The 72,089-nt window shown below is 32.1% G+C and overlaps 5 protein-coding genes, 1 non-coding gene and 1 pseudogene across 12 annotated transcripts; all 7 read right to left on the bottom strand.

Moving 5' to 3' along the window:
* Positions 1-15,458: 15,458 nt before the first annotated feature.
* On the bottom strand, positions 15,459-20,653 carry LOC145959877 (uncharacterized). Of its 5 annotated transcripts, XR_014435207.1 has the most exons (9): positions 20,477-20,653; positions 20,306-20,395; positions 19,557-19,775; positions 19,283-19,339; positions 18,864-19,072; positions 18,233-18,392; positions 18,024-18,101; positions 15,930-16,332; positions 15,459-15,845 (listed from the first exon to the last, which is right to left on the bottom strand). XR_014435207.1 is itself a non-coding variant. In XM_083079081.1 (8 exons), exons 2-8 carry the CDS (start codon positions 20,367-20,369, stop codon positions 17,488-17,490), a joined length of 834 nt encoding a protein of 277 aa, XP_082935207.1. In that variant the 5' UTR covers positions 20,370-20,395; positions 20,466-20,653; the 3' UTR covers positions 16,339-17,487. The 5 variants fall into 5 exon arrangements, 4 of the variants coding, with proteins under 4 accessions (XP_082935207.1, XP_082935206.1, XP_082935209.1 ...); XM_083079081.1 differs by lacking the exons at positions 15,459-15,845; positions 15,930-16,332 and adding an exon at positions 16,339-17,534 and having other exon boundaries at positions 20,466-20,653; XM_083079080.1 differs by lacking the exons at positions 15,459-15,845; positions 15,930-16,332 and adding an exon at positions 16,339-17,534.
* Positions 20,654-20,787: 134 nt separating this feature from the next.
* On the bottom strand, positions 20,788-25,500 carry LOC145959876 (uncharacterized). Of its 3 annotated transcripts, XM_083079078.1 has the most exons (4): positions 25,156-25,500; positions 23,331-23,554; positions 21,027-23,064; positions 20,792-20,925 (listed from the first exon to the last, which is right to left on the bottom strand). In XM_083079078.1, exons 1-2 carry the CDS (start codon positions 25,259-25,261, stop codon positions 23,478-23,480), a joined length of 183 nt encoding a protein of 60 aa, XP_082935204.1. In that variant the 5' UTR covers positions 25,262-25,500; the 3' UTR covers positions 20,792-20,925; positions 21,027-23,064; positions 23,331-23,477. The 3 variants fall into 3 exon arrangements, with proteins under 3 accessions (XP_082935205.1, XP_082935204.1, XP_082935203.1); XM_083079079.1 differs by lacking the exon at positions 21,027-23,064 and having other exon boundaries at positions 20,788-20,925; XM_083079077.1 differs by lacking the exon at positions 25,156-25,500 and having other exon boundaries at positions 23,331-23,630.
* Positions 25,501-29,375: 3,875 nt separating this feature from the next.
* Positions 29,376-31,678, bottom strand: LOC145959881 (uncharacterized). Its single transcript, XM_083079086.1, has 3 exons — positions 30,793-31,678; positions 29,631-29,735; positions 29,376-29,502 (listed from the first exon to the last, which is right to left on the bottom strand). Exons 1-3 carry the CDS (start codon positions 31,030-31,032, stop codon positions 29,446-29,448), a joined length of 402 nt encoding a protein of 133 aa, XP_082935212.1. The 5' UTR covers positions 31,033-31,678; the 3' UTR covers positions 29,376-29,445.
* Positions 31,679-49,853: 18,175 nt separating this feature from the next.
* LOC145962913 (F-box only protein 21-like) lies at positions 49,854-51,522 on the bottom strand. The gene is made up of 3 exons (XM_083084441.1): positions 51,511-51,522; positions 51,042-51,384; positions 49,854-50,925 (listed from the first exon to the last, which is right to left on the bottom strand). Exons 1-3 carry the CDS (start codon positions 51,520-51,522, stop codon positions 50,768-50,770), a joined length of 513 nt encoding a protein of 170 aa, XP_082940567.1. The 3' UTR covers positions 49,854-50,767.
* Positions 51,523-58,900: 7,378 nt separating this feature from the next.
* LOC145959880 (uncharacterized) lies at positions 58,901-65,439 on the bottom strand. The gene is made up of 3 exons (XM_083079085.1): positions 65,271-65,439; positions 64,338-64,504; positions 58,901-59,806 (listed from the first exon to the last, which is right to left on the bottom strand). The coding sequence occupies exons 1-3, from the start codon at positions 65,345-65,347 to the stop codon at positions 59,586-59,588; spliced, it is 465 nt and encodes a 154-aa protein (XP_082935211.1). The 5' UTR covers positions 65,348-65,439; the 3' UTR covers positions 58,901-59,585.
* LOC145974938 (uncharacterized) lies at positions 61,181-64,303 on the bottom strand (annotated as a pseudogene).
* A 3,903-nt stretch (positions 65,440-69,342) lies between the features above and the next one.
* LOC145959905 (5S ribosomal RNA) lies at positions 69,343-69,462 on the bottom strand. The gene has a single exon (XR_014435222.1). It is a non-coding gene; the product is annotated as a 5S ribosomal RNA (ribosomal RNA).
* Between the last annotated feature and the right edge of the window lie 2,627 nt (positions 69,463-72,089).

The raw sequence follows: 72,089 nt of genomic DNA, 5'->3' as shown, positions 1-72,089 counted from the left end.
CTCTTCCTTTTCCTTCAGGTTCAGACTCACGTACATATGCTCGCGCGCACACACGCAAAGCGAGTTTGTCCCTCAAGCGGCGTTCACACCGCTGCGTATACATTTATTACTTCGATATGTACAATGCTTTAAAAGACAAAATCATATGCGTGCACACGTGTGATATGTTTATGTTGTGTGTACGTATGTGTGAAAGATTAATTTATCGTATTGTCAAAAACCATCCCTTCGGGATGAAATTTAAAATCTTAGAAAGCCGTCAAAATACGGAACTTCTGCCGTTAAATAAAATTTAAAAAAAAGTAATTTCATCGTATAGTAACAAAAACTATTCCTTAAAAGCAAATTTTAAAAATCACCCCTTGAGGATGAAAAATAATATCTCGAAAATGATACATCGCAGTAATATCGGACTTACGCCGTTAGTTAAGGTTACTCCAAAGACTGATTTATCGTATAATAACAATTTTTAAAAACCACTCCTTGGGAGTAAAATCTAATATTTCAAAAAAGGTATATCACAAAAATATAAAACCTATACCGTTAAATAAGACTTGTAGAAAGACTAATTTACCGTATAATAACAATTTTAAGAACCACCCCTTAGGGGTGAAATCTAATGTTTCAGAAGCAGTGCACCATAGAAATATAAAACTTATACTGTCAGTTATGACTTGTAGAAAGATTAATTAAGCGTATAATAACAATTTTTAAAAATCACCCTTTGGGGGTGAAATCTAATATTTCAAAAACGGTGTACCAAAAAAATATAAAACCTGTGCCGTTAGTTAAGGTTTCTACAAAGACTAATTTAGCGTATAATAATAATTTTTAGAAACCACCCCTTGGGGGTGAAATCTAATATTTCAGAAACGGTCTATCACAGAAATATGAAACCTGTGCTGTTAGATAAGACATATAGAAAGACTAATTTACCGTACAGTAACAATTTTCAAAAATAAAAAATTATCCCTAAAAATAATTTACAAATATTTTCTCCCAAAAAATAATTTGCAGAAAGGATAAAATTTTACAAAAAGGTGTGAAATTCTTCTAAAAAGACCTTACAAAGGTAAACAAAATACACTAAGTATATAAAAAATGTTCTACCTTGTATGCGACAAAATATTTAATGAAGAAAGTCCTTAAAAATAATTTACAATAATTTTACCTCACAAAATCATTTTTCTAAAAAACGAAACCTCAACAAATAATTTTCAAAAAAATAATATTAAAAAATAAAATATCAAAACTAAATAGGAAATCAATAATTACTATTAGCCAAGTACTTAAGAGCAATTTATAAATTTGATGTAATATTTGCCATGAAATCAAGTTTACATTGTAGAAATATTATACATAAATTCTCTAAGAAATTAAAACGCATTTTATATTTATTCAGAGAAACTTGATTTTTAAAATATTTAAAATCAACACTAAATGAGAATTAGGATCCTTTTAATTCCTAAAACATTTTTATATAATGTATATATAATTTAAAGAAACGATTTACGCAAGTTTTAAATCGCACAGTCTTTAAATCGAAGTAAGTTATGAAAACTTGGCGTGCCCGGATCGTTTACATTATAAACAAATATATTCCCAATAAAATGTAAAATCTTAGACATTATACAATTAAATATTTAATCTGTGTTTGATTACAATCCCGGCACACCAAGTTTTCATAACTTACTCCGATTTAAAGACTGTGCGATTTAAAACTTGCGTAAAACGTTTTTTTTAAATTATATACATTATATAAAAAAAATGTTTTAGGAATTAAAAGAATCCTAATTCTCATTTAGTGTTGATCTTAAATATTTTAAAAATCAAGTTTCTCTGAATAAAGAGAAAACTCTTGGAGTTATTACTATCTTTTAAACGTATTTGAATGCGTTTACGCTATCGAAAAGTGCATACTTCTTTTCCAAAACGTAAAAGTAATTTATAGAAATATCGACCGTAACCATGTAATTCCGTATAAAAATATAAATGTTCGTTTTGTCAATCGTTATAAAATTGAATTCCACTGTGTCATTCATGTCTTTGTTGTGTAAAATCATATTGCACATACAAACGTTAATGTCTGTCACAATTATGTAATCGTTCTTTACCCAGTAAATTAACGGCTTCTCATTATTCATATCATCAATTATCATGTATTTAAAATAATACATATTAAATTGGCAGGAGCACATATTGAGCGAATTTATCTGAATAATTTGTGTGTTTTTTCCATCAAGATCACATTGCATTATATAAATTTGTTCACACGTTATATCAAGTGAGATGTAATGTAAACTTCTAAAAAAATATATAATTATTTTACATATTATAAAACATTAATTAACAAGAACGGAAACTTATGTGTAATAAAAATTCAAAATTCGTATAATTATGTTAACTTATCATTTTTTTATTACTTATGATCTTAATTATAAAACCACAAAATTATAGAAAAATTACAAATTTGTAAAAAACTTTCTTATTTTTAAAATTATTACTTTTCCAAATGAACGATAATAAACGTACCCTATAGATGGTAATAGTTTTATAAAAGCCGGTCTCTTATCCATACAAATATTGGAGAATACCAAAGCATACGTGAAATCTTATATTTAATTGTGCTATTTTTCCACATTGTTAAGTCGAATTTTATAATATGTAAATCACCTGCTATGTCCGTAACTTCCAAATATAGATTTCTTGCTACCCAATCAATACAGAGATAACGTGGAAGATAAAGAAATGTAGCTATTCTTGTGATATTATTTTTATTAATCTCTAATGTCATTAGGTCATTTATGTGGATCCAATAAATTCTATGTTCTTGTACTGAGTAAGCAATATCACTTACGTTCGATTGTTCAACAAGATTAATAAAGATATTTGAATCTAGGTCCAATATGTCGATACTTTTATCCGTTGTCACTAACAATTTAGGTATTGGATTTTCATGCGTAGTCGACACATTGATTAAATCCGTGTAAGGACCAGCAATAACTTCAGAATGTGCACGTACTTGAAAATAATATGTTGTGTTAGGTTTTAGATTGTGCACTGTGTGCTCCAATGTTGTAGTTGTGATATTTTTATCGTCGCAGATTTGAATTTCTTTCAGGTCCTTGAAAAAACATTGCACTGTATATCCTTGTACTTCATCGGTAAATTCAGATTGGTTCCATCTGTAAAAGAATAAAATTTTAACCTTTTTATATTTAGTAAAATTATAACAGAATTAGCGTTTTTTATATGTCTATGTCGTTGAATTAAAGAAAAAGAGAGAGAAAAGAAAGAATACAGACTGAGAATTTAGATTCTTTACCTCAATGTCACAAAAATATCGTTTACTTCCTTCGTGAATCGAGGAGAGAATTCTACAAATGCTCTAAGAGATGTTGGCTTGCTCAACCTGCTTTCTACAGATTCTAAAATCACACATATTAACATAATTATGTATAAGATTAGGTGGATTATCTGAGTAAATCAAAAAGTACAATTTCATGTGAAAATAAACGAAAGAGAAAGAATAAATATAAATTACAAAATATGGAAACTAGCGTATACTATTGATCTTTAAAAATATAAAATAACATCTATATTTTTCCGTCATTTAAGACTTAGAAAAGTAATTGTTAATCCATAGCAAAAACGAATAAGTAACTTTTAATAAAATGATAAGTACTTTTCTAAAAATTTAAACAAAGTAGTAAATTAATAAAATATTGACCTTACCTTAAATCATCACAATTTTTACATGCAATGTTATGTTTATATTATGCTTTTCTTTCTTTTATTTCTCTTTTCGACAGAATAGAATTTATATTCTTTTCATTACTGGCAAGTATTTTTAGATTTGATTTTCACTCTCTCTTGAATTTAAATTATAGATTTTTTAATTAAAGTTTTATGACTCTTTTTGCAACTTACCGATAGATTCTGGGATCATAGAAATATTTGCAAGTGGAACTTCATCAACTTCTCGCTCATTTCTCACAGTCGTACTATCGGAATGACTTCGATCAGGTTTAAAATTTAATACATGATGATCACTTTTCTCGGACATTGAAATATCCTTAATAAAGTATAACATACGAAAAGATTTAAATAATATCGTTGTAACAGAAACGCAATTTATTTCTGACGTTTTTAATGTTAAATTATATAAATTATAAAATTAAACAAAAAATTATCATTCGTTTCTTGTTTGGTTAATAATATTGCTTTGATACATACCATTCCTAATTGATAATATGTTAAATACAATGTAGTTTTATTTGTGTAAAGTCTATTTTTTATTCGTTTTTAAGACATCTTGTATATCAAACATCATTTTGATTCATACAGGGTGTCCGATTTTAAATAATACGCTCAAATATCTCCGAAACGGTGCAATAAATAAAAAAATGTTTCAAACAAAAGTTGTATGGCTTGAAGGAGGCTATCAGATGGTGGCAATAATTTGACCTTGGAGAATCATTTGACGGTCGTTTCGAAGAAAAAAATATGTAATTTGCAATTAACAATTATACATTTTTTCTTCGAAAATAACTATGTGTTTTCTTTACACCAATTGATTCCTCTCATTATTTTGTACATAAAAGTATTAAGGTAAGATAATCGAAAAATGAATATTTTACAAGATATTTTACGGTTTATGTAAAATTAAGAAATGATTTCAAGCCTTAAGTATAACTCAAAAAGTACTTGAGGGAAAAATATTTTATTATACTGTTTTGGAAAGCCCTCGAGATAAGCAAGAATATGCAATAAAAAATAGGGGATTCCATTTAAGGAATTAACGGTGACCTTCACGTGACCTTCAAATGACTCTCCAAAATCAAATCATTGCCACCATCTGATGGCTCCCTTCAAGCCATACAACTTTTGTTTGAAACATTTTTTTATTTAACGCACCGTTTCGGAAATATTTGAGCGTATTATTTATAATGGGACATCCTGTATATCAAAAGGAAAGTCATGCAATAGGTCAATAAGAGTCAATAAGGATTTATAACTGCTACATTTAACAAATAGTACAACTGAATGTGTAACTCTTTCCACTTGTTGAAACAATTTTGCCTAACGATTTGATTCTTTCACGATAGATTAACCTTTCTCCAATTTTACCGTAACTCATATTTCTTTTCAAAAATTGATCCGATATCATTAAAGTTTTAATTTATACTTCAAGAATAAAAATGTTAAAAGTATTATTATTTTACAGTTATTAATTATTAAATATTTTTCAAAGAAATTATATAAATTCTTTTATCTATAATCTTGTCAAATCTTTTCTAGGTTATCTTTATATTTTTAATAAAAACAAATCCTGGATAACATGATAGTATAAACCAATAATGTCTCGATAAGAATATGTGCACATAATTATATATAAATGAATATATGTACAATGAAAATTAATATAAATTCCAGCGTGATTGTAGCGATTGCTATTGCATATATTGTCGATTAAAATATTAACATTACACACAGTTAATTTGAAGTTCCATTGGACAGATACTCGACGTTCTGTCTCGATATTTATTTAATTCTGTTCCGTTATATAATTATCCATAATACAAAGAGGTGATGCTAACTTTCTAAATTAATTTCATAAAATGAAATCTAAATTAATATAAATCTTACACTATATATCAATAAATGTTATTATAAATATCTAAAAACATAAAGAAATTTTAACAATTCAAAAAAAATAACATAAAAGTCTGTTCAAGTGCTATCATATGTATATATAAATGTAGCGGACTGTAGACAGAAAATCTCTCATTAATTTAAAAAATTGTTATATTTTTAGAAATACTAATAGAATATATATATATATATATATATATATATATATATACAGGGTGTCAGGGAAATTTTGACCCGTACGAAGTAAGGAGGTAGATTGGCTCAAATTAAGAAGGAAGGACTTGTACTGTTTTGTAATATTCGCAATAATTAACGAAAAATTAAATAAAGAATATCGGCCAATCTGCGTGAGTAGAAGCGCGCGGAGACGAGAGTCGTCCCACTGTAATCCTATACTAGGCCCGCGGCGAAGCGATGGGCGGATCGCTCTCCGAGACATGATGATGGCGTGCGATATATCGCAATACCGCGCCGAAAAATGACCCGTCCTTTTAATGGCGAGAAAATGATGCGCTATCATATCCACACCACCTTGCGGTAGATAGCATGGTGCGCTTTTTTTATAGTGGTTTCCCCCATAGGCCTATTCCACTCTCAATTTAAATATTTGTGAAAATTGTTCAAAATTTTACTGTACGCTGAATGTATCGTAAATATAAAAAATTGATCATAACAGTACCTTCACAAAAATTGATCCGTGGTTAAAAATCCCTCGATAAAATGTGTTGCACACGTTGGTAATGATACGGACGTAATCCATTACACGTAAAACGTGATGTACGGCGTATCGCGAAAAATCAAATTCGTGTGCCACATGACGCACGCTAGTTCCAGGATTTTCATAAAATGCTTCCAGAATCCTTTCTTCATTTCGTACACGAAGACGCACTGCTGGACCGGTTATCCCGATATTATGCACGATATCCAGTTTCACATAATTATTGCACAACTCGTAAAACTGTACGTTCACTTGGCTCTCGTGCACGCCCGGAAAATCATTCCACATAAATTGCGGCCGCGCGATAAGTATTTTCTCCCGCTAGCCCGTATATTCCTGCAGAATACACTTCATTTTCACTATTAATTTACTACGCGAACACAAGATTTTTATTAAAACCGTCTGAGCTCTCGCAGGCTGTTGCCAGAGTGCATACGCCAGCAACACGCAACTACAGCTGAGCGGACATGCGAGTGTAAACGTACGTGTGAGCTCGGCGCCTGCGCATTATGATTACACTCACATGTCCGCTCAGCTGTAGTTGCGTGCTGCTGGCGTATGCACTCTGGCAACAGCCTGCGAGAGCTCAGACGGTTTTAGTAAAAATCTTGTGTTCGCGTAGTAAATTAATAGTGAAAATGAAGTGTACTCTGCAGGAATATACGGATATGATTGTGGCATACGGGCTAGCGGGAGAAAATACTTATCGCGCGGCCGTAATTTACGTGGAATGATTTTCCGGGCGTGCACGAAAGCCAAGTGAACGTACAGTTTTACGTGTTGTGCAATAATTATGTGAAACTGGGTATCGTGCATAATATCGGGATAACCGGTCCAGCAGTGCGTCTTCGTGTACGAGATGAAGAAAGGATTCTGGAAGCATTTTATGAAAATCCTGGAACTAGCGTGCGTCGTGTGGCACATGAATTTGGTTTTTCGCGATACGTGGTACATCACGCTTTACGTGTAACGGATTACGCTCGTATCATTACCAACGTGTGCAACACATTTTATCGAGGGATTTTCAACCACGGACCAATTTTTCTGAAGGTACTGTCATAATCAATTTTTTACATTTACGATACATTCAGCGTACAGTAACGGCATTTTATGCAATTTTCACAAATATTTAAATTGAGAGTGGAAAATAGGCCTATGGGGGAAACCACTATAAAAAAAGCGCACCATGCTATCTACCGCAAGGTGGTGTGGAAATGATAGCGCATCATTTTCTCGCCACTAAAAGGACGGGTTATTTTTCGGCGCGGGATGGCGATATATCGCACGCCACCATCATGTCTCGGAGAGCGATCCGCCCATCGCTTCGCCGCGCGCCTAGTATAAGATTACAGTGGGACGACTCTCGTCGCCGCGCGCTTCTACTCACGTAGATTGGCGGATATTCTTTATTTAATTTTTCGTTAATTATTGCGAATATCACAAAACAGTACAAGTCCTTCCTTCTTAATTTGAGCCAATCTACCTCCTTACTTCGTATGGGCCAAAATTTTCCTGACACCCTGTATATGTATATATATATATGTATATATATCTATATCTATATATATATATATATGTATATATATATATATATATATATGATATAGATTTTGAAACATTGCCAAAGATGTTTATTGTGTATTATATATCACATCGTAGGTAGAAGACTTGGTTTACGTTGTTTTCTGAGATATAAGTATGGTTTCAGAATGGCAATCCTATACGGACCAATATAGTTAGTAACAATTTTAACTCCAGTGCTTTTCAACCTATCTGATATATATATATATATATATATATATATATATATATATATAAAAACAACTATGTTTTTTCTTTACACCAATTGATTCCTCTCATAATTTTGTACATAAAAGTATTAAGGTAAGATAATCAAAAATTGAATATTTTACTAGATATTTTATGGTTTATGTAAAATTAAGAAATTATTTCAAGCCTCATAACTCGAAAAGTACTCAATGAAGAAATACTTTATTATAGTGTTTTGGAAAGCTCTCGAGATAAGCTATAAGAATACGTAATAAAAAATAGGGAGTTCCATTTAAAAAATTAAAGGTAACCTTCATGTGACATTTTTGCTTATTACTTAATAATTATTGCGAATTTTGCAAAATGGTAAAGGACTTTTCTTCTTAGTTTGACCCAATCTATCATCACTTTTCGTTTGGTCCCTCACGAATCGGACACCCTGTATAATATTTTGTGTAGTATGTTTAATTATTATAATAAAATTTGTATATATTTTGTAGGATGAAGAAGATAAGAACATGAGAAGAGAAAGAAGAATGCAATATAGTTATGTTATATACAGGGTGTTTCTAAACGGTCTCGTCAAACTTTAACCATAGATGCTACGTATCAAAACAAAGCAAAATGTCCATATAAACATGGGTCCGGAAATGCCCCCCTTCTGAGATAACACAGGGCGAAGTCACGTATCTTCATAGGCCTATTTGGCTCAATCACTAAATCCTCTAGACTTTTTCGTTTGGGGATACCTCAAGAGTCTTGTTTATGCTACACCAGTTCTTGATCGACAGGCTCTGCGCGATCGTATTGTTGATGGGTGTAACACAATTCGGGGTACTCCCGGAATTTTCGAACATGTTCGACAATCTGTGATGCGACGCTGTGGAGTGTGCATTGCTGCTCATGGTGGCCACTTTGAACATCTTATCTGATACAAATCATTACTACAGTGATTGAACCAAATAGGCCTATGAAGATACGTGACTTCACCCTGTGTTATCTCAGAAGAGGGGCATTTCCGGACCCATGTTTATATGGACATTTTGCTTTGTTTTGATACGTAGCATCTATGGTTAAAGTTTGACGAGACCTTTTAGGAACACCCTATATATTGGCTGCATGGTTGCGCCGCACTCAATGTGCATACTGGCAGCATGGTTGCGTTGCACTCAATGTGCATACTGGCAACATGATCGCGCTTATTATAAGACAGGAGAAGAGGAATCAACTGAAGACAGGAAAACAGTAATTAACTGAATCAATCAACTGGCCATCATTGAATTTAATAAATAATATATCAAGAATAGTCATAATCTTAGAATAAAATCTGAAAGGACTTCATGAGGAAAAAATTGTAAAAGCAATAAAAGTAAATGTGTAATAAAGTAATAATAAATAAGTAATAATAAATAAAAGTAATAATAAATATAATAGAAAACAAATAAAATAAATATAAAATAAAAAACAGAAATAAACAAAAATCTGAATTAAAAAATAAATTTAATGAAATAAGTTAAATAAAAATAATTCCCTCAGGGGCATCATAGAGCTTGTCTCTTTGGTGTACGGGCATTTGCGATCCCGAGGTACCCGAGCTAGGTGAAGGAAAACACCATGTAACACCCGGAGTGGAGGCTTCGTTAACCAGGTAAGGTCTCCTCCTAAGGGAAGGAAAACCCTGACAGAAAACCAGTTTCTTTGTTACAGATCATGGAAGACGTCACAAAGGAGAAGAACTCCCTGGGTTCGGATACCAGGGGCCGGCGGGAGGGTGGTACTGTCCCGGCCACCCTCTCGTCGTCATCGTACGACGGGCCATCTGGATTTCTGCCGGCGGGGAATCCAGAGGAACTGGCTACCGCTTGGGAATGCGTGAAGGACTGCCGGGTTTGCAGGGTCTACGCGCAATTGAGTGCACCGTGTGTGGATGAGTGCGGGATCACAAAACTCTTTGAGATTGTGTCTCGCATCAGGGATGGAGCGACTCTCGGTGAACGTAGGTGTCCGCGATATTGTGTTGTGGTGAACAATGAACACCGGAAATTAAGTAAACTTGTGAATGGTTTTGGTGTGGCGAGGAAGGACTCTATTGAGCGTCCTCGCTCCCCCGAGGTGGTTCGTGGAGACAGTGGAGATGGGGAAGAGGAAGGGGATCCTTCCTTTATGACCATTTCCTCGCCGAGCTCTCCGGAGGTTTTGGAGCGCGCTTCGGAGGAATGGACCCCGAAGGACAAGCGCCTGCTGACAGGAAGGAAACAGCATCCCAAAGGAGGTAAGTCCCTAAATCCTTCTTCCTCTGGGAAGAAGAAGGAGACACGCGGACGTCCGGCCACGACCGGCGACTACGTCGGTCTCGCTGAGGCGAAAGAACGCCTCAACGCGGCCAAGCGGGAGGAGTTCCTTTTGGGAGACATCGAGAGGCTCTTGGACCCTACATCAGGTCCAATTCTTACGGCGGTCGGGAGGAAGAACCTTCCTCCTCGAGGAGTTTTTGCGGCCAGTTTGCAGGGGATCACTACGTTGGAACTCAGGAAGCTGGCCGGGACATTTAGCTCCCAAGTTGAGAGAGTCGCGGGAGTCTCTGGGATGGATGAAGTCCTTTCCAGGGAGCTTCTCGTATCCTCGATGAAACTTGAGGGCATCGTTGATGAGTTTGCTGCGAGGGTGGGTGTGGCCGCGGATCCTCGGGTGGACGCTCTTCGGAGTGAAAACCAGGGGCTAAGGGGTCGCATATCCTCCCTCGAGCAAGAGTTGGAGCGTGTTTCTGGGAGTTTAGCCGCCCTTCGCGCGGCGCTCCCTTCTATAGAGGCCCGGATGTTTGAGAAGCCTGGGAAGAAGAGACCTTGTGCGGCTTCGCCCGGGGAGTCTCCGCCGAATGTTGTCGCGGGTGATCCTGCCGTTGTTGGGGCGGGGGATCGACCCGTTTCTTTGGCCGAGGTGTCGTCCCTATTGGATCGGCGACTTGTAGATTTGAGGGGAGATATCGCCTCCATAGTTTTGGCTACCTTGCGGTCGCCTCCTGAGGAGGGTGCTGGGGCTTCTCTTTCGAGAGGGGCCTCTCAGTCAGGGTCCCTTCCGTCGGGTGCGGAAGTTCGCGCTGTTGTTGGGCGCGTGGCTGCCACTGTTTCCGGGGGCTCCGCCGCCCCCGCTTCTGCGGGGGTTTCGGCGGATGCCCCGGGATCGGGGGCGGTTTCTGTGAGGGTTGCCACTGGCGGGTCTCGGAAAAGGCGCAGGCCTAAAAAGGCACCTAGGAATAGGGTCATTTCCACCAAAGATAGGGGTAACTCGGTGGCTCCCGCCCCCTCGACGTCGGTGGTATCGCTTACCATCGGTAAGAGGAAGGGAGCAGAGGATAGGACTTATGCCTCGGTTCTGGCCGAGGCTAAGTCTAAGGTTAATTTGCCTGCATTAGGCATCCAACAGTTGCGTATGCGCCGGGGTGTTACTGGCAGCCTTTTGATGTCGGTAACTGGTAAACAGTCGGTCGAGAAGGCCAATGCATTGGCCGATTCCCTCTCGCAGGCCTTCTCAGCAGCTAAGGATGTGAGGGTACAGTGTCCCATGCGAAAAGGCGAGGTGCGTATACGAGGACTTATGAGTCTTTCCTCGCGGGAAGAAATTCTCATGGAGGTGGCGTCCGCTGGAGAATGCAGGCTAGAAGATCTTCGCGCAGGTACCATTAGGTTTTTCTCGTCGGGATCGAGTGTGGGGACTATGTGGCTTCGTTGCCCCGAGCGGGTGGCGCGGAGCCTCGTTCGGGCTGGTGGACTGAGGGTGGGTTGGATTACCCTTTCGGTGACGCCGTTGGGTCGCCGCCCCCTTCAGTGCTACCGATGTCAGGCCTTTGACCATGCATCAGCGAGGTGTGACTCAGGGACGGACCGCAGCAGTTGCTGCTATCGTTGTGGCAAGGAGGGTCACAAGGCTGCTGGTTGTACGGCGTCTCCTCATTGCACGCCGTGCGCTGAGAAGGGCAAGCCTGCGAATCACAGAGCAGGCTCTCGGGTTTGTGCTCGCCCGTTCGTTCCTCCGAGGAAGAATACGGGAGACCGGGAAGATAACCCTACGCAGAGGCGTCAGGTGCCAGGCAGACCGGATGGAGGGCCGACTCCCGGAAGTCCGGTGTTAACGGGTGTAAGTAGTCGAGAGGAGGTTCGAGGCGCGTCTGTGGACGCTGATGGACCCCCTCCTGACTCGCAAGGCTCTACGGAGCCCATGTCGTCGTCCCCTTGATTGGTTTTGTCTGTGACGTTAGTGTAGTTATGGGGGCTGCGGCCATGTTTCTTCCGGAGAAATCCGGAAGTGGTTGGTTCGGTTACGCCCTCTGTCTATAGTCTTGGGTTTTTAGTTTAATGTGGTATCCTTTTGTATATTGGTGCAATCCTGTTTAGTTGTAATGGTGGCACATATATTTGTGCCCCATGGCCGTGGATACGTTTATTGCGTGTAAATGTGCTCCCCCCCCCCCGTTTTGGGTGGGTTTGTTGTTGTTTCCCTTATTATTTGTCTTTTTCTTGTGGTTTCGCGTTCTGCGTTTTGTATGTGGGGAAGGTGTTTTTGTCCGCCTTCCGTTTTTGTATGTGGGGAAGATGTGTTTTGTCCGCCTTCCGTTTTCGGGGAGAAGCGAGCAGGAGTGAGGGCTCCTGCTCGCATTGCACGTACCCCCGGGGACGAGGGGAGAATGGCTAATAGCCCGGCCGTTCTCTCTCCAGACTCTTAAGAGTCAGGGATGAGTCAGAAAGGGGGGTAACTCCCTTCGGGAAGGGTCCTCTCGGACCAGGCTATAGGGGTGTCCACTGGATGTTATGCGAAAGCGGTTCCCGGTGGACGTAAATCCCTTATTAAAGGCCAGGGGCTATAGACAGGTTTTAGGGTCCGGTGCTGACATTTCGGGTCAGTACTGGGTGGTAAACCGGCCCAACCCACGTGGGTTGGGACGAACCGGGAGTCCCCCACGACGGCGGTCAGTACCTCCCTCGGGTCTCACCGCTAAGTGCGCAAAGCATTTCCTGTCTCAAAAAAAAAAATAAAAATAAAAATAATAACAAAACAAAAAAGTAAATAAAAAAAGATAAATTAAGTAATTGTTCTGCTGAAAGCGAGTATTATTAGCTCTTGTATATTATACATATTTAAAACTCTTATACGTACAATGCATTAACGCGTTGTATTTTTGGCTCTACAGCTTTTAAAAGAATGAAATAAAAAAGTTTTTTTAGCAAAAAAAGTACTCCCGACTGCTGCCAACAAAAAGTATAAGATAAAAGAAACAAAAATAAACAAAAAATCTAAAATAAAAAATAAAAAATTAAATAAATTAATAGAAAAATTAAATAGAAAAATAAAGACAGAACGAAAAAGTAAATAAAAAATAAAAACAAAAACAAAAAAGTAAATAATAAAAAACAAGAATTTAACAAATATTTAATAATAAAAAATGTAAGATTAAAAAAGTTTGAAATAACATTTATATCTATTTGTAAGTACTAATAATTAATAATTAACTTCAAATTAATATTAAATATTACATTTAAAAAATTATACATGAGGGAAGTAATAATTATTATTATTTCAATTTATTCATATTTGAATTTACTCTTTCCACATATAATTTATTATTATTAATTCCACATTTTACAAGAGCAGTCGGGAGACGCCGCGTTAAAGCTCTAAAACATATTTAAAGTTCGTCAAAATTGGTGTTCGCACTACCTGATACTCCTCTTGTAAGTGTGTTCCGTATGTGTACATGAGTGTATGCATGTATGTGCGTATGTTTTAAATCTAGCGCGGCGTCTCCCGACTGATCTTGTAAAATGTGAAATTAATAATAATAAATTATATGTGGAAAGAGTAAATTCAAATATGAATAAATTGAAATAATAATAATTATTACTTCCCTCATGTATAATTTTTTAAATGTAATATTTAATATTAATTTGAAGTTAATTATTAATTATTAGTACTTACAAATAGATATAAATGTTATTTCAAACTTTTTTAATCTTACATTTTTTATTATTAAATATTTGTTAAATTCTTTTTTATTATTTAATTTTTTTTTGTTTTTATTTTTTATTTACTTTTTCGTTCTGTCTTTATTTTTCTATTTAATTTTTCTTTTAATTTATTTTATTTTTTATTTTTTATTTTACATTTTTTGTTTATTTTTGTTTTTTTTTATCTTATACTTTTTGTTGGCAGCAGTCGGAAGTACTTTTTTTTCTAAAAAACTTTTTTTATTTTCTCAGATATGATCACGAGACAAAAGAATAATTGAACCATAATATAAAAAGAGAAATTCGGTTTATAGAGAAACAGTTTTAGAAAAAATTAACAAAAAAAAATCGATCGGATGGAATTCGTTTCGAAACAGCTTTTTTTATCCTACTTGACATCTGATCTATTTATTTTGTTCGGTGAATCCCCGTACAACACGGAACATTGTTGTAACATTGCAGCAATATTGCGGCAATATTACAATGTTGCCGCAATATTGTTGTAATGTTACAACAATGTTCTACGCTGTATGGGTCGTGTTGCATTGATGGCCTTTAAATATGCAGCGAAATGTGTTGTTCCAGTGAAAAATTCGGAAGATGCGATTGTCTACTTGAACCGAATAAGTTCGGATGCGCGCGCGAGAGTCCTTTGAGATACCGACTTGTTGTACACACGCACAATATTCAACCTGATATGCATTATAATGCGGCCTCATGTATTATCAGAGAGCATAACTTAGCGTTTTACCCACGCGAATGCAGGTATATTAAGCTATCTAAGCCAAATCATTAAAACACAATAAATTATATATGGAATTAATTTGCTAATTTTTTGCTATTTTTTGCTGTAAAAAATAATTTTTTTGCTCAAACCATTAAAAAGTTACGAAGGGTTAGATAGCTTAATATGAAGCTATCTAGCCATTGTAAAAAATAGCATATGCATAAGTCAGAGAAAAAAATTAATAATACTAAAATTTTTTGCTACTATTTACTGCCCAAAATATTTTTTTTGCTCCAGTTTTTAAGAAAATACCAATAACAAAACGCGGCGCTCAAGAGTAAAGTGCATTAAAAAAATTAGTTGTTCGCATTATTATAGCATCAGAATATTCCCTGAACTATTTGCTCTCAAGATATCCAGGTCCTAAATTTTTTGCTCGCAAATATTTAAAAAATTTTTATTTTACTCATTATATTAGCTCGTTTAAATAAAACAACTTTTTCTACATTTTTTTATATCTCTGTTAGTTACGGAACTAATTGTGTGGTTAAACATTTAAACTCTAAACACATTTAATTTATTTATACATAACTTCTTTTATTTATATATATTTTTTATTAATTTTGTGTATGTGTGTGTGTGTTTTATATACACATTTACATACATGCATATAGAAATAAATATACATATGAAAAAACATAATTTTATAACTTATAAAAAATAATTGATGGTATTATTTTTTTTTGTTTAATTTGTCGAACACTTTTCTTTTTAGCGAGTCCGTCAAATTCTTCCCAATTTCCATTGGGTCGTTTACATATAGCTGTATAGTGTCCAATACCTTTGTCTATGGTGCCTACATATCTTATAATTCTGCATAATTGCCTTTTTTCGTTTTCTTTATTTATTAGGTATTTAGGTATTTCTTCTATCATATATTCTTCGGAAGTAACTATATCTATTATTACTAAATCATCTGTAACATTAAAAAAAATTATATTTGTGTTATATTGTGTTATGTTATTTTTTATTTTTATATTTTTACTTATTTTTTATTTACTTATTTTCTGAAATTCTCTGATTTTTATTTCTTGGCAGATATCACATTTGCGTTTTTGTGGAAATGCTTCTTCTATTTCATTAATATCCACATTTTCTTTTCTTAATTGTGTTTCTTTTATAAATAGCATTTCGTATTGATGGTTTATTACTTTACTACATTGCTTTTTGCAATATTCGATATATTTTATAGAGTAAAAACTGTTGTGAATTAATTTTAAAAACATTTCTTTCACATTACTTTCGCAATCAATTATTTTTTGCTCTAGTCTTTTATTGTAAGCGACGATGTTTCCATGGGTTGCTATAAGTTTCGTTCTGCTTTTATAGACTTCATTGGTAATGCCATGTTTAAAAAGATATTTTATTATATCAAATAATTCGTTTTTTTCGATCGTAGTTACCTGTAAAAAAAATATTTTGAGAAACTTATACTTTTCTTCTGTTAAAATTATTTATCTATCATTTTCTTTATATTGTCATCGTCTGTTTCAATTACAAATAATGCTTGTATTATACTGTCAAATGGACATGAATTTAGTAAGCAATATGAAATGCCATCTATTTTATGTGCTGCTAAATGAATGTTTGAACAATGTTCAAATACTCCGACATCAATGGGCTGTTTATACTGCAACTTTTTGTAAAATGCGATCTTTTTGGTGTCCCAAATAGAGTGGTAATTGTTTTTTAGTGCATGATTTATTTGTGATATCTTTCAATATATTATTATCATCTTCCTCATTCTTTAGAAATTTAGTTGTCATTGTATGTGTTTCAAATACTTTTTCTTTAATATTTTCTTTATCAGTTGTCATTGTATGTGTTTCAAATGTTTCTTCTATAATATTTTCTTTATTATTATAACTAAATGTACTGCAACTACCAGTGAAATCTAACTTTGGAACTTTACATTTTCTAATAATTTTTCCTTTCCAGTTTTCTTTTTCTTGGAGATCTTGTGATTCATTTAAAGTAGTTTTATCGAATTTATATTGCTCTGTTTTGGAATTAGCATCGACTAACAACATTTCTCCAAATAAGTGTTCAATATGTCTTTGGACAAAGGTATCTACTCTTATGGTTTTATTTTTTATGTCTTTGAAAACTATATTTTTTATTTTATTAATTTCTCCTTCGCAACTTGCGGTGGACCCTCCCGTACTTCCATAACCTATTTTGGTCTTCAATATTTTTGTCCATAATGGTAATAATAATATATCTTTTTTGAAAATTTTTACGAATTGAATGTTCTGATAGGCATTTGGTTGATCGGTTTCACTTTCGGATTCTGCTTCTAATTCTTTTTCAATAATGTTAAGCCATTCTTTCCAGCTATTGAACGTCGTTTCCATAAGGTGCATTTTGTCCTCCGTAAAATCATCTGAGTAATGTTCATCTTCCATGTTCAATATAATATTTTCTATTTCGTCTTTAATTATACCTAAAGCCCAGACAGCACGGAGACATCTTATAGTAGCTCTTTATGAGTTACATAAATTTTTATGAGTTCCTCAATTTTTTTCAAAAAGAGGTGCTAAGGTACTCGGATTGTGATCTTATGCGCCACCTAAATGGACACTTTGTGAGCTGATCATAATGAATTCTTTAAGAATAGTATTATGAACTTATTATGAACTTATTCTGATCTCAAGATCGTAGAAAAGTTGGTTGTGCACATTATTGCAAATTGTAAAAATTTCGGTAATTAAGAAAATTTGTGCAATTTGTAATAGATTTTTAATGATTTTCTAAATCTTTCTCTGTAATTACCGAAATTTTTACAATTTGCAATAATGTGCACAACCAATATTTTTTCTGATTCTTATGATAAATTATAAAATTTAAAATACTAAAAATCGTTATGTTCAAACATTTAATAGAATATATTTTTACAAATATAATAGGTTTTTTATAATATATATATTATATAGGTTGAATAAGTTTTTTAGAATATATATTATATAATATACTATATAGAATATACTATAATACTAGAATATACTATAATACTAAAATATATATTAATAAAAAGAAACTTTAAAGAAACAAAAATATTAATTAATCTTTTTTACTTCATATTTAATGCGATCACCTGCATGCTGGAGCCAGAATTTTATCACAGTTTGGACCCCATTTATAGTTGCTGTTGGAGTGAACTGGATTACACTATCTGTAAATATAATAGAAATATTATTACTAATTTCAATGAAACAAATGTTTATATTGCAAGTAATTAATTTACAATATAATTAATTAAAATAATGCATAAAAATGTTTACAAGAGGGTAATATATATATTACCTATTATAGTATCAACGAATTTGGTGCTGCTTATCCCTTTTGTATTTTTTTGTCCTGACCAAGACAATTGGTAGGCCAGCTGATTGCTAAGGGAACCATATAAAATGTTTCGCGTATGTTTGGCTGGCGTATTTCCTCCAATTCGAGCAAATTTAATGCGCTGAAGAATTGAAACAGAATATTAAACAAAATTAATTTGTATTGTGTAAAATTCTGAGGCTATCCCGGCAAAAATTATTAATTTCTTTGAATTTTCATTTATTTCTTTGAAATATTTTTTATTTCTTTGAATTCTTTAGAGAAATTTCAGAGAAAAATTTTAATAAAATTTCTACAGAATGTATAACTATATAGAATTCCATAAAACTATAAAAATAAGATAAATTTCAGAAAAAAATTTTCTCATCAGGGATATCAAAATAGTACACTTTCTGGTACCAAATTCAAAATGATAGTATTTTCCTTATGTCTACGATATATAATTTCAAATAGAAATAGTATTTTCCTTATGTCTACGGTATATAATTTCAAATAGAAATTCTTTACTATGCAATAAAAATACTATACGATTTCAAACTTACTACCGCTTGCTATTGCACCGAAAGTATACCATATAAAGAAATGGCCCTACCAATTGACGTCGAGCTTGCGGCTCTTCGCTCAGCAACGCCTCCAATTCGTCAAAATCTTTTACGGTTTTCAGTGGCATTGGTGGTAGCAATGAGGTATCGTCGTTTTCAGTGATTTTTCTGCTTTGATATCCTGCATCGTTATTCATAATCTGGGCATACATTTCGCATATGATTTTATATATTTTTTCTATTTTTTCGTGATATCCTCCTGAAACATAATTTATAAATAAGATTTATTATAAATAACATTTATTAGTACATTAGTTTTATAGATAAGCAGCTTGTTGTTACATTCTTGCGATCGGAATAACTGTCCAACAGTAAGTAGAATTCCGGTAGAATCCTAACCGTACGATAAAAAGATTAGATTTTTCATTTATTTGATTGCTTTATTTGTAAATAAAATTTTAAAACTTACGACAACCACATTCTTTGGAAATTTGTGGAACCTCAGCCCTTTCTTCATTCGTTGAATCTTAAAAAATAAATTATTTAAATTCAACTATAATAGATTTCAATAATTAGTTGCAAATAACCGAAGATATTTCTCTTTCAGATATATTAGTAACATAATTAGTTTAAATATTTATTATTTGTATTTTATTTTGAAATTATCGTTTATATTAGCAACTTGCTGATAATTTTTGTTTAAAATAAAACATTATAACTGTAATATTATTTGTAATTCTCACCATTGTTGATGACATTCTTCCTTCGAATCCCAGTAATTTCTTTAACATTATTTGTTATATCTTGTAGGCACCTCTCTTTGTTTTTTCTATTGTCATTACTTCCACTGGGAATATTAAAATTGTCCTCTTTTCTATTAAGAAGTTCAGTCTCGTGATTGATTGCACAGCTCGACGAACAGGCAGTATTCGTTAATTCATTATTAGTGGAAAGATTGTTGTCTGATGTATAGAATAGAAACGAAATTAAACTATATGATAAAAATTTACTTGTTACAAACATATAAAATAAACTTCCATATGGAATATTATAAAATACCAATTGTTCATTTAAATTTAAATGCACAATTATTTATTATCCTAGAGAATATCGAACATTATTCACGAATATTAAGATACCTTCAATATAAAAAAGTATTAGACTCTAAATATAAAATTCTAAATCTAAATGTACATTTAATAAAGTAAATTTATTTTGATGCTATTTTAAATTTTAAAAATAAAAAAATTTTGTACAAAATTATTCCAAGTAAAATAGATAAAATAGATTCAACAAAGTTATTTCTTTTTTTACATTGACTTTGTACCTGCATGTTATTCATTACTAATTTATTAATAATTAGATAATTATCGATAACTTTTCAAATAACAAATACTTACAATTGCATGTAACAGTTACAGATTTCAAATAACAAATATCTAGTCATAATGCAAAAAATGTTTGGATATTTAAAAGATCAAAAAATTCTTACTTTTATCAGAATTTGATGTCGTCGGTAAATTCTTGTCGTTACTCGTTTGATACAGGCTGGGCATGGCTCTTTTTATCTTTGCAGGAATGTCTGAAAAATATTTATAATTTCAAATTATGACAAAACTAAGGGAACAAATCAGACATATAACGAGATATACATTTAATTTACGTTTTGGTTCTGGTTCATCACTGTTATCAGACAATTCATCAAAAAATATAGGCGCTTGACTAGTCTTTTCTTTGGCAATTGCGTTGTATTCGAAGGAATTGAAATTTGTTGAAAACCATCGTCATCATTTGAAGAAAGGTCCACCGAAATAATTTTAGCTTCCTTGGCTGCCGCATAAGAATCTGTTAACAAAGTTTAATTAGAAATGTAACGTACAAATGAAGCACATTTTTTAAACATACATGTAGGCTTACGTTTTTTCACTTACCAAATGGTCCAAGTGCTTATTTGTAATGTAAGACCATCCAATTATCACCGGGTTGACTACGTTTCACAATAGCAGTTGCCGTTTTAATATGTTTCGGTGGCCATCGACATGTGTTATCAGCCTCTATCCAACTACTAGGTACAACTGACGTCCAATCGTCGACCATAACAACGCGATACATCTATAAGAAAAAAATATTAATGTAATTATACAGGAAATAACGATTCAATTCAATTATTCCAGTCTTTAAAACAACTGTATTTATGCGTATAATCAACTTACAAGATATATTACATTGAATGAAGTAGCAAGATAAAGCACATGGATCCATTAAATGGAAGACCCATTGCTTTTCCTACGTTTTCTAGTTCGACTGATTGTTGATTAGACCATTCGTTCCCTATTACAATTTGTATATTACTGGATTGGCAAGGATAATTCGGAAAGTTTGCTAGACTGAGCAATGTTTTACCAACGAGAATTGGTTTATTATTTTTTTCTCCTATGAAATTAACCCACATTACATTATTATTTTTAAGATAACAATATGAATCAGCCTTTTTTAAAATTGATATCACAAAATTTTGGAGTATTAATTTGTCGTAAGAAAAAAAACATCCCATTATTAATCGTTTATTATTTTTTCGTAATAAAGTAGGCTTCTTTATTAATGTGGTGTTTATTACTGATAATTTATTAGAATTTTCCTCCACAATTCTTCGGTGGAGTTGAGCTAAAGGTTTGTCACCTTTTCTCATCTGCTTTTTTATTTTTTTCAGAAAATTTTCGAAAGAAAATGCGCTAAACGAATCAATAGGTCCAAATTTAAGCACATCAGAAGGAAGATGTATTAAGTTATGAATATTAAAAATTATAGTATCTTCCCCATATAAATCTTTGCATCCATCTACGAAGTAAATCAATAATTCCTTAGCAAATACATTATTGCGAATACAATCTTCGGGATGACTTAAAATACGAAGCGCACAGTTCAAAGCATAAAAATGAATTGCATATGATTGTGGTAAATATTTATCAACTAAGGTTATTCCTAAATATGTATAATAAAAATAAGCGAAATTCTGTTGCTTTCCATCGATCCACCTCGTCTACACCTCTGGGTTTTCTCTGAAATTCTACTGGAATCCATTCTCTTAATGCAATTAAGTCACGCGATAACTCATTCATTTTTGCAGCACTCAACCTTACATTGTAATGTCCATACATCCATAAATTTATCATTTTTTTCATTACACCTTACCGCCCAAACAGGCAAGATGCATGTAGTCTAGAGGAAACTGAGTGACCATTGCTACTTCTGTTCTTAAAAAAGGCGAAAATCCAGTGTGATGATTTTCATCCAAACGCTGTTTAAAAGATTCATCAGTTCGCAGTGGTGCATCTAATTTTAAGAATAGCATTTTATAATTACGATATTCGCCTTCATCAGTGCACTTACTGCACCCATTATAGCCATTATGGCCTTTTGTAGCAGTAACAAATGACCTTGCTGGGCTATCACATATTATAGCATTGATCGAAACTGAATATTTATGATTCATGTACATGAATCCATATTTTCTTAATTGGTTATATTCATTTATAAATATGTCAAAAAATTCAGTAGAGGCAGGCTTTTTGTGTCCATGATACACCCCTATAACGAATGGTTCACCGATTTTAGGAACAATTTCTCCTAATATGGGCCAGCATTGACTCTTGGAACTTTTCGACAATGGTAATCCATCAATATTAATATGGAAGGAGATATTTGTACCACTGAACGGTGTTCCCAATACTCGAAGTTGATCTTTCAAAGAGTTTTCTAATCCATAATGGAAATAAGAACCCCATGGATGTAATGGTACTATATTAGTTTGCACTGGTATAGATAATAATGTTCGAGCATTAAGAGGTAAGTTTAGTCCTTCTTTTAAAATAAATAGCAAATTATTGATTGCTTCTTGAGAAATATCAAAAAGAATAGCCCAATTTGCTAACTTTTCTCGTAATTTTATGTCACATTCATTTTTTTGAATATTGAATTCACATTCTGATATTGCGGATGTTACACTTGATCTAAGTTTGATTAGTTTAGGTTCGAATGATCCAAAGTCGATTGGTTCAGATTCAACAAATCTACTATTGTCATAAATATTTAATATATTACCAGCACTGTTTGATCTATCAAAACTTTCTTTTAAAACTTTTAATCTTCGATTTTTTTGGCTGCGGGACAATTCACTAAATCGTTTTTTCATGTTTTACACAAGTCTCAAATTTAGAGACCAATCCAGATTTCCCAAATTTATTATACAATCTATTGGCAAAATGAAAAAATTAATTTGTGTGAAGTGAATTGACATATTTATCTAAATTATTTATTAATTTTATATTTGTACTTCTTTATAATAAGAATTATTGTGACTGAATAATCTATTAACTTCCTTTATAAAAGCTTATGCAATTGAAACTGTATTTATTTGAACTTTAATATTATTAATAATATTATTATATTTAATATTATTATATAAATTACATAATGTTTTGCTAACCATGGATAGGAAACAATGAATATGTACTAACCTCAAAACTTGCGATTTATTGCAGTCGTGTCTCGTGTCAGAAGAACTTTTCTCTACTGCTGCGTGTCTTTTAATCGTAGTTGTAAAATTTTCTTTCCAATCAATTTATATAATTTTATAGAAAAGTTATAATGCTGCTCAATTTTATTCAGACAATCACCAGTCTTTCGTCCTGCAGGCTACGTCTTGCGGACCATTGTAGAATAGAAGTCTGATCGGTTTTAGCTGCAATGATGTAGCAAGCTCAATTAAAACGAACAGACCTTAGGCTTAATGTCGTTCTTCTAAAATTTTTTATAGATTCTTGCAGCTGAGTTAATTTTTAGTAAATTTTTAACTGAAGTTACTTATTATAAATATATATATATATATATATATATATATATATATATATATATATATACAGGGTGAGCCATTTTAATTAACGCACGCAATTATTTCGGAAACAAAGCATTTTAGAGAAAAATGTTTCAGACAAAAGTTTTATGGTTTCGAGGGGGCCATAAGATGGTATCATTGGTTTGACCTTGAAGAGTTATTTGAAGGTCACATGAAGGTCACCTTCAATTTCTTAAATGGAACCTACTATTTGTCATTGCATATTCTTGTAGCTTATCTCGAGAGCTTTCCAAAACACTATAATTAAGTACCTTTTCGTTAAGTACTTTTTGAGTTATGAGGCTTGAAATAATTTCTTAATTTTACATAAACCGTAAAATATCTTGTAAAATATTCATTTTTCGATTATCTTATCTTAATACTTTTATGTACAAAATAATGAGAGGAATCAATTGGTGTAAAGAAAACACATAGTTGTTTTTAAGAAAAAATATGGAATTGTTAATTGCAAATTATATATTTTTTCTTCAAAACAACTATGTGTTTTCTTTACACCAGTTGATTCCTCTCATTATTTTGTACGTAAAAGTATTAAGGTAAGATAATCGAAAAATGAATATTTTACAAGATATTTTACGGTTTATGTAAAATTAAGAAATTATTTCAAGCCTCATAACTCAAAAAGTACTTAACGAAAAGGTACTTAATTATAGTGTTTTGGAAAGCTCTCGAGATAAGCTACAAGAATATGCAATGACAAATAGTAGGTTCCATTTAAGAAATTGAAGGTGACCTTCATGTGACCTTCAAATAACTCTTCAAGGTCAAACCAATGATACCATCTTATGGCCCCCTCGAAACCATAAAACTTTTATAGGTCTGAAACATTTTTCTCTAAAATGCTTTGTTTCCGAAATAATTGCGTGCGTTAATTAAAATGGCTCACCCTGTATATATATATATATATATATATATATATATATATATATATATATATATGTATATATATTTTTTACCGAGAAAGGAACATAATTATATTTATTCCACCCTTATATATTTATATTAAATAATTATTATTAAATACTTTAATATATCTACTATATATATATATATATATATATATATATATATATATATATATGTATATGGATTACGCATATATTCGATCATGAAAATTTCTGATATCAAAATGACATTTTTCTGATCACTGTATGAATGTTATACAGGATCATATATGAGAACTCATAATGAGCTGCTTATGATTTAGTGTTCAAGAGCTTAGAAAAGTAACATTTTTAGATCTCATTTTGAATTCATTTAATGCAAATCATAAAGAGGTCAAAAATATGAACTCTTTATGAACATATTATGAAAAGTCTGCTGTCTGGGAAGTTATATAATATACATGTATTATATATTATATTATAATACTAATAATAAAATATAATATTAATATTCGAGAATTATTTAGATTGTGTTACGCTTACCTGTGATGATGGATTTTAAATATTGTTCTCTTTTTTTAAATCGATTGATTTCTGTCTCATATTGTGATAACGTTAATATCGCTTTGATTATTTTTCTCGCCTCCATTTCGTCTTTGCAGTTGCAGAGAGCATCAATACACGAAGCAAAAAATGTTTTTAATATTTTTGTGGAGCTTTTTAATAAATGAGTATATTTTTTTATGAAGTGTGCTCGATCAATGCGTATATAACAGCGAGGAATATTATTTCTACATTTATTAGCATAATCGTAGATATTGTAACATCCATCGAATGTTCTCGCTGCCGCATGAAGAAGTGCGAAAGAGTAATCTACACATATCTGGTTAGGTAACGGAATTTTTAGTGATAACCATTCATTGAGCTAATGTTGTACGCTTGTGACCGAGTGATACTCTGTTATCATTTGAGCAATAGGAAACTGTCCCTCTTCGACATTTATAACAATTAAGTATAATAATATATAGGCAGTTCTTTTGTTATCACATATCATTATTTCTTTAAATCGTGCTCCAGTCGCATCAATAAAAATTTCTAAATTGTTCTTATATTTGGAATACAGTTTTTTGTAAATCTGAACTTGCAAATTTACGCAATAATGGATATAAAAAGGGTCTAACCCTATATTTCCAATGCAATTGCTATATTTTGTCATATTTTTCATGATGACAAGTGCTTGTATCGGATTTGAATGTAGATAATTAATGCGAACTTCTTCGTTTTGTGCAACATGTAATACATTACTGGATCTAATTAAGCGACATTTTGGATCCCCAGGTTGCATTAAATCTGCAGCTTGTGTTGTTCGATGAGTGTAAACATTTGTTTTTTCGAAGTCTTTGATCATCTTTTTTCGAGTTTCTCCTCGTAAATATAATGGACCGCATTTTTTAGTTTTTTTGCCTTTATTAAAATTACATAATAATATGACATTTGTGTTACAGTCTCTTAATTCAAATTTTACATTAATGGTGCTACCACACCGACAGTATCCTAATTTAAAAACAAATAATATATAATATATAATAACAAATAATATATAATATATATAAAGTTGCACCCTACCGTAGGCACTCCTACCGGGGGGGTGGGTGCAGGAGGGTGCAACTTTCCACGCGAAGCGAGGGGAACGGGGTGGGTGTGGGAAGGGGGACCGAAGGCCCCCCTTGCACCCCCCCCGCGCGCGCGCGTGTATGTGTGTGTGCCATCGGTATGACAGATATCCTAACTTAAATAGTAGTGAACTTTAATCGTGAATATTTCGGTTCGCGGTGCAGAGCGACGCTTTTTTTTGATAGATTCTTTAATTTTATGCAAAAACGTTATGCAATACTGACATCGCTCGGGCAATGTCGGCTCTGCACACCTTGCGGACTTCGCCCGTATCATATATATATATATATATATATATATATATATATCAAAAAAAATTGAAATGGATTTGGGAATAAAAAGAAATAAAGGACTCAAGATATTTATAATAAAAGTAATAATTATTAAGATTCATCATTAAGAAGAATATAGAAGTATTTCCAAATATATTTACCATTAAGGTATCCTCCATCTATGTTTTGCGGTATGTAATAATTAATATAATTTATTGCACAGGATTGCAACCGTCTTGTTATCCAAAATAACATTGCAAAAAATTCTTGGTAAAAACCTGATCTAAATCTTAAATTCTTTTTGTAACTTACTTTTTTATTTAAATTACGGCCGATTCTCTTGTGTAAACGGTTTTCGATTATTGTATCAAATTCTTGTTTCGAAACAGAAATTTCGAAAGTATCAGTTTCGTCGTCCGTTATTAAACTTTCTGATATATCCTTCGATGACTCTAAACTAGCTGATGACTCTAAATTAGCTGATGACTCTAATGTCGAGTTTATTTCTTTGTTTAAATTTTCTCGGTTAAATAAAATATTCTCAATATTATAAATATTATTACAAGCATATGTATATAAGGAAAATGGGGTAATTGTTTCATTCATTTGTTCTGACATTTCAAGCCAAATTTTGCTATCTTTTGAGCAGATTTGATTATTGTTCACAATATCATTTTTACATTTTTGGAAACAATTTATTAATAGTTTCACATTAACTTTTTGAGGCCTTCCCCTTTTCCTGATCATTTTAACCAGTTTAAATAGAATGAACACTTAATCTCACTTATAAAATCACTTTATATTTTTACTGAACACTCGATCGAAATCACCGAAACTACATGAATTGCTACTACTGATTGCCGAGTACCGACTGTCTCGAATATAAAAACAGTTGAAAATCTATTGTCTCCCTCTTTCTCTTATCGCATCGAGCTGCCGTAACACTATACTTCTGAGATCGCGGCACTTTTAATAGCGTCGTTTTTACTCCCGACTGCTGCCAACCTACGGTTGGCAAAAGACGGAGGGAGTATGCGTTTCACCGAGCTCGGATCGGTACTCACAGCTTTTCTCGATAACAATAACATAGTTCGGTGTCATCTGTTGCACATCAGTTTTTTATTAACCAAGGTTTAAAACATATAATTATTATTCTTTATTCTATTAATAAAAAGCGGAAAAACAATATTATTTCGCCGATACGTTCTCTCATTGGCTGCGAGCGAAACTAAGAAGCAAAAATGATTCACCAATAAGATTCGTTCTAAGCATCCGTATAGGGAAAAATATAGTTGGAGACATCTCGAAGTAGTGGCGGCAATAATAATTGACATAACCCTACATGTCAAATTATTATTGTTGATTAATGATAATAAATTGTGAAAAATTGTAAAGTTATTAAAAAATCAGCATGGATATATCTGAAGCAAGTGTTCCTAAACAGGTAAGCTTTTCTCTCTTTCTATTATTAATAATAATTATATTTACAGCAAAATCATAATAATAATATAATATAACACAAAGTCATAATAATAATATAATATAACATAATCAGAGAAAATAATCTTCTGCATAGCCATATAATTATGATTATATGATATTTCTACAATCATTCTTGGCTACGCAGCAAATATATAAACTTCTATTTCTATTTTTGTTTTTTTTTATTGAGAATTGTATTACGCCGCGTAAAGTACGCAATAAACAGCGGCACTGTCTCTACACAACAAAGCTTAGTTATCATGTCTTTATAAATAATTTTTTTTCAAAGTTTGGAAGACAATTGCAATTCCGTGCAATAAATTATTATTAATAAATAGTTATATACATATATATATATATATATATATATATATAATATTAAATTACACACACACACACACACATACACAAAATTAATAAAAAATATATATAAATAAAAGAAGTTATGTACAAATAAATTAAATGTGTTTAGAGTTTAAATGTTTAACCACACAATTAGTCCCGTAACTAACAGAGATATAAAAAAAATGTAGAAAAAGTTGTTTTATTTAAACGAGCTGATATAATGAGTAAAATAAAAATTTTTTAAATATTTGCGAGCAAAAAATTCAGGACCTGGATATCTTGAGAGCAAATAATTCAAGGAATATTCTGATGCTATAATAATGCGAGCAACTAATTTTTTTAATGCACTTTACTCTTGAGCGCCGCGTTTTGTTATTGGTATTTTCTTAAAAACTGGAGCAAAAAAAATATTTTGGGCAGTAAATAGTAGCAAAAAATTTTAGTTTATTAATTTTTTTCTCTGACTTATGCATATGCTATTTTTTACAATGGCTAGATAGCTTCATATTAAGCTATCTAACCCTTCGTAACTTTTTAATGGTTTGAGCAAAAAAATTATTTTTTACAGCAAAAAATAGCAAAAAATTAGCAAATTAATTCCATATATAATTTATTGTGTTTTGATGATTTGGCTTAAATAGCTTAATATACTTCGCGAATGCGTGATATTCCGATTTTTTGCGTATTTGTCACCATTTATTTCTTAGAATTCATATTTAAATAAATGACATATTACGTTTGAATTTTATAATGTTTCAGTTTTTATTCCCGATTGCTGCCAACCTACGGTTGGCAAAAGACGGAGGGAGTTTCACTGAGCTCGGATCGGTTCTTACGGCTTTTCTCGATAACAATAACATAGTTCGGTATCATCTTTTGCACATCAGTTTTTTATTAACCAAAGATAGTTTTATAATATTGCGCTCGATCTCACCCGCACCGTGGATATTTTTTCGAGAGGAAACGGATTAAGAATAATGTGGGAAACGCTTTCTTCACACTTTTCTTTAATAGAACCATTCATTACGTATTACATGCTATGTATTTAAATTAAAGAGCTTTACAGTTTTTTGTATATACGCTTGGCTGTAATGTCGCTCTTATTGGTGGATATATGCTGAAACGAAAGGAAGGGAGGAAATGTATATAAGAGAGTCTTTAATTAACGTCTTTAATAACGAAGAATCTTTAATCTTAAATTAAATAACTGTTATTGCATTCTTCTGTGTTGAAAACTGCACTTACTGCGATCAATTGGGTGCCGGTGAATTCGTAGATTCTGGTCAGTTTGAGATCCGCAGATAAGGAAGTCTCGGATTGGAAGCCTAAGTCGTGTTTCGTGGTCACGCTCTGCAGCAAAATCGAGAGAAACATAACAATTATATATCTGTTTTTTATAAAAGTGATGAAACGAAGGAGGTAATTATTTGTATTATCAGTTAGAGCTTGTTGAAAGTGACTCTTTTTTTGTAAAAGAAAGAAAAGACTCGTTTCTCCATTAAAATAAAAATAAAAATTAGCTCAAATAATAACAATAATTAAATGATAAAATTAGTAAGTGAGAGCAAAGGTATTGAATAATTAATTGAAACGCAAAAAGGAAGAAAAAAAATTCCTTTTTTTCTTTTGTTTGTTAGCATATTTCAAAATACTCATTAACAGTACGTACATTAAACACGAACTTGTTCCCTCTTTAAGATCTCTCTAAAAGATTGAAAAATCGCCTCCACAAGTCAAATTAATGTTATATAATAATTAATATTATATAAACACAATAATTATTTTATTCAATTATAATATCATTCAGATATAATTTTTTGAAAGGATAAATATTAAGTAAATTTTAATATCAATTTAAAAATAAATTTTAAATAGATAAATTTAATAATTAGAGATTTGGCTCAAATAATCAAAAAATTAAAAAAAAAATGGCATAAAAACCAACGCGCGGTTGGAGCGCAGAGAAGCAACAACACTTCTTTCTTTTCTCAATATTAATTTATTAAAAAACGTTTTTTGTTGTTGTAATATGAGTTTTTTAATAAACTAATATTGAAAAAAGAAAGAAGTGTTGTTGCTTCTCTGAGCTCCAACTGCCGCGCGTTGATTCTTATTTTCTTTTTTAATTTTTTAAATAAATAAATCTATCATTTACGTCCTGGGGATACACATACCTCTTCAAGGATAAAATTAAAGATATCAATTACCTATTAATTTACGAATTACATATTTGGATAAGATAGATTTATGTTTATCATCAAACCATCTAGTCCTCAGAGCTATCGCAGAAGAAACTTAGTTCATACTAATAAATAAATGATCTAGCTGAGCGCCTTCAGAATCTTCTTAGAAGCTTTATTTCTCTGATTATTTCGCTCATTCTTTTGACACTCTGTGCTCACATCACCTTGAAAGGGACTTTTTGGGACGGAAACCACTCGTCATAGACCTCGCCGAGCTTAAAGGTGCTGGTGACACTCCTTTCCGGATTGATGATGGTGACCGTAAACTGATCGTCGTTCATCTGGATTTCCACGGTCAGTGTAGACTTCAAAATGCCCGAGAACTCGGACTTGTCGATGTCCTTGAGAAACTCGTTTATGTTCTCGCACGTTATGTACTGGTATTTGCCGACGACATGCTCCATGATCGATATAAAGTGAGGATTGATCGCGCACACAAGTCAGGAGATCAGAACTAGAATAAGCCGTTGAAGAAAGCGCGCCGGCTTTTATAACGACATCCGTGAATCCGAAGGACGAGGAGGTAGGGAAGAGAGAGAAAGACATTTCGTTAAGGGGTATCTCTCTGCGAGAGAGAGAGAAGGACAGAGAGGGAAGGGGAGAACTGCCGGTCAATCTGCTGATAATTCCGGACAAAGTATATTCGACGGATTATATTATCCGTCGACGGACCCATCGTTCTGTCGTCGTGTTGCTTCTGATGTGCCCTTCGCGCTCGCCGAGGGGCGAAAGGGAGACGTCGCATTTATTTGCGTCCATTTGCGGGGCACTTGTGCGTTAGTTACTTTGCAACTTACATTTTGCCTCGGCTCTCAGAACCGGTAAATTTAATGCACAAGAGAAGCGTATCTCTGTCAATTTCGTTGCACTGTTTAAATCTTACGATCAAGAAATTTTTATGACTAATACTAAAAATATATTTCATTTCTAAAATTTTATATTTTATGCATATACATTAGGGTGTCTCTTATTTTTCGATCTCGGAATTTTTTTGCTCTCACCCCATAAAATCTTTTCAATGTGGATAAAAATAAGCTCTAATTTTTTAAAATTTTTTTTATCATTGTTAACCCGTGCCGACAAGCCATTGATGTTTTTAGAATAGACTGTTTAAGTAAAGATGTTCTTATTAAATGTATTCTTATAATTTAATATTATATTCTTATAATTTCTTATAATTATGACATCAATTAAATATAAAAATAAAAAATATTAATTAAAGTTATTTGTAAAAACTTAAATTTTTTTTAAGTATCCAAATAGACCGATGTACGTAAACTTGATAGGTACGTAAACATTATTAATTCACGAAATTTATCAATGTTGAATTTCTAATGACTGATCAGACTTAATTTATATTTCTCATATTTAGAATGACAAAAAATGTGAAAAAAAAATAATCACAATTTACGCCAAACAATATGTCAAATGGCACGTATAATATGAAAATCGAAATGTAACTTTTAGTGAATTTGTTGCTGCATCAATACAACAACATTATTGTATGACGTTCTATATTGTTGTATGATGTAAATTTAATAATTAATTCAATACATAATAAACACACCACATTAGTGTATTTACTTCATAAATGTAACAAAAAGAATTGTAAAGTTTTCATGATTAATTTGTCTCTGACGTCGTGATAGTTATAAAAATTTATTTGGATGAAGGCACTGTTTCGCAAGTTTTTTGTTTTTGATGTGTTTTTGTTGATCGTGCGCTGACATGTTGAAACTTGTGTTAAATCAGTCAAGCACAAGTTTAGCTCCTTGACGGATGTTGTGCATATAAACGAAGTTAAATATTTTACTAAATTTATTAATATGGCTGTAGTACTTCGACGTGATACTAACATATTTTTAGTTGGTAGTATAAATACTCAAATTCTTGGTTCAATACTACCATCAAATAGACAAGTGCTTTCAGTATTATTTTATAATATAAGATGCGTAAAATTAAATGTACGTGAAAGTGCAAACTTAGCTGTTCGTGAATGTGTCATTTTTTGGGAAAAAGCAAGAATTCCTATCAGGACTCTTCAACACTGCGTGTCTAAATTAATGAACTTGTATGAAAAATGGCGTTCTTTACAAAAAAATTCAAAAAAAATGGAGAAATTTATAGGCAAAAGGAAATAGAATTTACGGAAAATTTGGATAACTTATTTGACATTGCACATTTAGATGCTTTAAATATTATTAAAATTGAAGAAGATAAACAATTTTTAATAAATCAAAGACAGCGAGAAAGGATAGGCTGTCTTGGATCGATTGATAAAAAAGTAACAATGATAGAAGAAAGATCACAAGAACGTAAGAACAAGGAAATAGAAAGAAAAATTCAGTATGAAAAACAGAGAGAGATAGCACTTCAGTCAACAACAGCGTCAATGTCATTATCTGATAAGTTTGATACAAAATCAAATATTTCCGAACAATATTCGAACAATGCAGAGCAATCAGAATCAAATGTTTCCGAACAAGATTTGAACAATGCAGAACAGTCAGAATCTTTATCACCACCTGCAGTTAAAAAAAGGAGAGGTCGCATCAATGTTATTACGCTCGTTGGAAGTTTAGACAGATGTCGATTAAGTGTGAGAGATTCAGTGTATGTCCTGCATGCAGTGGCGGAGGCTTTAGGGCATAATTCAGATGATTTAATAATAAATCGATCTTCAATCCATCGATATCGACAGATTTTAAGAGCTGAGCGTGCTGAAATCATTAAATCTAGATTTCAAGAAATATCACCTAATTATGTTGTTGCTCATTGGGATGGAAAGCTTTTATCATCATTAAATGTTAGAGACTCGCCTGTTGAACGTTTGCCAATAGTTGTAAGTAGTAAAAACATGGAACAACTCTTTGGTGTACCAAAATTAGAAAGATCCACAGGTGAAGAAATAGTAACGGCCGTGTGTAATGTTTTGGAAAATTGGGACTTTTCAGACATTCTCGAAGCTTTATGTTGTGATACTACAGCTTCTAACACAGGACGATTAAATGGAGCAATGATTTTGATAGAACAAAAATTTAAGAAAGATCTACTTTGTCGACATCATATTTATGAACTTATTCTCCGAAGTGTTTTCGAATGTAAACTTCCACAGGTAACATCAAGCCCTGATATTCCACTATTCAAGAAATTTCAGAAAAACTGGAATAAGATTAATAAGACTAACTATGTGTCAGGCATAGAAGACAGTGAGTATTATACTGCTTTGAAAGATGTAAAAGAAGAAATTCTCAATTTTACTCAGTGCAAGTTGCAAAATAAACATTTTAGACATGATTATAATGAATTACTTGAATTGGTAATTATATTTCTTAATGGCGATTCAGAAAGCAATTTAAACATTCATCCTCCTGGTGCAATGCATCAAGCTCGATGGATGAGTCGAGCATTTATTGTTTAAAAATTTATTTATTTCGTAAAGAGTATACGATTTCTTCTGCCGAAAGAAATTCGCTGCGTGATATTTGTATTTTCATCATCCGATTTTATGTGCAAGCATGGTTTCATTGCCCATTACTACACAAAGCTCCATGTCAAGATTTAAATTTTATAAAAAACTTAAAATTCTATGAAAAAATCGACCCAGACACTTCAAAGGCAGCAATAAAAAAATTATGCGGTCACCTTTGGTACTTATCCGAAGAAACAGCAGCTTTAGCGTTTTTTGATGATACTATATCAATTGAAACCAAAAAACTTATGGTAAAATCGCTTCAAAATGAAGGCACTATTAATCCTACAAAGCGTTTCATAATCCTGCCAAAAGATATTGACCATAATTTTACAGGTATGTTTCAGTTTCTCGGTTTTGAATTTATTGTCACATTGAATTCTCACCAATAACTAACTAATCTAACTATTTAAAATATAATTTATGTTTAGCTAATAATTTTATTTTATCTTTTAGAAAAAACTATAGATGTGTTCATTTCACATAATAGTTTAAAATTGTTTTCACGATTCAGAATCAATACAGATTTTTTGAACCAAGATCCAATTACATGGAACACAAATGTTAGTTATCTAAATGGAAAAGAAGTTATAAAATCCTTAAAAGTAATAAATGATATCGCTGAAAGGGCAGTGAAGTTAATTCAAGATTATAATGGACGTGTTGTAAGAAATGCAGAGCAATAGGAATTTCTTCTGCGTTGTGTACAAGAACACAGACGTTTATATCCAAATTGTAACAAGGATACTTTAAAAGAACCCTACTAATTTTAAAAGTTATATTTATGTTTCTGGTTTATTAAAAAATATTTTTTGCTATTTAGATAATTATTTATCATTAATTTATAACCCTACTACCTGTTATATAAATTTATTAGCTATTTTGGCATTTTTGTTTTTTAAAACATAGAGCTCAAATTCTTTTGCCTTATTATTCTATTAAATATCTATTCTATATATTATAAATATATATATTATATATTATATATTATATAATAATTATTTGGGGTTGTAAAACATTATTTGCCTACAGAAATTAAAAAATTCAATTTTGATGTTTTTTTTAATTACGTTCTTTTTTATCAGACTTAAAGCCTTTGTCGGCACGGGAAGTAATTAATCTAGAAGGCTGAAATTTTTTGTGTGTGATTCTTATACCAATTGTAAACTTTTTAGAGGGTGAGACCGAAAAAAATCAATTTTTTTTTTATCATGTAGAAATAAGGGACACCCTAATATACACATATATATATATATATATATATATATATAAAATTTTAAAAATTATATACAGAAAAATGTATAGAAAATATAAAGTGTATAAATATATTTTAGAAATACGTAATTTTCTCTTACAATATTTTAGATATTTTAAATAAATTGTTTTAGTTAAACAATCATGCTTTACTATAATTTGTATTTTTATAAAAAAAATATATATATACATATATTTTTATAGATGTTATATAATTCACTCAATTCTATTATTGTATACATACCATATATGAAAATATAAATGATAGTAAAGCACTTATTTAAATATTAAATAAAATAAAATAAATTATATAAAAATACAAATGATAGTAAAGCACTTATTTAAATATTAAATTAAATAAAATAAATTATATAAAAATACAATTGATAGTAAAGCAATTATTTAAATATTAAATTAATTATTATTTAATTTAAATTATTTAATAAATTATTTAATTTAATATTTATTATTTAATTTAAATATTAAATTTATCATGGTATCTAGAAGAACGGCAACTTCACCGATGATTTTGACCTTGATATATGTGGTCAAGGTCATGATCCTGAGTAACCTCCAAAAAGTTTTAGTTGGCGATCATTGTTTAAGAAGTTATTAACAATTTAATTCTGTAGTAAAAACATAGTAAAAACATGCATTAAATGCGCAATGTATTCAGTACATACCTATAAATTAGGTAACATTCTCTCTCTCGATGTCGCAGATATAATGTATACCGTTTTGTATGGTTCTACATAACTTTGTAACATATGTCACCGACTTTCGTAAGTTTAGAAAAAAATGAATTAGAAGCTACAATTATATGATTTATTATAAGTTTAAATAATCTGTGGCTGTTATAGGATACATTGTTACTATTGTTTGAAAAAATGATTCGATTCTATTCCTGTATTCATATTCTCGTTTAAATAAAAATTCAGCGATGTAAGCACTGTAATGTTTTTGTCTAATTCCATATTTCGGAATTGCAGCACGTAAATCTCGCCATACGTGTTCAATATTTTGCGTATGAGCACCTGATTCCGGATCTACAAAATTCATGTTGTGGTTTACAGTGCAATGAACAAATCCTGCTTTTCTTAAACAATTGTAAGATTTCCAACAATCATCAGAATAGATGATGGAATATGACGCGATTCATCGTTTTATGACTGCCAATAAAGTTTTCGAATTTCTTGCTGCAACCGGTTCGATGAATATTCTTTTTGTTTGTCTTATGTTTGTCTTTTGTTTGTCTTTTGTTTGTTTATCGATGCCACCGAACACCCATTGACCCGTAACTGCTCGACCTTTCTGATATTTTTTTTTTCCAATTTTTGCTTCGTCAATTTCATCTATGTGATCTGAACTACCAATTTGCAAATTTTGTCGCGACACCCAAAACTCAAAAACCTATAAAAAATAATTTAAAAATAAAAAATTGAACAATAATAACGTAGATAATTTACCTTTCGACAATAAAAGGAAGATCAATCAATCGCTGTTTGTATGCTAATCGAAAGTTCACTCATTAAACATTTTATATGTGGTGGCGGATGATAAACAAAATGGTAAAACTAGACAATTGCGGCCTATACGCCGATGATCTTGACCTTGACATATGTTGTCAAGGACATCCCGAGTAATTTCATGTATATATATAATAGGCGGACTCGAATAGTTTAGCCCCTACCTCCATCTCAAAGTTTCAAAAGATTGGCTGCGTTCAGCAGGAAAAGCTGCTTTGCAACTGTTGTAAAATTCGTGAATCTGATTGGTGTATGCTCTTAGATTCAGTCAAAATTAAGAGCATACATCAATCAGGCTCACGAATTTTATAACAGTTGCAAAGCAGCTTTTTCTGCTGAACGCAGCCATTTCGCTGAATATCTTCGAAAATATCGATTTTGGACAAAAAAGTTATTAACAAAAAATGAGGTTATTAAAAAGCTTGGTAATTCTATACAATTCCAACCTCTGCCCCGATGACTTTTATCTTCATATATGTTGTTAAGGGCATCATTCTAAGTAACTTTTGCTTATAAAATAATTGGAGGTCGCTGCTTATTAAAAAGTTGTTAACAAATGAAATTAATGATATAAATGATGTGAAACGAGGTGTATATTTGCAAAATTTCACATAGGTTTGCGACTTTCCACATGAAGCAAGGTCCCCCTTGTCTACCGGCGTGGTGGTTGTGGGAAGGGGGCCAAAGGCCCCTCTTGCACCCCCCGCGCGCGCGCGGCAATCTCGAGATCCCGTCGCGAAACAACAACGAAAAAACCTGGCACCCAATGTCGAGCGATAATCTCGCAACGTTTACGTACCCACCGATTCTTTGTTTGATATCCAAAAACAAGCAAAAACAGTCGGATTCTCACTCAAAAATAAAATCACGCGATTCCACGTAACGCGAAAGGATTGGTTCTCCGAAATCACCTGTTTTCGCAGAACAGCGAAAACAGGGAAGAAAGCCTCTCCCGTGAACCCAGACGACCGAAAGATCGCACTCGAGTAAGACATTCGTTATTAGTCAATTCGGTTCTCGTTTTAAACGGACTCAGTAAAATACGCGAGCATTTCTGTGAGCATTTCAATACTTCGCATCACAACGCGATTTTCTGTCTTATCATTGGCGAGTCTCGTTCGCTTATCGTGCAGCTTGCAAGTTTCGTGTGCATCCGCGAAAGCCCGAGACCCTCTCGCGAAATCAAGGCGCTTCGCCCTCCGCAACCAGCTCTCTCTCGCGCTCTCACGCATCAGCTGAGCGGCTCGGTGCGACTATCGCTCTTTCTCTACCATAGTGCGCTCTCGCTCGCTCCCGGTGCTCACGTACGGAGCCGTCGGACCAAGAAACTCTCTTCGCGTTTCTCTGTGCTGAACAATTATGTAAGTAAATTCGGGTGTACAACAGTTCGTTGAGTGAAATAAACATTAAATTTTATGTGTGCAAACCATTCTACGACCATTGACTTCTATTCCTTGATTGATCATTGCTCCTCTTTCCGTATATCCCTTGTTTCGACGTGTCTTTCGACGCGTGTCCCGGCATTCTAAATTTCGAGCGTTATTTAACGTTCTCGAAACAGTATATATATTTATAATTTATAATTTTCTGTATGACATATCCTAATATGTATACATTCACAATTTGGATATATGTATATTTTACTTCTTTGTATTTTAAATGACAAAAAAAATTATAAATGTAAAATTACAAATATAATTATATTTCGGACAGCAAATTATAATCGTTTAAAGCGGTCTTTAATCAAAATAGATTTTTATATATCAAGTTAATATAAAATTAGATTATCGAAATGTTGTATAAAATAAAACCAAACCCACATAAAATAATTGAATTATTTTGAAAAACTATATACGGAAAATTGTAGAAGTGGGAGGAGAAATGCTTTAAAATTGAGGAATGTATTTTACTTAATAATCAACATTTCATTCATTTTGATTCAATGGCATATTGCTTTACATTATAATAAATAATCGATTTATAATCAACACTTTATAAATCTATCGATTAGCAATTGTATATTATCACGACGATGAATAACATCTTTCAATCTCTCTAAGATCAATTAATTTAGAATTAATTATATGAAAGAACACAAATCTTTTCAGTTGCATCAAACAAACCATTGAAACTAATATATTAATTTACGCACAAATTAGTGCCGAATAGGAAATATAATTATATCAAATAATACGATATTCTTAGGCAAGACCCTTTTCTTTATAAGAGTTCTTGAAAAAAGATAATTTTTTATAAAATATATATATATATATACAGGGTGTTTCATTTTAATCCGACCAGTCGAATATCTCGAAAACCAAGCCCGGGAGAGAAAAATATTTCAGACAAAAGTTGTTTGGTTTCGAGGGGGCCATAAGATGGTATCATTGGTTTGACCTTGAAGAGTCATTTGAAGGTCACGTGAAGGTCACTTCAATTTTTTTAAATGGAACACCCTATATATTTTTGCACACTCTTGTAGCTTATCTCGAGAGCTTTTCAAAACACTATCATTAAGTACCTTTTCGTTAAGTACTTTTTGAGTTATGAGGGTTGAAATAATTTCTTAATTTTACATAAACCGTAAAATATCTTGTAAAATATTCACTTTTCGATTATCTTACCTTAATACTTTTATGTACAAAATAATGAGAGGAATCAATTGGTGTAAAAAAAACACATAGTTGTTTTTAAGAAAAAATATGGAATTGTTAATTGCAAATTACATATTTTTTCTTCAAAACAACTATGTGTTTTCTTTACACCAATTGATTCCTCTCATTATTTTGTACGTAAAAGTATTAAGGTAAGATAATCGAAAAATGAATATTTTACTAGATATTTTACGGTTTATGTAGAATTAAGAAATTATTTCAAGCCTCATAACTCAAAAAGTACTTAACGAAAAGGTACTTAATTATAGTGTTTTGGAAAGCTCTCGATGTCAGCTACAAGAATGTGCAAAAATATATAGGGTATTCCATTTAAGAAATTTAAGGTGACCTTTATGTGACCTTCAAATGACTGTACAAGGTCAAATCATTGTCACCATCTTATGGCCCCCTCGAAACCAAACAACTTTTGTCTGAAATATTTTTCTCTCCCAGGCTTGGTTTTCGAGATATTCGACTGGTCGGATTAAAATGAAACACCCTGTATATATATTTTATATATATATATATATATATATATATATATTTTTATATATTATATATATATATTTTTTTTTTTTATTTTATTTTATATATTTTATATACAGGGTGAGCCATTTTAATTAACGTACGCAATTATTTCGGAAACAAAGCATTTTAGAGAAAAATGTTTCAGACAAAAGTTGTTTGGTTTCGAGGGGGCCATAAGATGGTATCATTGGTTTGACCTTGAAGAGTTATTTGAAGGTCACATGAAGGTCACCTTCAATTTCTTAAATGGAACCTACTATTTGTCATTGCATATTCTTGTAGCTTATCTCGAGAGCTTTCCAAAACACTATAATTAAGTACTTTTTTGTTAAGTACTTTTTGAGTTATGAGGCTTGAAATAATTTCTTAATTTTATATAAACCGTAAAATATCTTGTAAAATATTTATTTTTCGATTATCTTACCTTAATACTTTTATGTAGAAAATAATGAGAGGAATCAATTGGTGTAAAGAAAACACATAGTTGTTTTTAAGAAAAAATATGGAATTGTTAATTGCAAATTACATATTTTTTCTTCAAAACAACTATGTGTTTTTTTTACACCAGTTGATTCCTCTCATTATTTTGTACGTAAAAGTATTAAGGTAAGATAATCGAAAAATGAATATTTTACAAGATATTTTACGGTTTATGTAAAATTAAGAAATTATTTCAAGCCTCATAACTCAAAAAGTACTTAACGAAAAGGTACTTAATTATAGTGTTTTGGAAAGCTATCGAGATAAGCTACAAGAATATGCAATGACAAATAGTAGGTTCCATTTAAGAAATTGAAGGTGACCTTCATGTGACCTTCAAATAACTCTTCAAGGTCAAACCAATGATACCATCTTATGGTCCCCTCGAAACCAAACAACTTTTGTCTGAAACATTTTTCTCTAAAATGCTTTGTTTCCGAAATAATTGCGTACGTTAATTAAAATGGCTCACCCTGTATATAAAATATATAAAATAAAATAAAAAAATATATATATAAAATAAATATATTAATAAATAAATGTAAAAGTATCAATAAATGTGTAATATATGTATATGTAAAAGTGAAGAAAAGTTGCACCGTAACAAACAACGAGGAATGGGTATGTATTGATGCTGCATGTGTATATGTATACATACATATATATATATATATATATATATATATATATATATATAAACAATATTTCAATTACAGAAAAGAAAATAAAAGAAAATAAAATTTTATTTATTGCTCATAGAATATATTGATTCATTGACTAATATATTATTTATAAGATTTATAATTGATTATTATCTTCATTAATTACTTCCTACTAAAATTAATATAAAAATACTTATACATAAAAAATTGCTTACCAATATGTTATGTAATGGATCCAGTGGATGCGTAAGACGACATATCCCTCTGGCGATATTCGAGAGATGTGGTAGCCCCGATTTTCTATAAAAATATTTTATCGATTGACCATTTGCTGTATAACTGAAAATATTAAAAAAATAATTATTTGTACATGTATATATACATCAGATAGGTTGAAAAGTTCTGGAGCTAAAATTGTTACTAACTATATTGGTCCCGATAGGATTGCCATTACAGAACTAGACTTATATCTCAGACAACAATATAAACCAAGTCTTCTAGCTACGCTGTGATATATAAGAGACAATAGACATCCTTGGTAATATACTAAAATCTATATTATCAAATTTTATTAGAGAAAAATTATATTGAAAATTTATAAGATATAAAACACATAGTTTGCACAGTACATAACAGTTATAATTTAATATAATAAAAAATAACTTACATATTTTATAAATTTTTCTTCGACATCTAATGTTACCAATAATTGATATACACTTAATCAGAAAATATAATTTCTTTAAGAACACGTATAATCGATTCCCAGAAATTCCAGAAGTTACCGTTGATATTGTTATCTGTCCATAAAGTAAATTGCTCAGAAGATGTCAAGAATATTGAATGAAGAATATTGAAATTTAAGGTAGAATAATACTTCTTGCGCAATATCATTTAACCATGTATCAATGATTAAGTAAGATATATTTGGTTGAAAATATTGTGCGATAATAGTAATTTGCTTTTCTAAAAGCAGCTTTTCCTTTGGCATGTATATAAATTTGGTTTGCTAGTATACTAACCGATACTGCTTTAACCAATGATAAATTTGGCCGAAATAGTATTTAACTGTCGAATTAGAATCGTGCCTGAAAAAAAATTTACATATTAATTGTACTTATTAATTGTAATATTTACATTAATTTATAATGTTAGCGGCAATTTGGTTTATTAAATTTTACCATGACAATTGTGCAGAAATAATTCTATTTATATCATCTAAGACAAAACGATAAATTATAGAATGTTCAGCTGTGGAACGCAGAAGTCTATTCAATTTCATTTCTTTGATATCCGATAAATTATTATAAAACATTAGTGACACATAATGCCGTAGTTTTTCGATACATTTTACACCTGCTTCTAAATGGTTAAAAATTTTCTCCCGTTTTTTTTTATTATATATTCTTTTCGACAAGGAAAATCTAAAATGAAAAGAATATTTTTCAAAAATATGTTAAACAACAAACATCAGCAATAAATGATAGACAATATTTATTTTTCAAAATAAAAACATTACATTTTTTAATTATATATATATATATATATATATATATATATATATATATATATATACAGGGTGTCTTATTTTAATTGTGCATCTCGATTAATATCGCAGAAAGTGGTCGAATGAAAAAATATTTTAGACAAAAGTTGTAGGGTTCGGAGAGGGAGAGATCTGATGGTGACATTGGTTTGACCTTGAGTGAACGTAACAAAGTCATATAGAATTGAACTTTGTTTTATTAAATGAAACTCCATATTTTTTATTATATATTCTTGCAGCTTATTTCGCGAGAGCAGCTTATTTCGCTCTTTCTAAAACAATATAATAAAATATTTTTTGTTAAGTACTTTTATGAGGCTTGAAAGAATTTCTTAATTTTATATAAACTATAAAATATCTCGTAAAATATTTATTTTTCGATTATCTCACTTCAATACTTTTATACACAAAATAATGTGAGGAATCAATTGGTGTAAAAAAAACATAATTGTTTTTAAGAAAAAATATGTAATTTGAAATTAACTATTACAGACCCTTTTTTAAAACAGTTATGTTTTCTTTGCATTAATTGATTCCTCTCATTATTTTGTGCATAAAAGTATTGAGATAAAATAATCGAGAAATGAATATTTTACGAGATATATTTTATGGTTAAAATTAAGAAATTATTTCAATCCTCATAACTCGAAAAGTACTTGACAAAAAATATTTTATAGTATTTTGGAAAGTTCTCGAGATGAGCTATAAGAAAATGAAATGAAAAATAGAGAGTACAAGGTCATTTAGCGTTTTCTGGCCTCCGCAGGATTTTCAAGAAACAAAATTGAACTCCATATGATCTTGGCACGTTCACTCAAGGTCAAATCAATGTCACTATCAAATGTCCCCTTCTGTCCTACACTTTTGGTTAAAATATTAATAATATTTAATTTAATAATTTTCGAATACTATATATATGTATATAACATATACTCGTACACACACACACACACACACACACACACACACACACACACACACACACACACACACACACACACACACACACACACACATGTACGAGTATGTTATATATATGAATGTTTGTATGTGTTTGTGAGTATATGTGTGCGTGCGTGGGTGAGTGTGTGTGTTTGTGTGTGTATGTAAAATTAGCGAGCGCAAATCACTGCGTCCACGCAGGTACTTTGCAAGACGAAGTGAAGTTCACTGTGCATCTAACCTTGACTCGCTAACAATAAGAGTAAATTTTATTTTGCCTTACAAAGTACATGCGTGAATACAGTGGGTTCTGCCCTCTCTCTCCTTTACGGTGAAACTCCACTTCAGGAAGATATAAAATTCAAACTTATTTCTGATTTAAAGCTAAAATTCGGTTTGAATTACATTATATAACCATTGTATGACGTAAAATTGTGTTCTAATCATTAAACACTTTTTGATGATAACTTAATAAACAACTAGCGCGGGCAAAAATCTTTATGAAATTACTCAGAGTATTGACCATGACAATATATGTGAAAATTACTGAAATCGGAAATGGCTGTCTATATCTGCATAATTATCAGATTGTAATATCGAAATGCATCTACTGCAATAAAATCTCGCATAATTTAATTTAATTTAATTTTATATCATGTTTGAATGAAAAATCAAGTGGAAAATAATTGTATAGAGATATTTAGGTCTACGCATGCCCTTAAAAATAAAAATAAAATCTGATAAAATATTTTAGAATAAAATAGTATTTAATTTTTACAATCTACAAATAGATAAACTTGATTGCATATGATTAGGTCTTATAACATTGTAAATACCATAAAGTTTGAACAGAAAATTTCAAGAATAAAATACCTGTAATATTATGAGTTCCAGATATTCCATTATACTATATGTATAATTTCCAATTAGAATATTATATAAGTAAATATTGAAATATAAAAAAAAACGCTTGAAACAAATGAATGTAAAAAAGAAACATCTTTATGAATATTAATATAGGTGAACATTAAGTAATCACGTTATTACAAATTTTAATATTAAAATATGAAAAATCGTGACAGCACTTTTATTTAATTTCGTTTCATATGTGTTTTATGTTATAAAATAGAGTTCTTCTTAATTACATAATAAGATAATTTTAAAATATTTAAAAAATTACTAAACACATAAATAGACTATATTTTTAAACATATATTTTTAATAATTTAAAATAATCCAAGTCAAAATACATTTTTAACGTGCTATAACTGAAGACAATAATAAAAAAAGAAAATATGTTTACAACTTAATAATAAAATCTATGCAAGAAAAGGATGAAATTATAATCTACGATAACAATGAGTCATATATTTCGAATGATAGTAAACTATCTTTATCAATAGAACAACTTGGAAATGATTAACAAAATTTATTGTGATTCGTTGAGCCACTAGACGTATTAAAATTTTGGCTTTACCAAATTTTGATCCTTTACTACGATCGTTATTAAATTGTAATATCAAAAGCTCAATATACAATGAAGCAACAAACGCAATATAAATTAATAAGATAACAATGTAATAACTTTAACTTTATTTTTTCACTATTATTTTCATGAAAGTTCGTTGAGCGATGAAAATCGACCAAATATGAAATAAATATAAAAAATTTAATTAAAAAATATTAAAAATCATACCTCTGAAAACATTTCTTTTCCCAAAATTTGGTGCTAAATGTTGTATGCTGTAATCTCTTACACGTGGATTTAAGATTCATAATATCCTCCACACTAATGTTCTTATATTCCAATATTGTAGCAATTATTTCATCTGGCAAATGTGTTACTGTAGTCATCGTAAAAAATTCAACGGTTTATAAAATAGCTCGCAACCGATATTATTTATTTTCGCACTATTAATTTCGTTTATATACTTATATAATTAATCACGAATGTGTGCGCACAAATTTTACTCCTACTTGTAACACTGCATCTATCACATGCACTTCGTTTGACGTTGCACGTAGTTCAAACTAAAGATGCACTTTCTTTAGAAATGATTCACAGCATTTGGTTTACCAATCAGAACAAAAGGGACACCTCCGTTTTGATTGGTCAAAAAAGTCGGACCATAGCAGCAAGTACGTGTGACAAATTCTTTGGAGAGTATTTCTGAACAATTTTTTTTCACTTCTTGAGATGTATAGTTTTATGGTCTTATTCCAATGTTATTTCAATGGAATTTTTTGCCTTTAATAAATATTTAATATTAATATTTTATATGATAATAGTAAAAGTAATAAATATTTTAAAAACACTTATTTAATCTAATTAATTTTTAAATAGATATCATACGATGTATGGATATCACACACATTCATGATAATAATAATATTAATATGTTAAATGTTTATTATGTTTACCGCATTCTTCAATCGAACACATGATCGCGTTCGATAGCGCCAGTAGTACCTTAACCTACCGCAACCTACCATGACAAAAAACTGCTTGCAGTCGCCGAATAATTATCGTCGCATTGTCGCGTCGTCGCGTTGTGTAGTAACGTGTCCGCGCGTGTTTCTTTCATCGAGTGATTTTTAATCGCCAACAGTTATTATTCGACAGTGATTAATAGTGATTAGTGATAGAGTCATTAGTAAATTTCTCGTCTCATCGAGTGAGTAAATAAACGTGATTACGTTAAAGTTTATAAAAGAATACAGTTCATGAAAGAAGAAAAACTTTCAGTTAATAATTTAGTGTGGATTTCTTGTCTTTTGCAACGTGATATCTACGTTAAATTTGAGAACGTACGATCTATAAATTCATTTCTCCTTCAAGCAATTACAGCAATACATCAAAAGTCATCGAACAAGGTAATAATAACTATTTTTTGACGTTATGCAGTTTTTGACGTAAAACAGATCTCGGGAAGTCAGAGGGACAGTGTATCAAAGGAAATTCGAGAAAAGAGAGGGGTTTTTAGTGGGTAGGGAGTACCGACTTGGTAATTCGACTTGGTACTCGAGTCCCACATAACTCACTGGATCGACCGGTGGGTGTGCATAAAATGCATTTTCCCCTCTCTCGTAAAAAAAAAAAAAAAAAAAAACAGGCGAATGAGCGAATGAGAGAGAGAGACAGAGAGAGAGAGAGAGAGAGAGAGAAGGAGAGAGAGAGAGAGAGAGAGGGGGAGGGAGGGAGGGAGGGAGGGAGGGAGGGAGGGAGGGAGGGAGGGAGGGAGGGAGGGAGGGAGGGAGGGAGGGAGGGAGGGAGGGAGAGAGAGAGAGAGAGAGAGAGAGAGAGAGAGAGAGAGAGAGAGAGAGAGAGAGAGAGAGAGAGAGAGAGAGAGAGAGAGAGAGAGAGAGAGAGAGAGACAGACAGACAGACAGAGAGAAAATGTATGTGTTCGCATGTGTGTCTGTATGTGTATAGCGACCAGCTGATCGCAGCAGGCGCCCCGCGTAAGCACCCGCGTCTGACGGTGAATCGCGCCACCCTTGCCTGCCTCTTGTATTCGACCCGTCATACGTTAACTACTTCCTTTAATAATTCAAAAACTAAGCTTCGGACGAAATTTTGCCAAAGGAAAAATCGTTTTAGAATTGATTCAAGAATGTGTCATTTCAGGGACAAGGGGGTTATTTTGAATCACCCTGTATAGCTGTCTCGCTCGCACTCTCTCGTTCGAGCATCGAGCGAGAGAGACGATTATCGGACACCTCTAAATCGGTATCACGTCTTATAGTGCTTTCTCTCTCGCTCTTGTGCCGTGCGCGAAGGACGCAACAAAGAATGCCCCCCACTACTCTATCCCCACTTTCTCTCTCGCTGCCCGGCCCGCGTACATGCGCGCTTTGTTTGTGTGAGTGTGACGTCAGTAAGTGTCACACAAGCATACCGGGACACCATTCCTGCCGGTGCGTGTACACGCACGCACGCACGCACGCACGCACGCACGCACGCACGCACGCACGCACGCATGCACGCACGCACGCACGCACGCACGCACCCACGCACGCACGCACGCACGCACGCACGCACGCACGCACGCACGCACGCACGCACGCACGCACGCACGCACGCACGCACGCACGCACGCACGCACGCACGCACGCACGCACGCACGCACGCACGCACGCACGCACGCACGCACGCACGCACGCACGCACGCACGCACGCACGCACGCACGCACGCACGCACGCACGCACGCACGCACGCACGCACGCACGCACGCACGCACGCACGCACGCACGCACGCACGCACGCACGCACGCACGCACGCACGCACGCACGCACGCACGCACGCACGCACGCACGCACGCACGCACGCACGCACGCACGCACGCACGCACGCACGCACGCACGCACTCACGCACGCACGCACATCAAAGGACGTATATATTTTATTTTAATTTATTTTGACACCAAACAAATCGCATTTGTTTTCAGTGTTATTCTCCCGAGCCCTGATCCCGATTGCGGTTATCCGATTCGGCTGGCAGACTTGCGGAGGCCGTCCGTGACATTTTTATATTTCATTGTGTTTATTTATTTAATGAAACTTAAAATAACTATTAAATGAATCACATTCGACCGCAAGAATGGAAAAAACCGACATAGATGAATATTAATATCCGAATATTAATATAGTTTAATCTTGTCAAATAAATTTTACGATCTAAATATTAAATTTTAACTTAAGAATATATTCGAGAATTGAATGCTATTTTTTTATCTTTTCGTATCAATCTTCGCCTTAATAAAGATAAGAAAAAATCTGACCTTTCTTACATGTAAACATATTTTTTTTACTTATTTACACAGTTTGATTTTATTTTATTCTTCTTATTTTTTTAAATTATTTATTAATAAGCAGTCAGAATATAAGTTTTTAACATTATTTTGAGTGATGACTTCCAAATTTTTGTAACACCTACAAGAATGATACACTAATATAGATGTACACATGTGCTAATGTAATATATGTCCCCGTATACTTTCAAATATAATTATTATTTATCATAAAGATCTCACTATATAATCAATAATTTAATAATAATATTTTTCTTTCTTTGCTTTAAATCTTGTAATAAATAATAGCATACAACATAATTAATAATTAATGATTTATTTTATCAATTAAAAATTAATAACCAATTAATAAATTAAGAATTAATTTATTAATTGACTATTAATAGTCTCGTTTTTTTATGTTTCTTTCTAAAAGATTACATAAGATCCTTATCCCATGTAATCAAGCAACGAGGAAGCAAAAGTACATAAACATTTTTTTCGGCTTGTCAACGATTTTTCCTATGTGCAATCACGGCGCTATCAAGTAACTTATCCGGAACTTCATATCAAGTAAATTTTCGACAAGATATTTCAAAAACTAAAGCCGTAACCAAAAATCTAAGGACACTTTTATGATATAATGTGAATACAAGCTTTCGATTGCGATTCCAGTTTGAATAAGATTGGTGCAGGCAATCTTAAGAAATGATGTATATTGAATTACATGAATTAGATATTTTACATAGAATTGTAACATTTTTTATTCTTTATATTTTCCAGGTTCAGACTCACGTACGTATGTTCGCATGCATAAACGGAAAGCGATTTTGTCTCAAGTTCACATCGCGCATGTTCGATTATTTGCTACAATGTGGAAAACGCTTTAAGAGATAAAATCACATATCATCATATGGATAATTATGCATATGTGAGATTAGAAGAGTTACGCAGAATAGTGTAACAAACGAGAAAAAAATACTAAAGTGATTAAAGGTTATAAAAGTATCCCAGAATGGTGCAAAAAAGAGAAGTAATTTTTTCCAATATATTTATTGATCCCATTAAAAATATACCTGACAAAGGTAAAAAATACGCCAGCCACATAAAAAATATGCCAACTTGTATGGAACAAAGAGCTTAAAAAATATTTATTCCTAAAACTCGGAAAATAATACAAACTAAAAACAATTTTTTCCAAAAAAAGTATCTTCTAAAAAATAAGAAGTCAAAACCAAGTATGAAATCAATAATTATAATTAATCGAGAAGCAATTCAATTTGTAAGAGTATGTAATTTGAAATAATATTTGCCATAAAAATATTATACACAGATTTTTTCCATAAAATTATAATGCATTTTATTTTTATTAGGAGAGATTTGTTTTTAAAATAAATTTAATTTCTGTATGATAAATATTTTGTATAATATATAAAATATCATTATTATTGTTAAAGTAGTAGATTTATGTGTGCTTTTGTTCATGCCTAAATTATATGTTAAGATTATATGATTCTAGATGGAAGACTAGTTCCTTTTACTTATTGTTACAAATCTAGTTACTTTATATACTATCTGACCTTCTCTCTCCGGCAAGTCATGCGAGTGCACGTTTAACCGTTCAAGCCTTTGTTCTTTTACTTTTCTAATTGTACTCGATACGGGCAGTGCCGAATTTAATAAATAGTACGCGTAATAATAATTAAGATTATTATTCACATCCCAACCTGCCATTTCCCTAACAATTATGTTATAGATTTTCTTGCAAATAGTAAATTTTGACTTTATTAACCTTTAACGCGTCATCGAAAGCTAATTTTGAATTTAAAAGTGTTCTGTGCTAAATTGATCGAAATATTTGAAATAGTTGTTTTGAAATTAGGCCCTGAACTAAACGAGTTAAGACTAAAGTGACATATAAAAACTTGACGTTCCTGAATTATAACTCATAAATTTTTATTAGTAAATATTATAAGTATTTAAAATCAAGATTCACGAATTATATATTTAAAATTAAAATTTGCAAATTATTGTCAGAAATTATTATCAATATGTTAATAAAAATATATGAGTTATGCGACCATGCCAAGTTTTTGTACTTACTTTGATTTGAACCCTTTTAGTCCCAGGCTTATTTGACAAAGCTTATAGTTATTTTAATACAACAATTTCAAATATTTCGATCAATTTGGCAAAGGGCATGTGTGTGTGTGTATGTATACATATATATATATATATATATATATATATATATATATATATAATGGATATTATTATATACACTACTGATTAGAACATATTTCATGCATAACAGCGATATCAGTTGGATAATTCCTTGCTAATTTTTCATTTGGTACGTAATAATTGCTTTCAAATTTAGTAAAATATCGTCCTATGTCTACATTCCTAATCCATTTTGGTGAACATTTTGATACCATATCTAAAATAAAAAGAAATATATTATATTGCGCGTGTAGAGAGAAAAATTATATAAAATATATATATATATATATATATAATTTATAAAAGAGAATGCTACTAATATTTCATATATACCTTGTGGTCCGTAAAACATTATATTCTTTTCTGCAAGAATTATATAGTGCGGTTGACAGATAAATCTGGAATTGTCTGATTTGCAAGTTTGATAACTACATAAATATGGACGTAAATGCTTATTATCGTAGAATTCGCTCAGATGAGGAATTAAAGAATTCACATTATTATGAACGAATGCAGCTTTACATTTGTAATGCCAACCAATTATCACGCCATCGTAAGTTATAATTCTGTCAAAGAAAGACAAGTTTAGCGAGTATGTTACGATCATACCAATCGTAAATTTAATTTCTTTCTTTCTTATTTCCGCTTGTTCATCTATGACGATGTTAGATCTATCCTACATGAACAAAACAAATGTGTGTATAGTAATAATAAAATTTAATCAATATCTCTTATAAAATGTTTTCAAAAGTAATTATTGTAATTATTTAAATAATATAGACAGTTATCATTGTATATTGACTTCTGAACTCATATATCTATACATATACATATAGATATACATGTGTGTGTGTATTTTATCATTTTTATTTAATTGCAATGTATATTTAATTGTAATGTATGTTTACAGCTGAAAACACTTTTCCATCATTAAGAAATACAGATTTTATATTTACGGATGAAAACGATGCTAAACTTCAGCCAGATATTTTACCAGAATTTATTCGAATAAATCCACGAGGTGTTATTATAAAAATTAAAACTACAATAAACATTATTGATATTTGTAAGATATGAAAAGTATACAAGTTTTACTAAATTACTAATTTCTTTTATATATATTTTGTATCTTAAAGAACATTATAATTTCTTTTTATAGCATTGTCGCAGATTCCCAAAGAAATAAATCAACTATCTACAAGTTCAGATACAGATGTATGTTCTATTATAAGTTCTGTTACATCAAATTGCTCAAATAATAGTGAGCATGAAGAAAATGCCTCGTCTTCCAAAAAATGTAAATTAAATACTACTGTTTTCGAAAGTAATGAAATTATATCAAAAGAGGTATGATAAATTTCTCTTTTTTTATAAATTATAAAATAAAGAATTTAAAATGAAAAATTTATATTGTATTTCTATTCTAGAAGTTGTATAAAATAATAAAAGATTCTGCGTGTGGACAGGAAATACTTGACAATTATGAAAAAAATAAATATTTATCAGAAAAGTACAGAAAACTTCTAGTAAAAATTGTTGTACAAAATTTATTAGAACATAAGAAAAAAATAAATAGACAAATTCATTTTTGGGAAAAATGTAAATATGCAGAAGCAGTTATTGAACTCTTCCCAAATTTAAAAAATTCTGAAGGTGATGTTGGCTATGTAAGTTTTTATATTTCAATTGTCATTATATTAATTTTATATTGTTGCGTCCGCAGAACGATATCTATCGATCGCGCGCGACACAAAGATCGGCACCCGCGTACTCGCTCGCGCACACGCTCGCGCACTCGTAAATAAGAACTCGTATTTGAAAGAGAACACAGGAACTTTAATAACACCAGAATGCAACGGGATAAACAATAATATTAGCTCGGGAAATCAAGACGCGTCCGCGCAGCTAGACAGCTGGGTACGACTCGACTGTCATTCTTCCTTGTAAACAACTCTTGACAACCAGATGTTCTTGTTAATCGGAGCCGACCCGATGATCACGGACATCAGGGACGTAACAATATATACATATATATATATATATATATATATATATATATATATTTTAACGGCGGCGGAGGCCGTGGCAACGGAATACGCGTATACGGCGGCGGCGGGGCCGCGGTAAATGTCAGGCGTGATGCGCTTTGTCAGCGGCGGTCGAGGCCGTGATTGCGGATTGCGCGATGCGCTTGCGGTGTTTCCTTTGCGCGTACCAGGATCGCGTCGCGAAGGATCGGATTCGCGTTGCAGCTGGGTCGAGAGCTCTCGATCCGGGGCGGCTCTGAGCTCCACCTTCCGTGATAGCCCCAGCTGCAGGATTAGGCGGATGCACCCGTACCGTAGAATCGAGATCACTCGGCCAAGACGGAGTTCTCTCCACCTTTCGTCCGTGGTATTTGGTGCTCGGTAGGAATTCTCAGGTTTCTCTGTAGCGTACAGCTAAGAGCGGATCAGGAGAATGGTCCTTAGATGCCGAAATGAGCCCTTTTTATACCGGCTAATTGCCCGCGTCGGCGCGCGCGGTATAACCCCTTCCGAACGGTTTTTCGGAAACGGTGCGGTCGGGCCCGTTCGGAGGGGTTCGGGTTGTGCGCCGAACGCGGGTTTTCGCCGGTCGGCGGTTCGGGCTCCGTCGGCTATGATCGGCGGTATTCGATTTGAGACCTTAACGGCTCTGGGCCGTTAATTAAACGATGAACGGATTAAAAGGTGGGCGCACCGCGCCCCTGCCTCTGTCCGGCGGGTGTTCTGCCGGGCGGCAGCTTCCGGCGGATGGCATTGCCGGGATTCGGAACGATGCATCGGGATGCATCGTTACAAATCTACACAGAAAAAAAATAAGTGTCAAATCAAAACTTATATATTTAAACTAACGCGTTCATTGTTTCGTATATACGCAACAATTTATAATCTTCTTAGAAGAATTTAATAATTTTAAATTTCAACAATATTATAGTCTTATTTCAATAATGTAATTGTCATCTCAAGAATATATAATTATTTAATTTTACTTTAAGAAAATTATAATCTTTGATTTAAAAATGTTATTCTCTATCTAACATTGTTTCTTTTCCATTCAAGAAAATTAAATCTTAAATCATAAGAATATATTTTTTTTGATTAAACTATATAAAATGGCTTCATTCAAGTAAGCAATTATTCAAGCAATTATATTTTTCTTTAATTAACGCAATATAATCTCATTTCAAGATTTCCATGTTAAAACTAAATATATTTTTAAAACAAAAATGTCCTTTCTTCTGTGTAGACTAGAATACCCTCTTAAGGTTTTATTCCAATTTTATTTTAATGAAAATTTTTTTCAATGAAATTTTTTGCCTTTTCATCGTCATTTATATATATGCGCTGAGAGAAAGAGATCATATTTATCTTATTGGAGTTGTAATCGTATCGTGTTTCTTGGCACTTAATTTTATTATTCTTATATTTATTATAATATTATATTATATTTATTATAATTAATAATTATTATAAGAAAAATTAAATAAACTAATGAATCATATACGATCGCGAAATATATAAGGATCTGCGAAAAACCGTCCAAGTAAACTAACGTCCGTATTCGCAGCTCGGCTTTGTACAGTATAAACTCTACGATAAAAATTTTCAATTTTAATTTATGAATATAACAAATCTTTTTTTGAAATCTATATTCAATCTTCTTATATCGTTTCTTATATCATTCTATATAGGGAGTATGGAATTGTTAATTGCAAATTACATATTTTTTCTTAAAAACAACTATGTTTTTTCTTTACACCAATTGATTCCTCTTATTATTTTGTACATAAAAGTATTAAGGTAAGATAATCGAAAAATAAATATTTTACTAGTTATTTTATGGTTTATGTAAAATTAAGAAATTATTTCAAGCCTCATAACTCGAAAAGTACTCAATGAAGAAATACTTTATTATAGTGTTTTGAAAAGCTCTCAAGATAAGCTGCAAAATAATGTAATAAAAAATATAGGGTTCCATTTAAAAAATTGAAGCTGACCTTCACATAACCTTGACAACGCTATTCGAGGTCATAATAATGTTGCTGTGTAATGCGCCACATAAAACCCTATAACTTTTGTATGAAACATTTTTTTTAAAAATGCGTATTTTTCGAAATATTAAGGCGTTTCCACACTTTTGGTAAACCCTGTATATCGTTTTTCTCTTCAATATGGAGTGAAAACAACTTTATCTTTTTTACATACAAATACTTTGTTTTCATTTATAGATTTTGAAAGATATTATTTTTTTCTTTCACTGCTGTTCTCCCGAGACCTGATCCCGATTGCGGTTATCCGATTCGGCTGGCAAACTCGCGGAGGCCGTCCGTGACATTTTTACATTTTATTATGTATATTCAATCACACAAATGGAAAAAACTGACATAGATGAATATTAATATCCGAACATTAATATAGTTTAATCTTGTTAAATAAATTTTACGATTTAAATATTCAATTTAACTTAAGAATATATTCGAGAATTAAATTCTACTTTTTGATCTTTTCTACTATCGATCTTCCCTCTAATAAAGATAAGAAAAAATCAGCTGATGTTAGCTGATGTAGTTTGGAACGTTCCTGGAGCGATTTTTAGAAAATACATATAAATAACGAAATACATCATATATATGTAGAATAGTACAATATAGCACAGCAGAAAACATAATATTTCAATATGCCCTACGAAAGACACCCTTACGAAAAACCACCCTTCAGATAACTAAAAAATTCTAGCTTCGTCAAAAATAATTTCTCCCCTTTCTACTATCACATACGGCGACTTCCAAGTGCCACGCACAAAATAGGATCGATGTCCGCCCGATACACCCTGCGGAAAACATTCTTATTATCGAAAAACCACTTTTTAGACCATTAAAAAGAATCTAGTTTTGTCAATAATGATTCCTCCCGTTTCTGCTGCCACACGCGAAGACTTTCGAGCGTCACGCACAAGATGGATCCAATATCGGTCCGATACACCCTGCGGAAGACACCCTTCTGGCTGTTCTTCCGAAAACGATCATGCTCCGATTTGAGTCAAATTTTGTAAATAGGTTCCTTTTAGGTACAAAAGAGAAATATATACGAGGAGGATTTTTGGCGACTCGAAGGCACTTTTTAAGCCCTTTTTCGTAAAAGTGAATATTACCTTTAGACAGCTTGTTCGAAATGACTTTACTATACAGGGTGATTCTGAACAAACGTTTGTCTTTAAAATATCAAATTCTTGAATGAATTCTAAAACGATTTTTCCTCTTGCAAAATTTTGTCCGGAGCTTAGTTTTTAAACTATAAAGGAAAATAGTTAACTACTTACGGAACGAGTACAAGAGGTAGGCAGGGACGACGCGATATAGGCGGTTACGTGGGGCACTCGCCGCGATCAGCTGATTGCTATACGCGATGACTGTAACAATCAGTGTGTGTGTGCGTACACATTCTCACACACACACTGATTGTTACAGTCATCGCGTATAGCAATCAGCTGATCGCGGCGAGCGCTCCACGTAATCGCGTCTATATCGCGCCGTCCCTGCCTACCTCTTGTACTCGTTCCGTAAGTAGTTAACTATTTTCCTTTATAGTTTAAAAACTAAGCTCCGAGTAAAATTTTACAAGAGGAAAAATCGTCTTAGAATTCATTCAAGAATTTGATATTTTAAAGACAAACGTTTGTTCAGAATCACCCTGTATATTGTCATGATCATATTCTTGATTATTTTGGTCACTACATATACAGGGTGTCATGGAGATTTTAGCCCATACGAAGTATGGAGGTAGATTGGCTCAAATTAAGAAGGAAGGACTTGTACTGCTTTGTGATATTCGCAATAATTAACGAAAAATTAAATAAAGAATATCGGCCAATCTGCGTGAGTAGAAGCGCGCGGCGACGAGAGTCGTCCTACTGTAATCCTATACTAGGCGCGCGGCGAAGCGATGGGCGGATCGCTCTCCGAGACATGATGGTGGCGTGCGATATATCGCAATACCGCGCCGAAAAATGACCCGTCCTTTTAGTTGCGAGAAAATGATGCGCTATCATTTCCACACCACCTTGCGGTAGATAGCATGGTGCGCTTTTTTTATAGTGGTTCCCCCCATAGGCCTATTCCATTCTCAATTTAAATATTTGTGAAAATTGTTCAAAATTAATGATGACAGTACCTTCACAAAAATTGATCCGTGGTTGAAAATCCCTCGATAAAATGTGTTGCACACATTGGTAATGATACGGACGTAATCCATTACACGTAAAGCGTGATGTACTGCGTATCGCGAAAAACCAAATTCGTGTGCCACATGACGCACGCTAGTTCCAGGATTTTCATAAAATGTTTCCAGAATCCTTTCTTCATTTCGTACACGAAGACGCACTGCTGGACCGGTTATCCCGATATTATGCACGACACCCAGTTTCACATAATTATTGCACAACACGTAATATTGTACGTCCACTTAATTTTCGTGCACGCCCGGGAAATCATTCCACGTAAATTGCGGCCGCGCATCTGGTATGAAATATTTCTAAAAACAACCAGCCCACCAATAAATCGCCTCTGGGATAAATATTTTTTAATAAGTATTTTTAATTAATAACTAGAGCGCATATGCAAACTGCATCTAGTAAAATATATAATCTGTACGTGTATATATATATATATATATATATATATATATATATATATATATACACTATATATATATATATATATATATATATATATATATATATACACTATATATATATATATATATATATATATATATATATATATACACGTGTATATATATTGTGTATAACTTACATAAAATATTTTCCACGTAACACGTTGTAACGCTGTTTTCACGCAGCTTGTTACGCGTACGATTGTTACGGCGCCGCGCGACAGCGAGTATCTATGACGCGCAATATGAGAAAGAAAACGCAAGAGTATAATGCCTTAGTGTGCGCATACATGTATACTGACGTATACTATTACACGCGAAATGGAAGAGAAGGATGGTGCGAGATTGTCTCTCCTTGTCACATAAACCGATTATAGCGCCGTCTGTCGCGATAGCAAGCAACTAATCTACGGGCCTGTTTTACTCACATGCCTCGATTTCGCACACACACATATGCACGAAATTTTTGTGCACGGAAATTATTTTTATTACGCTTCTAAACGCATTTCTGACTGTTCATTTATATTTCTTTAGGAAATTCCGAGTTGAGTGCGTTCTTATTTTGTACGTATAAACTGCAAAACTTTTATATTCAGCTAATATTGTTACGAGTTGATGTCAGAAGCCGATAAGGAAACTGTAATTTTCTATTTTTTTTTCATTTTGAACATAAAATGGTTCGCTCTCATATTTGTTGCTATGTGTAATTTAATTGTGGAAAAGTATTTATTATTCTGTGCAGCTAATAAAAAGTATTCGGTGCACAAAATTTTATCGGTAAAAAAGGAAGGTCCGGCATCCTTCAAGTTGGTCTATTTTACCGACAAATATGAATATTAAATTATAAGATGAATCTTTTTGTTGGCTATTCAGTTTAATAAATCCCTTTCCACAATTAAAATATTTATAATAACAAAATGCGGGTGACGAATTTTATGTAGAAAATCAAAAGAAAGTTAAATAATTACAGTTTTATTATCAACTTCTTGTTTCTCGTCATAAAAACATTTATTTAATATAAAAGTTCTGTAATTTGTCCGTGCAAAAATATGGGACCCGTATTTTGAATAACATGAAAGAATAATACGGAATTGTTAAAAATGAGTTTAGAAGCCTGCGAAAAAAAATATATCCAAAAAATATTTAGGACTTGTGTTTGTACGGATTCGATGTCAAAAAGAGTAAAACAGAGTAACAGATTAGTTGCCGTATAACGTGATAGAGGGAGTTATAATTTGTTTAGCTGACAAGGACAGACACAATCGTTATCTTTGTCTCTCATATGTGTGAAAGTAATATACATTTACATTATACGTATATTATAGCATTCTCTCGTACTTTCGTTTTCTTGATCCTTCATTCTCTCTCTCTCTCTCTCTCTCTCTCTCTCTCTCTCTCTCTCTCTCTCTCTCTCTCTCTCTCTCCTCTCTCCTTTCACTCTCTCTTTCTCCTCTCGCCTCTCTCCTCTCGTTTCTCTCCTCTCGCCTCTCTCTCTCTCTCTCTCTCTCTCTGTACATATATATATATAAGGAAAAACAATATTTTTGCAATATTTTTTTATTTATTTTGTGTGTGTGTCTGTCTGTCTGTCTCTGTGTGTGTGTGTGTGTGTGTGTGTGTGTGTGTGTGTGTGTGTGTGTGTGTGTGTGTGTGGTGTATACAATACATAATATTTATTACAGAAATCATTTATTTTTTTCAATAATAATTCGGCGCCGGCACGTATCCGGATAGTGCGCTCGGCGCGGGCACATATCCGGATACGGGCGCACCGCCCGGCACGTATTCGAATGGTCCATGCGCACCACCCGGCACGCATCCGAGTAGTGCGGATACGTATCCGGATGGTGCGGGTACGTATCCGGGCGGACACGCATCCTAGGGGTGCGGATATGTATCCCGATGGCGGTGCGGGCATCAACTCTGGTGCGATTGGTGCGGGGATGTATTGTGGAGGGGCAGGCACGTATATAGATGGAGATATGTGCCGCTGTCTGCGTCGTTGCCGGTTCATAGCGCACCTTACCGCTTCATTAATTCGCTGAAAAAGATAAAAATATTTATTTTTATACGTAATTACACGCATACAAATATAGATCTACTGAAATCTAGTTTATTATATTATTATTTGCAATTCATATGTCAATATGATTTACAAATAGTATAATATATTGACACGTTATTATTTCATAAAGTAATTTATTTGTTTAATTTTTTGCTCCACTCTTCGGGTCGATCTCTGGTCCGTTGGTGTCACCGCGGACACCTTCCTCGTCGTATCATCTTTCATTGGCGGTGTTGGCGTCGGCATCGGCATCGGCGTCGGTGTTGGCGTTTTCGGCATCGTCGCCGCCGTCGTCGTCTGTGCAGCTGCCGCTTTATATATATCACTCTCGCTTTGTGCTGCAATAAAAAAAAATTATTTTTTTCACAGAAAGAGCGAGAAGCAGAGAGAGAGAGATGCGAGAGGTTAGAGGAGAGAGGCGAGAGTCGAAAGAAAAAGAGAGAGTGAGAGACGAGATGTGAGAGACGAAAGAGAGAGAGAGAGTGAAAGACGAAATGTGAGAAACGAAAGAGAGAGAGAGAAAAAGAGAGAGATGCGAGAGGTGAGAGGTTAGAGGAGAGAGGTGAGAGGTTAGAGGAGAGAGGTGAGAGACGAAAGAGAGAGAGATGCGAGAGGTGAGGTTAGAGGCGAGAGCCGAGAGAGAGAGGGGGGAGAGAGAGAGAGAGAGAGAGACCAAAAACGTTATTATAAAATATGCGTGTACGTGTGTGTGTGTGTGTGTGTGTGTGTGTGTGTGTGTGTGTGTGCGCGCGCGCGCGCGCGCGCGTGCGTGTGCGTGCGTGTGTGGCGGGAAGTGGGTGGGTTGTGTGTGCGCGCGCGCGCGCGCGTAAGTGTGTGTGTGTGTGAAAACATGCAAAATATAAGTTTTATTTTCCATAGTCATAAAATGACATATAAAGATAAGTAAAAGCGAGCCTCGCGAGCGAGACTTCGGAACTCTTTGACGATACGTCATGTCGCCTGGTCCTTACTCCTTCTCGCTCTCGCTTCGACGTCGGAGATCTTTCCTTGAAAATAATTGCAATGGATTTGACATTTTTGAGATTACACCAAACACGACATAAATCGGATAATTTCTAATTATATGTAATTAAAATTTAATAATTTATTTAAAAATGATCCGATTTCTGTCGTGTTTGTTGTCATCACAAAAATGCCATTCTTTACAATTATTTTCAAATCGAAAAAATGTACATATACAGGGTGTATCATTTTAAGTGAAAAAGCTAATATCTTGAGATTATAAATTATTATTATTTATTTATAAACTATTTTTATTATTATCTTTTTTATTTATTTTTTATTTTTACATTTTTTTATTTCTTATAATATTTAGAATATAAAAATTTGTTACTCCATCGGGATCGAGATACTATTTTGTAAATATTTGAAAATACAAACATACAAACGCAATACAATTGTTTCGATCCTGACAGTGATAAATATTCTAAACATTGTAAAAAATATAGAAATATAAAATATATAGAATTTAGCATATAGAAATATAGAAATATATATAAATAGAATGGGCCCCTCCATCGCCCATTCTCGTGAAAACGCAACCAAAATATTTTATTTCTTTATTTCGTCTCTCCGATTATAAATTACAAGTAAAATTGAAGCATGTTTCTTCTACTCACTCTGACGAGTATTTCATCAGGCTTTTTTAGAATAACTTTGGAAAAGGCAATTGTTTATTGCTTTCTATAATTTTATAAAAATGCTCTCTCATGCATTTTACATCCTTCGAATATTTCTCCTCTCAAGGATTGCCTTCTAAGGCTATAGTCGTGGCGAAAGCTGCGGCATAAATTCCACAACTTATTCCATCAGGTTGAGATTGAATCTTTTCAAAAATTATGTCACTTGAATTTACTCTCGGATAACGAAAATGTATATAATTTTTTTCTTTAGTTACCAATTTATCATATGTACAGCCGGGTAGACTGTCGTACACATGAAGTTTGGTACCATCAAAGAAAATACATCTCCAGTGATTACTACAATTTCCTCCAATTATTTGTAAGCTTTTGTCACTATGACTAGCTACAATCATGTGGGGATATTCTAAATATAGCACACTTTGTGTTTCGAAACAAGAAACTTCTCTTATGATGCGCAAAAATAAATCCAATGATTCATCATTTAACTGACTCTTTATAGACAAGACATTATTTTTTATTGAAGAAGGAGAAGCAAACGTCTCATCTAAAAATTTTTTATGTCTTGCCATATCGTCTTCAGTTATATCTCGTTTGTTATTCGAGTAACTTATGATAATGCAGTCATCATCATTTTGCTCTTTATTCAAAGCAATAGTAGCAGTCATTGCTGTTTCCATTGACGAAACGTTTGCTTTGAATTGTATGCTCTCTTCTATGCCATTTTCGCTTTCTACATTTCGTGTACTTCGACTAAGTATCTTTTTTGCTGCTTCTTTTTTAGCTTCTTTAGCTTCTATTATATATCTTGGGTTTCGGATAGGCATATGCCTATTATGACGACTGTCCAAGATTTCTGGAAGCATGCAGTCATTATAAAAGCGTATTAAAAAAGGCAACATTTGATTTCTCCAAAAGATATTCTCTCTATCAATGCGCAATATTTTCATGCCTTTTGGAGGCCAAACAGCAAAAATACAATATTCTCGCTGCGTTATGTTCAATTGACCTTGAATTGATAAAAATATCGATGATTTCGATTCATTTTACGTGGATTTTTTTTATCAAAAATGCCTTTTAAAGAAGACAGTGTCTCTACGGCTTTTTCTGCTGTCAAGTGCTCTGCTGACAGAGGACATTTAATTTCCACAAGACCATTTTCTTCAATAAGTCCGTCAGGTGAAGCACCCAAGAATGGATTTTGAATATCAATAAACAATCCGCAAGGTTTTATCTCTTTATTTAATTTCAAGGCCAATTCTTTCCTTGCTATTTCTTCCTTATCGCGACCATATTTTATATATTATATAAAATGCTGCATTATCAATAAACGAAGGATATAAAATGGATTTTACTGTCGCTGCGCAAGATGTTGTTGGTCTCATGCGACATACGGTTCCAAAATTGGATGCCGTCAACATTTCTCGTCTCAGTGATAACCATAATTCTGATTCATTTTGATTTCTTGTATCGAGTTCAATTTTTTGCCAGTTTAGCGCATTTTCGAACAACTTTTCTAAATGGTTTTGCCGAAGTTGTTCGAATATATCGGATGGAAGATCTGGTTTTTGCGATTGCGGACCGTAATAACGATCCGTTCCTGACTCCTGCTTAAATTTTTTTGGCCGTCCCTGCTCTTCTCGAGATTCTCTGGTTTTCGCAACTTTTATTTGTCGTCGCTTTTCCAGATTCTCGACAATAGACGGAACAGTCTTACGCATGCTTTGATGTACTTGTGTAAGTACTTGTTGCGTATTATATTGCATTATATTAACTGCTCCCGCAATTCTAGCATTGAAAGAGCCTCGTTTACCAAAATTAATATGTTTTCCGCCAATTTCTTTGCAGATTATTGAATTGAATGATTCTGCAGGGTTATTCGTTAAATTTAACAATAAACTTTCAGAGTAAGCGCTTAGATATATGACAGCACTTTCTATTTTTGAATAAAGACCGTGAAATTTTAGAAACGGTACATAATTTTTGTTCGTTTCATCACAATTTTCTTTGTATGTACGACCGCATGATTTACAATGCTTATGTTCGCCAAAAATATGGCTAGAAATATTCAATATATCTTTTTGTAATTCCATAGCTTGACAATGTTGAGGTTGCCTTTCTTTTTTTCGTAGAGCGGCTGCCTCTATTACTTCCTTTCGTATTTTTAAAATTGTTTTTCACAACATTTCGCATCTCCACAAAGCCACGTTGTCTATGCATTTTTGGCTGAGACATCTCGGCCACAGCTTTTAGCTTTTTGCATAAATTGCGAAGCAAATGATTGGTGCATTCAATTTTTTTTACAGTCACCATATGTTCACGATATGGTCTGTTATCAATAATAGCCTGATATACGCTACTGTCACCATCGGCAATAACCGTTTTATAAATCGGTCCATACATTTCGAGGCTACATTTGAAACCTTCCGCGATGACATCGCTTTCCATGCTTGTGGAGTTTGCGTTGCGATCAAAATTTTTATAGCATTTGTGAACTCGTGATTGAACACCTTTCCGCTCTGCCATATTACATAGTGTGCAAAATTTGTTGCGAACACCAACGAAGAGAACTTTTCTCGTGCGGTAACCAATTATGGCTCCAATACCGGAAAGAGAGTCGTAGGCAGTGCCGTACGATCTCTTCATCCAACTACCATCCGCAACAACTGTTATATACGGAAAACCGTTTATAACTTCGTTTTTATCAAGAGCGAGTTGTTTTTCAACTTCGCCAGCCATTTTCATATTTTCCATGGCTGTTTTCTGAAAATCATCGACTAAATTTTCTCTATATTTTATATAAGTTGGCTCGGACAAACAAGGAATATTCATGGCTGCACACAGCTCTTCCAGCTGGGCATAACCACCGTAACAGTTCCTGTTACAACAGCCATATTAATATCTAATATTTCTGGCTCCGTGGGTTCTGACCAGATATTAGCTTTATAATTGCACATTTGGCATTGAAAGAATAACTGCGTCTTAAACCCACGGTGGCTAGAATTTATGAGTTTCCAATCTTTAAATTGGCACTCTATTCCTCGCGCATGGTTATCAAATGTTCTATGGACTTCACTCCACAGAAAAGAAATGTCGACAATGCGTCGGCCTTCAGGCATGCTTCCTTTGATACGATATGCATCCAGAGGGCCATTATCGATAACAAAAGTATTGTTATCTTCAAGTTCGACATTTTCATAACACATACCTGTATTTGAAATTGACTCCAAGCATTGCATTTGGGTACTAACTTCCAAATCCATCGTATCGAGGAAAGATTCCACCGATTTCTGAAAGTTGATGGATTCGTCGCTACCCTTCATGCACCTGAAATCATTTGTGTCTTGGATCTTTAACAGCTTCAATGATTGTCGCCTGCAAAAAGATAAATGGATTAGTACTTATATTGCTACAAAAATCATGAAAAAAGTAAAACCTTTAAAAAATAAGTGCAGTCCTTTAATTATAAAATCTTACATAAATATTACTGTGAAAATTAACTGTAGCACAATAGATCATGTTTAGAATAGAACATAATTTTCAGTAAAGAGCGTACATGCAAATGGTGAGAAATATTTCTTAAATCAACCAGCACACGAATAAATCGCCTCTGGGATAAATATTTTTTAATAACCAGAGCACACATGCAAACCGCATCTGGTGAGAAATATTTCTTAGATCAACCAGCACACGAATAAACCGCCTCTGGGAAAAATATTTGTTAGCCAGCTCACGAATAGACCGCCTCTGGCACTAACTACTATAAAAAAATATATATATAGTTTTACATATAAAGATAAGCAAAGGACTGCATTCTTATCTTTTAGAGATAATAATTGTTTCATGATTATTTGTGTATATATATAATTATTTATATTATATGCATTTATGTATATAAGATGTATGTAATAAACTGGATAACAGAGAAGAATGAAGGACAAAAAAAGAGAGAGAGAGGAAAGAAGAGGGAGTTAGAGAGAAAAAGAGGGCGGGAGAGGGAGAAAGAGAAAGAGAGAGAGAGAGAGAAAATCTGTGAGAGATATAATCTTTGTGTGTGTGTGTGTGCGTGCATGCGTGCGTGTGTGTGTGTGCGTGCGTTGTATATATAATAGTAATTCTCAATTGATATAAAAATACTAACCTTTTAAACCATCCTTTCTTTTTACTAAGTCTCCACGCACTAAAGGGCAAACGTTTTTCATCGTACTTGCGTCCCATTACGTGTGTGTAAACACAAAAAAAATAAATAAATATAATAACACAATATATATAATCTAATAATATATAATTTTTATTTTTTATTTTCGCTATTATATTTGACACGTTATAATGTTATAACAGTCGAATGGTTCTCGCATATCATTTGCACGTTCTCTACACATCATTGCATGTATGTGTGTGTGTGTGTGTGTGTGTGTTTGTTAGTCGTTATTCGGCGATACATATATAATATTGATATCGCGTGTTTATGAAAATGAAAATTGATGTATATTATCTTGCAAGATATTATAATTCCCATTGTGAAATAAAAACAATAAGCGTAACGAGTGGAATATATTTGTCAATCAAATAAAATTTATATTTCAAAATTGTATATTAGATATTGCGAAAAGAGCGAGAGAGAGAGAGAGAGAGAAAAATGAAAAATTGTAAACATTCATTCATAAATCTATTATAATCAACATAATAGGCAATACTATGTAATGAATAAATATATAAGATTTGACTAGTCATAATATATAGCACATGAGCAATAATTTTTAGAAACTCTAATTTTGAAATTTATAACCATACTTTATATCATAACTATAATTTATACCAACAACTGAACAAGTAACTGAATATTTTGAACTACACATTATTACGTAATAATAAATGGAATTACAATTCTATTGACATTATTATACAATATTTGTGGTAATGAATAAATAAAAAATAATAGGTTTGTTGAGAAAATAAGTAATAACGGAAAAATTATAAAAAAATTTTTTGGTTTATTTTTTATTTGGTTTTACGAAAATATATGAATAAAATAATAAAACATACATGGTTTATAATGTTTATAATATTTTTTTATATTTATTTTTTTTTTATTTATGTTTGTAACCTTTTTTCTTGTCATCTCTTCCTGCAATATATAGTTTTGGAATATAAGTTGTACTTTTTATTCAAAGAATTATTTTATTTGTTACGGTTATATAGTTAGTTGGCGATGAATATTATAATATTGATAATAAATATGCAAAGAGAAAACATATATATATATATATATATATATATATATATATATATATATATATATATGTATATATATATATATATATATATATATATATATATATATATATACAGGGTGTTTCATTTTAATCCGACCAGTCGAATATCTCGAAAACCAAGCCCGGGAGAGAAAAATATTTCAGACAAAAGTTGTTTGGTTTCGAGGGGGCCATAAGATGGTGACAATGATTTGACCTTGAACAGTCATTTGAAGGTCACATAAAGGTCACCTTAAATTTCTTAAATAGAATACCCTATATATTTTTGCACATTCTTGTAGCTGACATCGAGAGCTTTCCAAAATACTATAATTAAGTACCTTTTCGTTAAGTACTTTTTGAGTTATGAGGCTTGAAATAATTTCTTAATTCTACATAAACCGTAAAATATCTAGTAAAATATTCATTTTTCGATTATCTTACCTTAATACTTTTACGTACAAAATAATGAGAGGAATCAATTGGTGTAAAGAAAACACATAGTTGTTTTGAAGAAAAAATATGTAATTTGCAATTAACAATTCCATATTTTTTCTTAAAAACAACTATGTGTTTTTTTTACACCAATTGATTCCTCTCATTATTTTGTACATAAAAGTATTAAGGTAAGATAATCGAAAAGTGAATATTTTACAAGATATTTTACGGTTTATGTAAAATTAAGAAATTATTTCAACCCTCATAACTCAAAAAGTACTTAACGAAAAGGTACTTAATGATAGTGTTTTGGAAAGCTCTCGAGATAAGCTACAAGAGTGTGCAAAAATATATAGGGTGTTCCATTTAAAAAAATTGAAGTGACCTTCACGTGACCTTCAAATGACTCTTCAAGGTCAAACCAATGATACCATCTTATGGCCCCCTCGAAACCAAACAACTTTTGTCTGAAATATTTTTCTCTCCCGGACTTGGTTTTCGAGATATTCGACTGGTCGGATTAAAATGAAACACCCTGTATATATAATTTTAGATGGGTGATCTATGTGCTTGGCAAAGAATACCATATATATATATATATTTCTTTTTTTATTTATACGCTTACATATGCGTGTGATAGAGAAGTATAAATATATTATATTGTTTGATTTAAACATGTTAAATGTAAATAAAAATTGTTCTTTGTAATATGCATAAATCATATGTTAAAAAAAAACATATTATATACATATTACTATCGGTAATGGCGAAATTAAAATTGTCGGTATTATCGACAATTTTAATTACTCTTAAATGAGGGCGCTATCCCGTTGGAGTTCGAGCGTCACTTAAGGATCCCCTTAAGGCAATAACATTCAATTGTTTCTTAATCAAACGAAAAATATCTCTTACTTGTGTGAAATTTAAATCCGGACACATGGAAACGCATTCTTCCTGGAGGCTATTTGGAGTGATATAATCCTTCGGCATAAACGTGATAGTTGCCTTTATCAATACTAAACTTTTCAATAAAACGCATAATATTGTTCCGAACATAATCTACTTTTTCCGTAAATGTTTGCACTCAATCAGTTTCCGTTGTCAATTAGTTGTTTTCCTCATTCTACTAATAATTCATTCTGCTAATCGAGTTGATATTAATTTATATATATACATATATTTTCGATAAATTCTGGTTAATTTATATATATATATATATATACACATATACAGGGTGTCAGGGCAATCTTTTCCCAAAAAAAAAGCTCTTGTAGCTTCCCCCGAGAGCTTTTCAAAATACTATAATAAAGTATTTTTTCATTGACAAGGAAAGGCACGGAAGAGTTCCCTTCCGATTTTGATGAGCTTTTAATATGTTGTTTTCTTAATTTTGTAAGTACATATAAATTTATAATTATATATTTTGCTTATTATTTTATGTTTTATAATTATATATTTTCATCTTTATAATCACATATTTTATGTTTACTCATTTATTTAATTAATTTACTTATTTAATATAGTTTTTAATAATTTATTAAAGTAGTTGCTTACGTATCGTACGTTTCGGATATAAATATACACACATATTTCATATTTTCTAATTAATTTTATTTATTTTAATATTTTTTTATTAAAAATTATTATTTATTTTTTTATTAAAAAATTTTATTTCATTTTTTGTTTTAATTTATTAATAATTCTTAGATGTCTAATAAAAATTGTTCAAATAAATAAATAAAAAGTGAAATTGCATCTTATTCGAATTTATTATTGTAATGTGACGCTGGATCATTTCGACGTCAGGAATCATCGGGCACCATCGAGAATCAAAAATCTCGATCTGTCCTGAGTTCTGATATTACCGAAAGTCTCAGTTCCCGTCATAATAAGTAGTCTTTATCTTATCCCCACTTTATCCACTTGCGAGTTCGAATAATAACAAAAAAAAATTTTGAAATACTATCATAAAAAGTTAAAAAAAAATAAATTTTTTTTCTGTTATTGTTGTAAAGTACTTTTGAAGCCATTTAACTTTTAATTTGAAAATTTTTTCCTATCTCTTATAATTTCTGAAATATTCATCTCGGAAGAAAAAAACCAATTTTTTTCAAAGAGGTGTTTTACCCTAGAGACGCGTATGGGCACATATAAAAAAATACGTGTTCATTATTTTTGTCTAGAAAACAACATATTAAATGCTCATCAAAATCGGAGGGGGACATTTCCGTGCCTTTCCTTGTAATAAAACCATCACATAAAAAACGACGGCATGGCCCCAGCATGATATAATTTTTAAATTTTTAGAACGTGGTTTATAAATTTTTAAACGTATTGAACGCAGTTGTTTATAAATTTTCAAACGCTACGTATGCTGTTATTTATGATCATTTTTCACGAAATGTACAATCTATTGATTCAATAGTTATCACATTATAAGTAAGTGATTTAGCATAGGGGTTGGAATAAAAAAATTATATCAATATTTATAATATTTAAATTAGCAAAAAGAAAAGATGATGCCAACAGTACATGGTGTTCCCAAGCGGTCACCCATCTAAGTACTGACCATGCCCAACGTTGCTTAACTTCAGTGATCGGACGAGAACTGGTGTTTTACAACGTGGTATGACCGTTGACGATAATAAGCCTTCCGATTGCTGAAGATTAAGTTTTAAATTTTTAGAACATATTTTATTAATTTTTAAACGTATTAAAAGCAGTTATTTATAAATTTTCAAACACGTATGCTGTTATTTATTATCATTTTATTATGATTTTTCACGAAATGTATATACAATCTATTGATTCAATAGTTATCATATTATAAGGAAATGATTTAGCATAGGGATTAGAATAAAAAAATTATATCAATATTGATTATATTTAAATTAATAAAAAACAAAAAGATGCTGCCAACAGTACATGGTGTTTCCAAACAGTCACCCATCTAACGAAAAGGCATGGAAGTGTCCCCCTCCGATTTTAATGAGCTTTTAATATGTTGTTGTCTAGACAAAAATAAGGGACAAATATAAGGGATATTTTTTTATACGTGCCCATACGCGTGTCTAGGGAGGTAAAACACTCCTTTGAAAAAAATCGATTTTTTTCTTTCGAGGTGAATATTTCAGAAACTATAAGAGATAGAAAAAAGTTTTCAAATTAAAAGTTAAATGGCCTCAAGAGTACTTTACAATAACAAAAAAAATTATGTTTAATTTTTTTAATTTTTCAAAATACCCCCACCACTAAATATATTTTTTTTAATTTTGAAATTTCTTTATTACCAAGTGAAAGGTTATTTTTTTACGAATCCAATCATTTATGATTAAGTTGTGTTTCGAAAAATCATTTTCTAGAATTAATTATAAACCTCCCTGTAATACGCTTTCGTGTCCGTCCATGCGCTCGATTTTTCGCGCAACACATCCTGTTTTTCTGTAATGAAAGATAACTAACACGGATACATTTATCTATGTAATCACGTTTTCTTTTGCGTGCATAGCTAGAATAACATTGATATAACAAATCAAATTTATATTTAACCGTTTGAGTGCCACGGACTTTTGTAGAAACTCGATCCAAAAATGCCAAGCGGCGCGATAGTGTTTGTCTAATTCCGAGTCGAAACAAGTCAAGTGGCCAGCCTTGTTTATAATATTAAAAAAATGTACACGTGCTCTCTAAAAGTGAATCAGTGAAAATATCACTAATTTAAACAGTAAAATAAGATTTCACTGAGAATCAGTGAGTATTTTACTGATCTTCAGTGGAAACGCTTACTTTTTTGTTATTTTATTTTATATCTCACTGATTATGGTCAGTTAAAATAAAATTCACTGTAAACCCAGTAAATTTTACTGTAAAACCAGTAATCGCTAGTTCGTTCGTTTACCGCTACGATCGCTATCTCTCTCGTATTTAATTTTAGTCATAAGAATTATATAAAGTTTGCAAAGAGCGACATTTAAAATTAGAAGTATTACTTCGATTTAATTTTTGATACAATCTCAATAGAGAGGCTTCAGATATTAAATCGATCTTTATAAGTCGGACAAATAAATGTCTGGCGACTTAATGAAAATTATTCGTTCGTTATCTATTTAAAATAACAAGTTCAATATGCATGTAATATAAATAAAATAAAATTTTTTAATAATATAATAATATAATAAATATTTAGTAAATATAAATAAAATTTTTAAGTTTATATGAAACAGATAGAGAGATGAATTGTAGTTTAATATTACTGACAATAACGAAAGAAATATTACTAATATTGAGAAATATTACTGATTGAAACAGTCAAAATTATTAACTGATTCTTTCAATGAAATATCACTGATTTACAGTGCTGTACTTATAACTGCTGTAATAAGTGACTATTTACTGTTTTTCAGTGATAATACACTGATTCACTTTTAGAGAGTGTAGAAATGTTATATTACTTCAATTTCACCTTAATTTGCCTATGACTAAACGATAACAATAAAGACACGCATCGACAAAAACCGAGCTGTTACTATGAATTTACAGATTGATGCGCTGACACTGTTAAGCACTGGACAGAAGAAGCGCGATCACGCCGTTTGGCACAAAGGTTAATATGTGATAAGATATTAAAACGTTAAATATAGATAAGCTCAAAATGTATGCATGAAAACTGACGCACGAGACTCTAAACTTGTTTAATTTAAGACGGCACAAGATATAATAATAATAATAATAATAATAATAATATTAATAATAATAATAATAATAACAATAATAATAATAACAACAACAACAATAATAACAACAACAATAACAATAACAACAATAACAACAATAACAACAATAACAACAACAACAACAATAACAACAACAATAACAACAACAACAATAACAACAACAACAACAACAACAACAACAACAACAATAATAATAATAATAATAATATTAATAATAATAATAATTATTATAATAATAATATTAATAATATTAATAATAATAATAATATAATTATATAATTATGTAATTGCATAGCTTTACGGAGTGCATGCTGCACTTATTTATTACACTTATTGTTTCATGTAGAAAAGGAATTACTATCTTATATCATGAATCGTAGCTATTATTTTTCCATGGCTTGATGTTTGACGTTTGCAAAAGAAATTAGAAACTTAAAAATATTTAAATTAAAGTCAAAGATTAATGATTATGAAAATGTTTGAACTATACAATCTAAATATATATCATTGAAGCAATAGTATAAAATGTCTAAA

This window comes from Camponotus vicinus, unplaced genomic scaffold, assembly GCF_025532165.1.
Source record: "Camponotus vicinus isolate PSW18456_S1 unplaced genomic scaffold, iyCamVici1.0 SCAF_1, whole genome shotgun sequence".
Lineage (NCBI taxonomy): Eukaryota > Metazoa > Arthropoda > Insecta > Hymenoptera > Formicidae > Camponotus > Camponotus vicinus.
This window is presented reverse-complemented; position numbering and strand designations above follow the sequence as displayed.

Coding starts and splice junctions, on each gene's coding strand:
- LOC145962913 (XM_083084441.1), bottom strand. Junction 50,926..51,041: donor AATGTTTTACGGACCACAAG/GTATATATGAAA, acceptor TTTTTATTTTAG/ATATGGTATCAAAATGTTCA.
- LOC145959877 (XM_083079081.1), bottom strand. CDS start 20,369: ATGCCCAGCCTGTATCAAACGAGTAACGACAAGAATTTACCGACGACA. Junction 19,340..19,556: donor GAAGAATGTCATCAACAATG/GTGAGAATTACA, acceptor TTATTTTTTAAG/ATTCAACGAATGAAGAAAGG. Junction 19,073..19,282: donor TTCCAAAGAATGTGGTTGTC/GTAAGTTTTAAA, acceptor ATTATGTTTCAG/GAGGATATCACGAAAAAATA.
- LOC145959876 (XM_083079077.1), bottom strand. CDS start 23,005: ATGAAAAAACGATTTAGTGAATTGTCCCGCAGCCAAAAAAATCGAAGA.
- LOC145959880 (XM_083079085.1), bottom strand. CDS start 65,347: ATGGGACGCAAGTACGATGAAAAACGTTTGCCCTTTAGTGCGTGGAGA. Junction 64,505..65,270: donor AAGAAAGGATGGTTTAAAAG/GTTAGTATTTTT, acceptor ATCTTTTTGCAG/GCGACAATCATTGAAGCTGT. Junction 59,807..64,337: donor GGAGTCAATTTCAAATACAG/GTATGTGTTATG, acceptor TTTTTATTGCAG/CACAAAGCGAGAGTGATATA.
- LOC145959881 (XM_083079086.1), bottom strand. CDS start 31,032: ATGGAGCATGTCGTCGGCAAATACCAGTACATAACGTGCGAGAACATA. Junction 29,736..30,792: donor CCCAAAAAGTCCCTTTCAAG/GTGATGTGAGCA, acceptor ATTTTGCTGCAG/AGCGTGACCACGAAACACGA. Junction 29,503..29,630: donor CCGGCACCCAATTGATCGCA/GTAAGTGCAGTT, acceptor CTTTCGTTTCAG/CATATATCCACCAATAAGAG.